This window comes from Pteronotus mesoamericanus, unplaced genomic scaffold, assembly GCF_021234165.1.
Source record: "Pteronotus mesoamericanus isolate MK-2021 breed Mesoamerican mustached bat unplaced genomic scaffold, CSHL_Meso_final contig_199, whole genome shotgun sequence".
Lineage (NCBI taxonomy): Eukaryota > Metazoa > Chordata > Mammalia > Chiroptera > Mormoopidae > Pteronotus > Pteronotus mesoamericanus.
In genome coordinates, this window is record NW_026555083.1 from 114,698 (window position 1) to 179,888 (window position 65,191).

General features: G+C 44.5%; 4 protein-coding genes across 5 annotated transcripts; all 4 read right to left on the minus strand.

Moving 5' to 3' along the window:
- Positions 1-3,768: 3,768 nt before the first annotated feature.
- LOC129066289 (zinc finger protein 211-like) lies at positions 3,769-9,909 on the minus strand. The gene is made up of 3 exons (XM_054567834.1): positions 9,882-9,909; positions 6,821-6,947; positions 3,769-5,142 (listed from the first exon to the last, which is right to left on the minus strand). Exons 2-3 carry the CDS (start codon positions 6,852-6,854, stop codon positions 3,845-3,847), a joined length of 1,332 nt encoding a protein of 443 aa, XP_054423809.1. The 5' UTR covers positions 6,855-6,947; positions 9,882-9,909; the 3' UTR covers positions 3,769-3,844.
- A 5,156-nt stretch (positions 9,910-15,065) lies between these two features.
- On the minus strand, positions 15,066-15,594 carry LOC129066302 (zinc finger protein 211-like; the record flags this gene model as incomplete). Its single annotated transcript, XM_054567845.1, has 1 exon — positions 15,066-15,594. A coding segment is annotated over one exon (528 nt), but the record flags the coding sequence as incomplete, so codon positions are not given.
- A 5,109-nt stretch (positions 15,595-20,703) lies between these two features.
- On the minus strand, positions 20,704-31,122 carry CUNH19orf18 (chromosome unknown C19orf18 homolog). Its single transcript, XM_054567846.1, has 6 exons — positions 31,041-31,122; positions 29,151-29,237; positions 28,196-28,298; positions 26,357-26,508; positions 21,177-21,215; positions 20,704-20,834 (listed from the first exon to the last, which is right to left on the minus strand). Exons 1-6 carry the CDS (start codon positions 31,120-31,122, stop codon positions 20,704-20,706), a joined length of 594 nt encoding a protein of 197 aa, XP_054423821.1.
- Positions 31,123-33,811: 2,689 nt separating this feature from the next.
- ZNF606 (zinc finger protein 606) lies at positions 33,812-53,962 on the minus strand. Of its 2 annotated transcripts, none has more exons than XM_054567807.1 (6): positions 53,864-53,962; positions 52,859-52,915; positions 52,254-52,342; positions 43,519-43,645; positions 43,181-43,276; positions 33,812-36,759 (listed from the first exon to the last, which is right to left on the minus strand). In XM_054567807.1, exons 1-6 carry the CDS (start codon positions 53,892-53,894, stop codon positions 34,772-34,774), a joined length of 2,388 nt encoding a protein of 795 aa, XP_054423782.1. In that variant the 5' UTR covers positions 53,895-53,962; the 3' UTR covers positions 33,812-34,771. The 2 variants fall into 2 exon arrangements, with proteins under 2 accessions (XP_054423782.1, XP_054423780.1); XM_054567805.1 differs by having other exon boundaries at positions 52,757-52,915.
- Positions 53,963-65,191: the final 11,229 nt, after the last annotated feature.

Here is a 65,191-nt window from a genome sequence, read left to right on the forward strand (position 1 = left end):
AGCACTAGACATTTACTAGACATTAATGACTGATCATATAAAAATTAAAAAATGAAGACTGACCATGTGAAGTACTAGCAGGGATGTGGAGGAAATGGGGACTCATACACTGCTGGTGGGAATGGAAACAGAAACAATAATTTTAGATGGGAGTTTACAATTTTTTAAAAATTTTAGCACTTACCTTCTCTGTGTGTTAGGCATTGCACTTTGAGTTGTAACAGAAGAGAAATAAAACATCTCTTTACAAAAACAATTGTAAAGAAAATGTTCAGAGCAGAATTTTTTGCAATAGTCCAAAACTGGAAATAACCCAAATGCTCCAGAACAGATGAATAGATAAAAGTAGTGATATATATGCAGTTATCAGAATGGTACTTGGAAATACGAAGAATGAACTGCTCATATAAGCACCATTTTTGAATCTCAAAACAAGATTGCACACAAGGAACTCAGGAGGAAAAAAAAATGAATAAACACTTTGTGACTACAACCATATAAAAGCCTAGAAAATGCAAATTTACTGTAAAGAAAGTAAATCAATGGTTGCTGGGAGGACCTGGAAAGGCATGGAGATTATAAAAGGATGGGAGGCAAATATGTGAGTGACTGATGTTCATTGTCTTAGTTATGATGTGTTCATGGGTTCATATGTAGGGAAAAAGTTATCAAACTATAAATTTTAAATATTTAGTGCATGTCAATTATACCTTAATAATCCTTTAAAAACTGTTCAAAATGAAAATCCCAATCTCTCTTTCCAGAAACATAAGCTTTGGTAACTGTTTACTTTTATAATTAAAAGATTTTTTTAAATTCATTCTAGAGAGAGGGGAAGGGAAGGGAAGGAGAAAGAGAGGGTAAGAAACATCAATGTGCAAAACAAACATTGATTGGTTGCCTCTTGCAACTGGGGACCAGACCTGCAACCCAGGCATGTACCCTGACCAGGAATAAAGCCATGACCATTCAGTCTACAGGACAACACCCAACCAAGCCACACCAGCTACGGCTATTACTATTTTCTAATCCTCACTTGAGGATATGTTTATTGACCCTAGAGAGGAAGGGAGATGGGGCGAGAGAGGGCTGGTGAGAGGAGGAGATGGAGAAAAGAAGAGAGGGAGGGGGAGAGAACCATCAATAGGCTGCCTGATGTTCCTGCCCTGACCAGGGATCAAACATGGCAACCTTTCAGTGTACTAGACGATATGCTCTAACCAGTTGAGCCACTTAGCCAGGGCGGTAACTGCTCATTCTACAAGCTCTTTTCTCATCCTAATCCTCAGTGGCGGTTGGTGAGCAATAAAGGCAATTTCTTGTGTCAACAGGAACACAGGCTAGACTGGGTCTCAAAAACCACATCCCTGGACTATGAAATCTCTCTTCTCCTTATCCTTGCTTTTCTGCCTGCAGAGCAATGACGTTGATGAGATGGACATCCCAGGAAGGGAATGGAACTCCAAAAACTTTAGATTGTTTTACCTGACAGTGACCTGTTGCACAAGATACATGGGTGTGAAGCCTAGAGAATTCCTGCAGTCCCTAGAATATATGTGGATGAACTTTTAGAAGCAGCACAATCCATCTATGTGGCTGAGTATCCTCCACTCCCTATTAATCCAGTCTTCTGGATTACCAATTATGATCACCCTGACCCTGCAGTATTACAAATGAATTCTGTACATCATGGCATACAGCTCTTTTGCATAATCTGGGGGAAAGACTCCATTCAACTTTACCTGGCATTGAATAAACTGTGAACAAGCAAAACATCCATGGTGTTTCTAGAAGCACTGGAGGTTGTCACAATTGCTTCCTCTTCAGGATGACCTGAGCCCCCACACACAGAAAAAAATCTTGGGATCCAGACCACAAAGCCAAGATACGTATCACAGGAGACTATCAGTCAGCTAGAACTGCTGTAAAAGTACCACCAACTGGGTGGCTTAGACAACAGAAATTTATTTTTCTACCCATATGGAGTCTAGAAATCTGAGGTGTCAAATCTGAGGCCTCTTTCTTTGGCTTGCAGATGGTGATCTTCCTTCTGTGCATATCTCTGTCCTCACCTCTTTTATTAAGGACACCATTCACACTGCATAAGAGTCTACCGTAATGACTTCATTTTAATGTAGTGCGGTGAAGTCTAGGTTCTTGAACTTAATTCATTCCAGAAGGCGGTTCGAGAAGCGATTTGTTCAAAAACCGAATCATACTCACACTCACACATTCTCTCCTTTGTCTGTCACCTGAGGAACATGTGACTGATTATACATGATTAGCATGAAAGGGTTGTCAGGACAAGACCAAAGTTGTTTACAACTGAGACTTTTTTTTCTGTGAACTTGGTCAAGAATCGAATTGTTCAAGATGGGGGACGTTGGAGAATCGAAGTTTGACTGGTGTCTCTTTTAAAAGGTCATGTCCAAATATAGTCACATTTTGAAGTGCTGGGGGTGAGGACTTCGACATAGAAATTTTGGGGTATACAACTCAGCCCCTAACAAAGGCTCTGGATCATACTGCAAGTTAAGAACAAAAGTGGACAGCTTCATTCATTCATTCATTTGCAATTATATTGACTTCTCTGAAACACAAAGCTTGGGATCCAATGAAATCTGTTCACCCCTTCATGCTGGCAGAGGTCGATTCTGCTTTGAAACCACCCCTCAAAGTGAAAAGAACACCCGATTTAAAGGTAATTAAACTAAAAAGTCTTTATTATTGCATAAACCAAAGAAAAGTGTGGCACACAACTCCTGGGTTGGTGAAACTACAAAGACTTATCACAAGCCTCATGTGACACCAATATTTCTAAGAAATGTAGTCTTTATTTGCAAGACATCACCCAGAATTCAGATCAGGTACTCTGGGCTGACACTGGGTCACATCCATGCCCTAAGTTAGGAGGAAATGAGCATCCCTATGGGTTCCATTTGCCCATCACTTCCATAAGCAATGAGAGAACTCAAAGCAGTTTCCCTAAGCACGTGGGGCAGTGACTGATGTACATTGTGGGGAGCGGCTAGGTGGCAGAGGTGAAATTACTTCTGGCACAGAAACTGGCAGTGACTTAAATCTAGCTGGGGGTCATGGGAGGTTAGAAAGCACAGTGCAGCTTCTGAACATTTGCCAAGTAGCTGGGACATACAGGAAATCACTCCCCTATGAATTCTGGACATTCAGATGAAGGAAGTTTGGTCCAGGTAAACAACTGCCTCACAAAGGTTCTCCTCCTGTATAATTACTCTAAGCCAAGAAATATCACATTTTCTGCTATTTTAAAGTGGTTTGGCAGTGAGAACACTAAAGTGTGGAATAAAGACAGATGATTAGCTAAAGGGATGGTGACACTCACTGAACCCATACAGGCCTTGCTCCAGTGTGAATTTTCTGATTTTTTTGAGACTGTATCTTTGCCTAAAGGATTACCCATATTCTGCACAGTTCTCTTAGCTTGGGCTGCAATAAAATATTGTAATAAACTGGGAGGCTTATAAACAATGGAAATTTACTTCTCACCCTTCTGAAGGCTGGATATCTGACATCATGGTCCCCGTGTAGTCAGGTCCAGTGTCCAATAAGGACCAGCATCCTGATTCATTGAAGACCATCTTCTCAAAGGGTCCTCACATAGCAGATAGAGGAAGCAAGCTTTCTCCCAACTCTTATAAGGACATTAATCCCAAGTTCATGATGGCTCTACCCTCATGACCAATGTTCATCCTAATTACCTCCCAAAGACCTCACCTCCTAATACTATCATATCAGGCGATAGGATTTCAACAAACAAATTGTGGGGCACATAAACATTTAATTCATAACATCACTCATAAGGTCATTATCTAGTGTGTACCTTCTGGTGTTGAATGAGACTAGAGCTTTGGCTAAAAGATTTCCCACATTCAAAGCACTCATAAGGCCTTTCTCCAGTGTGAACTCTCCAATGTTTATTGAGGTTGGACTTGTTACTAAATAATTTTCCACATTCACCACATTCATAAGGCCTGACTCCAGTGTGAACTCTCTGGTGTTGAATGAGGCCAGAATTTTGGTAAAAGGATTTTCCACATTCCCTACACTCAAACGGCCTTTCTCCACTGTGAACTATCTGGTGTTTAATGAGGCTAGAGCTATGGCTAAAGGATTTCCCACAATCACAGCATTCATATGGCCTTTCTCCAGTGTGAATTCTCCCATGGTTATTGAGGTGGGATCTTTGGCTAAATGATTTTCCACATTCACTGCACTCATAAGGTCTTTCTCCAGTGTGAACTCTTTGGTGTTCTAAGAGAATGGATCTGTATATAAAGAATTTCCCACATTCCTTGCACTCGTAAGGCCTTTCTGCAGTGTGAACTCTCTGGTGTTTCATGAGATTAGAGCTATGGGTAAAGGTTTTCCCACATTCCCTACATAAATAAGGCCTTTCTCCAGAGTGAACTCTCTGATGGTTACTAAGGGTACAGCTTTTGCTAAAGGATTTTCCACATTCCCCGCACTCATAGGGCCTTTCTTCTGTGTGAACTTGCCAATGTCTAATGAGACTGTAGCTTTGGCTAAAGGATTTCCCACATTCACTGCATATGTAGCATCTTTCTCTACTGAGGACTCTCTGGTGATGGATAACTTTGTCTTTGTACCTCAAAGCTTTCGCGCATTCTTGAGGGTGAGTTTTTTGCCTGGGAAAGGCTGCCACACAGTTGGTTCCAGTGTTTGAATTTTCTTCGGTATTAGTGGTTTGTACCTGGAGAAATCCTGAAGTGGCCAAGAAGTCCTTCCCAACCTCCCCACAGGTAAAAGGCTTCCCAGACATGTGAAATTTGCAGTCATTCCCACTGGAGGCTCTGTTCACATTGATTGTGAAGGGTTTCTCTCCAGTGTTTTGCATCTGGTGCTGAGGGAGGTTTGCACTGAAATATAGTTGTTTCCCACATGGGCCCAGCCTGCACAGCTTCTGTCCATGATGAGTCTCCTGATGTTCAGCTGAGAGTAAACTGTCTTTCAATACCAAGGTACACTTTTCACACAGGTGGGCCCTCTGGGAAGACAGACCTGCCTTGGGAATCCTGAACTGTGACACTCTTTCTACAGAAACACTCTGCTCAGGTGCCTCATCCTCTGCCCCACACCAACAACCTAAAAGAAAAGAAACACTGGTAAAGTGCATGTTGACTGTGGCAGGAGGGGCAGCTGGTACACAAGTGCATGTTTGACACAATCAGGAGAGTCTACGCAATGTGTGCAGGAACATGAACCTCGTTTCAGGCAAGGATTACTTAGCAGTGCTGGGCTATAAATCAGACTGTGGGAAGCCTTGTGAAGTGAAGGACACCACTAAGACAGAGCACAGGGAGGAAAGACAGGATCTACAGTTCATTTCTCTGTAAACAAATTTTAGCAGGACCTGTCTGCTGGTGGGTACCACCTGAATACTGAGTAGAACAGTACTAGGCTACAAAGAGGACAAATGGGGAAGGAGGTATCACAAGGTGAAGGCAGGGGCTACTACTTGTTTATCTGAAAACATTCAGCAGGATCTTATCTACAGCTGACCCATGAGCGCTGTGCAGAAGGATGTGTCCGGAGTAAAGAATATCCATGCCCTGGCCAGTGTGGCTCAGTTGGTTGGAGCATCATGCTGTATACCAAAAGGTCATGGATTCAATCCCAGTCTGGGCACATGTGTAGATTGTTGGTTCAATCCCCAGTTGAGGAGCCTACGAGAGGCAACCAATCAATGCTTCTCTCTCTCTTTCTCTCTCTCTCCCTGCTCCTTCTCTGTCTAAAAGCAATGAAAAAAATGTCCTCAGGTACGGATAAAAAATGAAATAAAAAATATCCAACTGCACCAGAGCAATGAATCTTCAATGACTGCTGAAGAATATGTGTGCACATCATGACATGATATGCAGAAAGCAACATTGGAGAACACTACCGATGGAGCAGCATGAACAAAAGGTGAGATGTGGAGTCAGAGAAATAAGGATGAGCCCACTGGCCAGGTGTAAGAGGAGAGGTGACGTGTAGAAGAATTGTTAGTAGGCAGTGTCAAAAATGGAGATTAAAAAGCTGAAATAAAATGTCGCCACTGGCTTTGGAACCAAAATAAGGTGTTGGTATGGTTTCAACACAATCCAGACATTGTGCCCTCTCCCAGGGTGTCACTCCCCAGGACCAGGCTCCCTCTGAACCCATCTTGCTGCAGGCAGACTCATACCCACCCTGAGAAGCACCAAGGGCTCTCTACCCTACTCCCAAGATGAGCAACTACATGGCACCCACATGATGCAACTACTAAGGAAAGTAAAAGAAGTGAGTGGAAACGAAGAACTTGGTACATGACAGGCACGGGTAAGAAAACTTAAGTACTACAAAGACAACTTCCGAGGAAGGTCTTACAAGAACACTGCATGGACCACACAAGCAGTGACAATGTAACTGATGACAATTCCAATCACAGGCAGTCATAAAAAAAATGTTAGCAAGAGGAAAGAAGTCAACCCTTGGCTAGTGAGTTGATTTGCATCCAGACCAATTTGCCTGGCTAAAGCAACGGCAAGCAAGGTGGAATCCGTAACGGTGACTGCAAGATGATTGACCCTGAACTTTCCGCAATAATCTTAGGGGAAGCAGATGTTGTCATGTTCAAGAAAAGGGCAGTGCACACAACACAGTCCAACCAAACACTGCACCTACCCAGGAAACTGAAAGAAGGCAGTGCTCATGGTCCTACGTGAGAAAGACAGATCTCTCTGGGGAAAGTGAAAGGACAGAGACTAGCTCAGAACACAAGAGGTGGGTATGAGGATCTTACCCGGGGAGGTTATAAGAGCCAAGTTCTCCAGCATCACATCCTGGTACAGACGTCTCTGAGCCTCATCAAGGAGATCCCATTCCTCCCAGGAGAAGTACACGGCCACGTCATCAAAGGTCACACTGCCCTATCATAATGGGGACAGGTGAAATCAAAAACAGCCCCTTCCTAAGGACCTTCAATCCCTTCCCCCTTATATTTGGACCATGCCCATTCTCCTCCCAAGCTCCTCAACTCAGTGGGAAAACCAGGCCCTGGTGCCAAGGACACTTTTGTCTCTGCATAAACTCATTGGTCTTGAGGTCCAGCCATCAGTAACAAGCGGCAGGTGAACCAGTAGATATCTAGGCTGTGAGCCTGGAAAAGAGGATTCCGCCAGCTCCCACCAGGCAATTCCTCTGGGATGGCCAAAGTCACGCAAGTGTCAATACAAGGCCCCTGGGGCCATCAGACATGCTTCTGCTCCATGAGCACACAAGTCTTTAGACTGCATATCCATCACACCTCTAGACAGCACAGCCACCTGTCCACTGCTACCACCATCTCACTGCCCCATACCATAGGCCTTTCCCTAGTCTCCCCATGTGTTACTTTAATTTAATGACTTCTCCTCTCTACCACACCACTAATTGTAGGAACCTCCCATAGGATTATGGGGAAAACCACATATATGACCCCTGACACTGGAGAGATGAGATGGACAGAAGTTTAATAGATCACATACATTCACAGCCTGGGAGGGGAGGACACCATGCAGGGCTACATGGGGTTGTACTAAGGTTTTTGGTTTTTGTTTTTAACTTTCACCTGAGGATATTTTTTCATTGCTTTTTAGAGAGAGAATAAGGGAGAGAGAAAAACATCCATGCAAGAGAGATGCATCAATTGGTTGCTTCCCATAAGCGGCCAACCAAGGATCATATGTGCACTGGAATGGGATGGAACCTGCAACCTAGGTATGTGCCCTCACCAGGAACTGAACCCGTTCATTTGCGGTTATGGGACGACAATCTAACCAACTTTGCCACACCAGCCAGGGCCAAGGCGTTGTACTATGGAAACAGTGAACAACCAGGGGACGCAGAACGCAAGCTTTGTAGTATTGGAACAGTGAGGTGCCCTGGGTTCCAGCAATGTGATGCCACTGGTTAGTCTGAGTAACTCCATGGGCTGGTAGAGAAATAAAACCTAATACAAAGGGAAAAGGAGGAATTAGATCTGGTATTCTTAATAACAAAAATTGCTTGGCTAGTAGAACTTATCCACAGGAACACAGTGGGGAAGGAAACTTGCACGCAGGCCATTTGAGGCACTCCAGATTTCACCAGATGTCAAGGCAGCACATAACATTGGGACTTCACATTAGGCCTTACATTACAAATAGCAGACAGCATCCAGAATATGGCCAGCAAATTCAAATAGGATCCAATACTACCACAGACTTCCCATTGCTCCTACAAGTGGTGGCAGCTCCAAATGCATCCACAAAGGCTTCACTGTCTGGCTTGGTTGGTTCCTTGTCTCAGATTCAGCCACACAGAATCATGTGGCGATCTCATACTTACAAGCCCATGACTCTCTTCCACATCTGTGCTGCACTTGCTTTCCGTCAGTAGTAAAAACTTCTTTGCTCACCTAACCTCATTCTAAGGCTACCTCATGTCTAGTGACTGTCACAGATGACCCTATGTGCCCCTGACTTGATCCTTCAGGATGAATGAAACAGCCTGCCCCATCAAAATTGCCACAAAGTTTTGCCAGGTGTAGAGCATGGAGAATAAACACTAGCTCTGGCCTAAGTGTCATCTTGCTTCAAGTACTCCTAGGCCTCTGTGTCCATCTCATGTCCATTCTTCCCTTGAAAGGCCCTGGTTACCTGCCCAACTATACGGTCTTCCCAACATGTCCTCCCAACATGGCCACTTAACTGCCTCACTTGAGTTTGTGAAGCCCAAAACCATCATCCAGTACTCATGCAAGAGACCTAGTTTACAGACTCCACCTTCCTCAACCTGCATCCCATCCCCACCCCCCACCCCCCACCGATGGCTTTCACTCCATAACCTGAAGATTACCCCTTCTAAGTGTGAACATAGCTTACTTACCTGGATCCACAAAGTATCCACATTTTGGATGTTTCCATCAAGATCCCGCCCCAGATTTCCAGACCTGTGTGTCTAGCTGCCCAAGTCATGTGTCCACTCAGTCTCGGAAACACCTCAGCCTCTTAACACAGCCAAAGCAAAGCTCTTGATATCCTCAGTAAATTCCTTTCCTATTATAATCTTCTCCAACTTGGATGATGGAGCATTTATTCCTAGTGTCATAAATACAGCGGTCATCACTGAATCCTGTGTTCACTACCTCTTTCTCTACATTAGACAATCTGGTTGCCCTTTTTTCAAATATGCATCCAGAGTCCAACCACTTTTGCTAAGCTACAATTCTGGTCCATTAATCTTCACCTAGAGTCAGTAGTAGCCCCCAGCCTGACCTTATTTTCTCCTGCCTCACCCCCACAGTTTGCATTCTCTGTACAGTCCGATGGAGTCTGATAAGACCTTTGAAGACCACCTCCCGCTTCTAATCCAAACCTCCAATTACTTCCAGAATACACAGCCAACTCTCAGCCATTCAAGTTCCAACTCCTGCACCCCTGATTGTTCCCACATTAAAAAAAAAAAAAAAGAAAGAAAGGAAGAAAGAAAGAAAAGAAAAAGAAAAAAGAAAAAGAGAGAGAGAGAGAGAGAGAGACATCTGTAGTTTCCTGAACACTCCCAGAAGAGTTACATCTGTGAGCATCTGCACATCCTGGTACCAGTTCCTGGTATAACCCTCCACACTTTTTACATTGGTTGCCACCTAAAGGAACATGTCTGCACAAAGTCTGACAAGGACTTTTAACTCCAGGACTGGGGTTTCCCCAAGATCTGCAGACCAAAGGTCAGGAGGAATGGCACTTAAGACTCTAAAAAGGGCCCTGGCCACGCGGCTCAGTTGGTTGTAGCACTGTACAGTATATCAAGAGGTTGTGGTTTCAATCCCCAGTCAGGGCACATACCTAGGTTGTGGGTTTAATCCCCAGTCGGGACACATGCAGGAAGCAACCAATCCATGTTTCTCTCTAAAATCAATAAACATATCCTTAGGTGAGAATTAAAACAAAAGACTCCAGGTAGGTAGAATGAATATGTATATATATAGACTCTATGTTGTACACACCTGAAACTAACAAAAATCTTTTATGTGAACTATAATTTAAAATTAAAAAAAAAAAAAAAAAGGCTCTAAGAAAAAACCCTCCAGACAAAAATGTGAGTAGGTAGACGTCAGGGCCACTGAGGGTCTAGGACACCCTCTGCTTCCTGTGCTTCCATAAGCACCTCCGCAGACACGGGAACCTGTACAGAGGGAGGCCGCAGAGAAATCGGTCCACGGTGAGCTCCCAGGGCTCCCTTCCTGGGTACCCCTTTCTGACCCTAAAGCCTGGCGACCTCGCGCTGGCTGTCTAGCCTCCGTGCCTCCGCGCTCAGTGTCCTGTTACCAGCTCTGAGATATTAAACAGGGATTCAACCTCCCAACGCTTCAACCCACCTGTCACCGTACCCCATCACTTCTTCCTTTGAACCGCCTTTGGGGGCGTTTGAAACCCCTCCTGGCTTCTCGAGTCCCCACAATAAGGGACAAGCACAGCCTGCTACTCCAGCTGTCACTCCGCCTCGCACTCTCTGCTCCCCCCGGGGAGGAGGATCCCAAGGTTCCCAGTCCTCCCGGCTCACCCGCCCCTGCACGCCTTTACAGGGCAGCCCCTCAGCCCGTCACCCACTCCCACCCCTGTCACACCGTGTCACCCGCCAGTGCCTTATGGTCCCTAACACCGGGGCCCGGGCTGCAGGGCTCGGTGGGCTGAGGGGCGAGATTCTGGGGGCCGGGCACTCACCTCAGCCGGGCGCCTCAGCTCGGGCGCCATCGGAGTCTCTGGGCGGGGAGGAGGGTGAGGAGGCTGCCCTGGGCACCACGGTCCTTGTCCCAGCCCCTGCGGGGGTCACCTGGATGGTGTCACCGAGATTCAGACCCGTGTCTACGCTGAGAGAACCGCAACTCTAACGCCTTCTCGATCCTGTCACTCAGGCTCGAGTCAGGGCCACGGGAATAGCCGCCGCGCTGAGCAGGCCGGAAGTCCCGCCTGGGCGCGATACGCACGCTCCTAGAAATGCTTCCCCTGGCCCCTCATTGGCTGCTCCTGCGGCTTCTCTACACAGATTCTTCCGGGTAGTGTAGTTCCAGGCCGCCTGGTGTGTTCTCCATGCTGAGCAAGCTTGACCCTAAACTCTCACCTTGTGCAACCAGTTTCCCAAATACCTGCCTTCCCACAATTTGCCGCCCCTACAAATTCAGAGTTCTCATGGGGATGTACAGTATGGGTAATATAGTCAATAATACTGCGATAACTATGATGGTGTTTGGTGGGTGCTAGACTTACGGGGTAGTAACTTTCTTAAATTATAGGAATGTCCAGGCACCATACTGCACACCTGAAAGTAATGTAAAATAGTGCATTTCAATGGTAATTGGAAAAAATGAAGTAAAAAAAGTTAAAGGTACTTTGCTTTGTAATTTCTTTAAAAAAAGTATTGTTGAAAATTTTCTACAAGGTTCAACGACAAGCTACCTCTTTGTACATGTTAATAAAGTTCTGTTTTTATCATTTTTACTTATTTTTTTGTTCAATTTGTGGAGTCATTTTTTCATCAGAATTTGGCACACGCGTGATGTGGCTTATTATCTGATACTGTTGAATTGATCATCCTTCCCCATAATCCTGTACACTAGATATTGATAAGATGGGTGACTGAGTCTTGTTCCTAACAGATTTTGTTTCATGGTCACTGTTGGGTAAATAAAGTCTTGGAATCCAGACACCCTCTCCCCAAAGGTAGTGGTGACAGAAAACACTTTTTAGTTTTCAATTATAGGTGACATTCAATATTATATTCGTTTAAGGTGTATAATATAGTGACTAGACATTTAGGTTATTTATGAAGTGAGACCCCTGATATTTCCAGTACACACCTGGCACCATACATAGTTATCACAATATTTTTGACCATATTCCCTATGCTGTACTTTACATCCTGGTCTATTTTGTAACTAGCAACCTGTACTTCTTAGTCCTTTCACTTTTTTCACCCAGCTACCCAAACATCTTTCCTATCTGATAACCATCAGTTTCTTCCCCTTATCTATGACTGTTTATATTTTGTTTTTCCTTTAGATTCCACATATAACTGAAATCATATGGTATTTGTCTTCCTGTCTGACCCATTTCACTAAGCATAATAGAAAACACTTTTATTATTGAATAAGCATTAAACCAGAATTTAGTGCACATCACAGGCAATGTGTTAAGAAAGTGCAAAGGCAACCCTGACTGGTGTAGCTACTATAAATCAAAGGGTCACCACTTCCATTCCCAGTCAGGGCACAGGGCCAGGTTCCCAGTTGGGGATGTGCAACAGGCAATTGATGTTTTTCACTTTGAGGTTTTTCTTTCTTCCTCCCTTCCTCTCTCTCTAAAAGCACATAAAATCCTTAAAAAAAAGAAATTGTAAAGGCAAAAAAAACCTCCCTCTTATATATCTAAACAGATACAACCCATTACATACATGTTTTGGAGATAAACAATGTAACTAGTTGTCCACCTCTGGTACGGAAACATGCTCAGCCACTGGTTGAGGCAGGGTGCCTAGTGTGGTTTCTTTCAGGCTTCAGTGGTTACCCAAGGCAGTAGAGCTCAGGGTCTGTCAGCTACCTACACTCTTCACAGCAAGATCCTTCTTAGGTCAGAACCTAGACGCACACTCCCACAGCTACCCAGGACTGAAACTAAATTGCTAATATTTGACTTTACATATGATTTAGGCAGAGTAAAGAGGCAGGTTTACTTTACTATGGAATCATTGTTTGTCAGGTTTATCTCTTACTTGCAGAAACTTCCATTTTCTTCTTTACCTTTTTTTTAAAGATTTTTAGAGAGGGGAAGGGAAACATCAATGTATGGTTGTTTCTTGTATGCCCCCTACTGGGGACCTGGCCTGCACGTGCCCTGTCAAAGAATCTGTGACCCTTTGGTTCGCAGGCCAGCACTCAATTCACTGAGCCACACCACCCAGGACCCACCTTATCTTAAGAACATCAAAAGTTGGTTTAGATCTGACCTGTGTAACTCAGTTTGTTAGGCATCATCCCGCAAACCAAAACATCCGGATCAGGACACGTGCCTAGGTTGTGAGAGGCAAACAATCAAGGTTTGTCTTTCACATTAATGTTTCTCTCCCTTTCTCCCTCCCTTCCCCCCTCTCTAAATAAGTAAATAGTTGGTCTAGTCTACAAGTAAAAAAGTTAGCCCTGAAAAAAATTAGTCAAGTAAAAGAATTTGACAGTACTGTTTGTCATACGTGGTTCTTCCTGAATTTACCTAGTGATTGGGTTTACTATCTGTTAGCTAATTAATTGCCTTTATCCAGAGGAAAAACAAACTTATCTTTATGAGGGAAAATAGTTTTGTAAATTTGAGATAACTGTCCACTAGGATGAGGCCATTACCCTCCCACAGGGACTGGGAGACAGGGGAGCTATCTCCCATGATGTGTTGCATTTCAGAAGTCATGTTTTTATTTTAAAGAGATGGCTCCCTTGGCCTTGAGAAAGCTATTCCTGCACCTAAAGCTGAAACAAAGAAACCTATCTTTCAAAGGGACACATTTTATTTTTAACTTATATTTTAGTGAGGAGAATGGAAGGAAAAAGAGGCAGAAAAACTTCCACACGCGAGAGAAACATCATAGATAGGCCACCTCTGACACATCCCCAGCCAGGTACCTGGCCCACAAACCAGGAATGTGCCCTGACTGGGCATCAAACCAGCGACCCTGTGGTTCACAGGCCAGTGCTCAACCCATTGAGCGACACCACCCACAGGAGCACTCACTTGTTTTCAAACCACCACACAGAGTAAATAAAATTCCTAAATTAAATGAGTTTTAACAATGAAGCCTTCATTGTCACACAATCCAGCACACTAGGAGGTAGGCTGTTCTCAGGTTCATGACTAGAGGATAAAAAAATTCCACCATAATAGCCACATAAGACTAATGGTATTCCAGGAAAAGGTCATCCATCTTTTAAAGTCACCAGCAGAGTCTCTGAGACAAAAAATAAGCCAGTTCCATGGCCCAACTCATCAGAAAGGAAGAAATGCACACTCAGCCTTCTCAAAAATCGCCCCAATGGCTGGGAGAATGCTGAGGTCTGCTTCCTTAGATGCACTGCAGGTGGGTGACCTGAGTGGCAGAGGTGAAAAGGCTTTTGCAGAGAAGTGGCAGTGACATAAATCTGGCCATGGCCCTGCACACTTAAAAACTGCAATGCAACCCTGGCTAGTGCGGCTCAGTGGATTGAGTGCTGGGCTGCAAACCAACAGGTCACTGGTTTGATTCCAGTCAGGGCACATGCCTGGGTTGTGGGCCAGGTCCCCAGTTGGGGACAGGTGAGAGGCAACCACACATAGATGTTTCCCTCTCTTTCTCCCTCCCTTCCTCTCTCTCTCTGAAAAAGTAAAATCTTTTTAAAAAAAGTGCAATGCAGTTCCCATATACATGGAATTTATGCAGGTGTTCAAACGTACGAGGTTTAATAAAGGCAGATGGCACCTTTGAAAGGGATCTCCCTTAGCATGCTATTGAAAAAGAAACGAACACATTCCCTATCTAAGCTGTTTTTCTCTTGTAAATCTTGTGATTTCCAATGAGATAAAGCTGAAGCCTTTCTCACATTCACTGCAGTCATGTCTTTTCCCAGTGTGAACTCTGACATGTACTTAGACTTGAGTTTTGGCTCAAGGATTTCTCATATTCCCCACATTTTAAGGCCATTATCCAGTGTGAACTAAAGGAACAAAGCTTTAGCTCAAGAATTTCCCACATTTGCTTCCCTTATAAAGTCTTTCTCTAGTGTGAACTCTCCTACGGTTAACGAGACTGAGGTATACAGCAAAGGATTTCTCACAATCAATGCACTTAGGAGGTCTTTCTCCAGTGTGAACTCTCTGATGATAATGGAAGGTAGAGATTTGGTGAAATTGTTTGCCACATTCACTGCATACAAAAGGTCTTTCTCTAGTGTGAACTCTCCTGCGTTAAATAAAATTGGAGTTTGCAGCAAAGGCTTTCCCACATTCACTGCACTCACAAAGCCTTTTTTCCAGTGTGAACTCTCTGGTGTTGAATCAGACTTGAACTTTCGCTAAATGATTTTCCACATTCCCCACATTCATAAAGCTTTTCTCCAGTGTAAACTCTGAGGTGTTTAATGAGGTTATATTTGCAGCTAAAAGATTTGCTACATTCACTGCACACAATAGGCCTTTGTCCAGTGTGAACTTTCCGATGGGAACTGATACTAGAGCTTTGTTTGAAGGATTTTCCACATTCATTGCACTGATGAGGCCTTTCTTCAGTGTGAACTCTCTGGTGGGAAATGAGGCTGAATTTTTGGTTAAAGGATTTCCCACATCCACCACACCCATAAGGCCTTACTCTGGTGTGAGTATTTTGGTGTACAATGAGGTTGGATTTGTACCTAAATGATTTCCCACATTCACCACACTCATAAGGTCTTTCTCCAGTGTGAACTCTCCTGTGTGTAGTGAGGTGGGAGTTTTGGGTAAATGATTTCCCACACTCTGTACATTCATAAGGGCTTTCCCTGATTTTTCATCTCCAGGATTCAATGTCATGGGACTTGCTAAATAATGTTCCACAGTCTCCTTAGTCAAAAGCTCTTTCTCCTGTGTGAAAACTCTGATGTCTAATGAGGCTACCATTTTTGCTAAACAATTTCTCACATCCACTGGACATAAAACAACCTTCTCTAGTGAGGACTCTCTGGTGCCAAACAAGCATGTGTTTGTGGCTGAAGGATTTCATGCATTCTCCCCAGTTGTTGAGAGTTGAGAATTGAGCCTTTCCTTTCTGAAAAACTGCCACACACTTGGCTCCGCTGTTTGATTTCTGCTTGGTGTAAAAGATCCGTTCCTGAAGAAATTCAGAGCTGGCCAAGAAGTCCTTCCCAATATCCCTGAAGATAATTGTCTTCCCTGAGACATTCAGTTTGCAGCTCTTCACAAACGAAGCTCTGCTCACAAGACTTATGAAGAGTTTCTCTCCAACATGCTGCTTCTGATGAAGGTATGCACTGACATGTAATTTTTTCCCATACACATCACACCTGTACAGCGTCTGCTTGTCATGAGTTCTCCGGTGCTCAACCAAATGCAAAATGTCACTCAAGATCAAGCCAAACTTTTCACAGGGGTGGGCCTTCTTGGGAGACAGATCAGCATTGGGAGTCCTGATCTACGATGCTCTTTGTACAAAAACACTACACTCAAAAGGGGCCTCCTGATACTCCCCTTCAGGGCAACAACCTGAAAGCAAGAAATGCTGGTGAAATGCATGCTGACTTTGGTACAAGGGGGCAGCTATCACCCACATGTGCCTAACAAACCCAGGAACAAGTCCATGGGATTATCTGCAAGAAAAGGAGTAGGTTTCAGGTTGATGATGGGGCTGTTTGGCAGTACTGGGCTATACAGATCGCAGGACAGGGAGGCCTCATGTGGCAAAGGACACACAACTTGCTCCTAGGCAAACAACCTTCAACAGGACCTTGTTTGCTGGAGACATGAGTGCTACAGAAAAGGTTATGTCCAGGTTCTCCAAAGAGAATCGTAACAAAGCTGCTGTTGGTCAGACACTGTTGAAGAATAAGTACACACTTCATAATACAAATCACATAAGCCAAAACCGAAGACAGATGCAGATAAAGCAGTGAGAAAAATGGGTGAGATGTAGAGGCAGAGAGATAAGGATTAGCTGTGGAGAGGATATAGGTATAGAAGTGACAAGGTATATACTAGCATTGGCAGGTCAGCAAGTTTAAAGAATGGCAAAGAAAATGCAGAAGTAGTGTGTGGCCACAGGCCCTGGCACCAAAACAGTAGTCCAACAGAATAGGTGTCTGGTATGATTTGAACACAGAACTGATATCACACCTTTCCCCAGGTGCCACTCCCCAGGGCGAGGCTTCATGTGAGCCCGTCTTGCTGAGCCTGGACCCCTGTTCAGCCAGGGGATAATTGAGGGCTCTTACCATACTCCCTAGATGACTAAGGATATGGGACCTGGATGATGCAATAGTTAAGAAAAGACAGAGAGCACTAGCCAAGAACAAGCCAGCACATGAAAGCCCATGGTAAAGAAAAGTAAATACACAGAGTTTCAAAGGACAGTCTTGCAAGAACAGCCCATAGCCCACATAAGTGGTAACTGTGCCAGCAACAGCATTTTCTGGCACAGGCAGGCCTGAGGAAATGTCAGCTAGAGGAAGCGGGTAGAACCTACATACTCAAGTGCATGGCCAGGGCAGGGCAAGCAAAGTGGGATCCATTAGGGTGACTGTAAAACCTCTGCCCCTGACACCTTCCATATAAGACTATAGGGAAGGTGTGGCAGCTGCTCAAGAAGAGGGCAGTACATAAACCTCAGCCCCACCAACCACATTACCAACGCAGGGGCTACAGAAAAAGTAGTGTCCATGATCCTGCGTGAGAAAAACAGACTTGTCTGAGTCAAAGGAAAGGGCAGGGAGTAGCTAAGGTGATGATATAAAGTCTGAGAATCTTACCCAGTGAGGATGTAAGTGCCACGTTCTCCAGCATCACATCACAATACAGGCGTCTCTGAGCCTCATCAAGTAGCCTCCATTCCTCCCAGGAGAAGCACACGAACACATCTTCAAAGGTCACATGGCCTTGCTATCATGGTGACAGATGAAACGACAAACAACCCCTTTGCTGAGGAGCCAAATACATCCCTCCCATCCCAACATCTACTATACACCCAACCTTCTCCTAAGCTCTCCAATGCAGAGGATAAGCCAAGCCATGGAATTACTGGCGCTGCTTTCTCTTCACAGGCCCATTGATAACTGGGTAAAGCCATTAGCAGCAAGAGGCAGATTGACAAATATGTGTCTAAGCTGTGGGAATAACACAAAAGGATGTACCCCATCCACAGGCAATTCCCCTAGTATGGTCACTGTCATGTCATTCTCAATGCGGTGCCCTAGACCACCAGACATGCTCCCTGTGCAACCACACACTACTCTTTATAATGCACACTCCTCATACCTCACAGCCAATGGCCACTACAATCAATGCTCCTGCCCCACACTTGTATTTCAATTACCTCCTCACACTGGTAAGGGTGTGATTCCCACACTAGGTGTCTGGCCACACTCACAGTGCCTGACACTGGAAAAATGTAATCATCATCGTTACTAACCTCACACACTCGGAGCCTGGAAGAGGACATCACACAACACACAAGGACACATCAAGGCTGCACTCCAGAAAAGACTGAGCAACCAGGGGCTGCCTTTGTAAGACTGAGAGGGTAAGATGTCCCAATTCCTGCAGGAGGATATGACCAACTTGTTTAAGTAACTCTGCAGGTTGGTAGGGAACTAAAACCCACTGTAAAAGGATCTGCAGGAACTGCGTCTGCTCCCCCAGATAACAAGAGTTGTGAGGCTACAAGACTGTATCCGTGAGAGTAGAGTGTGGAGAGAAACTTGTACCAGGGCCATTTGGGGGTATCCTGGTTTCACCAGACATCAAAATAGCACATCTATTTGCCTTCATTTTAGGACTAAACCACACAAGTTGGTAGAGCATCTACAGTATACTTAGCAAATTCAAACAGGATCCAGTATAATCAGACTTCCCATGGTTCCCATTAGCAATGGCAGCCCCAAACCATTCTATGACGATCTTGCTATATGTCTTGTCTCAGACTTAGTCACATGAAGCCACATGTGTGCAGGGGTTCAGACTGAGCCATCACAAGATGTGCCTCAGTTGTATGCAAATTCTGAGCTAAAGTAACTGAGACCCTGTGGGCTCAAGAGAAACTTCTGTCCCCATCCCCTTAACTATCTAGCAGTGATTTTTCAACTGTTGTGCCACAAGAATTTTTAAAACATGCAATACCTGACCTCTTTTCCCTTAGGGTGTCAAATTTAAAAAAATGACAACAGCCAACACAATAGCTGTCCAGTGTGAATGAATTAAAATTATACCTTTTTGGGGGTCAAATCGGCAAAAATTGTATTTTTTGATGTGCTGCAGAATTGTAGTAATTAGTTTATGTGTTCCAAGTCATGAAAAAGTTGAAAATAACTGATCTTGAAGAATCTCAGCCCTGGCTGGGTAGCTCAGTTGGTTACCATGTCCTCCTGAAACACCAAGGTCATGGGCACAATCTCTGGTCAGGGTACATACAAGAAGCAACCAATGAACACACAAATAAGTGGAACAACAGAGCAATGTTTCTCTCTCTCTCTGTAAAATCAATTAGAACACACACACACACACACACACACACACACACACACACACACAGAGCCAGATTCCAGACCATTTCCTAAGCCACGTCTCTGGTCCACTAACTCCAGTTGGACAATGGTAGTAGACCTCACCCTGATATTCCTCTTCCCTCAAGCCCACAATGTGTTCTCCACCATGTACCCAATAGAAACCTGTTAAGATCATGATAATATCATTTCCTCCCTCTGAGCAGTTTTATCTGAAAGCAAACACACATCCGGCTAACTTTCCACACCTGTTACACTGGTCATCCATATGGTAACACCTCAGTATACACTCCATACAAATAGACTCAGGACCTTGGGTTTCTCCATGGTCCTCAAACTCAAGGACTGGAAAAATGCAATTAAGAGTCCCAGGAAAGCACCCTGGCACTGTAGTCCTGTTGGTTAGAGCGTTGTCCTGATATGCCAAGGTTGCAAGTTCCACCCCAGTTAGAGCACGTGCAAGAATCAACCAATGAATGCACAATTAAGTGGAACAACAAATCAATGTCCGTTTTTCTCTTCCTTCCTCTCTCTCAAGTCAATAAATAAATAAATATTTTTTAAAATTTTTAAAAAACAAAGAATAAAGAGCTCTGATGCCACCACATGAAAAATAGTATTTAAAACAAACAAACAAACAAAAAGAGCCACGACCAGTGTGGCTCAGTTGGTTGGGCATAGGCCCACAAAGCAAAAGGTCACGGTTTGACCTCTGGTCAGGGCACATGCCTGGGTTGCAGGCCTAGTCCCCGGCTGGGGCGCAAGCAAGAGGCAACCGATTGATGTTTCTCTCATACACTGTTTTTCTCCTTCTCTTTCTCTCTCCCTCCCCCGCTCTCTAAAAATAAATAAATAAAATCTCTTTTAAAAACAGCCCTGGCTGGTGTGGCTCTGTGGATTGAGCACAAGCCTGCAAACTAGTGGTTCGCTAGTTTGATGCCCAGTCAGGGCACATGCTTGGGTGCGGGCCAGGTCCCCAGTAGGCAGCGCAGGAGAGGCAACCACACACTGATGTTTCTCTACCTCTTTTTCTCCCTCCCTACCCCTCTGTCTGGAAATAAATAAATAAAATCTCAAAAAAAAAAAAAAATGGGTATGATTCCAATAAGTGCAGATGGAAGAAGGAACACGTTATGTGTCTGCGGTACTCAGAATAAAGAGTGAAAGTTTAAAAAAAAAAAAAAGTTCCAGAAAACGACAATCCAGGGAACACGAGAGGGGGGCTGGGTGAGTGAGGGTCTGCGACAACCTCCACTTCCCGTGGTTCCACGAGCAGTAGGGGAAGCCTGTACTGAAGAGGCCTTAGAGGAATGCGGGTTCCTGGCGGGGTTCCTGCCCACGCCTCCACACTTCCTGCCCTGGCCCTGGCGCTCTGTGACCTCCATCAGTCAGGGGCCGTCTAACTTCTGGGCCTCAGCGCCCTGGGGATTCTGTCCATCAGTGTGACTTGAATTGAAAACAGCCTCGAGCGCCTCAGGGAACTCAGCAGGCCCTCCAGTCTGTTCTTCCTTTGGACAGCCTTTGGGGACATCAGAAAACTCGTTAACGGAGATCGTGTCCCTTTTTGTTTAAACCCCCATGTCTCTGGCTTCTAGAGTCCTCACATTAAGGGACAAGCCCAGCCTGCTACTCCAGCTGTCACTCCGCCTCGCACTCTCTGTTCCCCGCGGGCAGGAGGATCCCAGGGTCCCAGATCCTCCCGGATCACCCGCCCGTGCGCGTGTCTACACAGCGGTTCCTCAGCCCGTCATCCTGTCCCACTCCGTGTGTCACCCACGAGCACCTCACAGTCCGGACGCCGGGGCCTGGGCTGCAGGGCTCGGTGGGCTTAACGGGCAGGGCCCAGGGGACACGCACTCACCCCAGCCGCGCGCCTCAGAGTGGCCGCCGCCATCTGACTCTGCGGGAGAAACCGGGCGGAAGCGGCGGGCGAGGGGGCGTCGAGTCCCGCGGTCCTCGTTCCGGCGCTGGCGCGGGTCACCCGGGAGGCATCGCCAAGCCTCACACCCTGGTCTGTGCGGCGGGGACCACGACGGCTCCGGCGCCCTCTCGGCCCCTGCAGCTCGCCCTAGACCCAGCGCTGAGGAGGACCTGACGGAGTGAGGCTCCTCTGAGAAAAGATAAGACGCCCAGCACGACGAGGCGGCCGGAAGTCCCGCCCGCCGTTACCTGGTTTAGGCAACCTTTTCTGAACCTTCATTGGTCGGCGTCACTGCCAACGTCGGGCAGCCCTCTGGGTAATGCAGTTCCCAGATCCTCGGGCCAAGCTAAGGGAACCCCCACGAACTTCAGTGGAAAAGGCCACGCACCGCCGCGAGGGACCCTGGGAACCGGAGAGTCTGGGGCCCAGGATAGAGGGGCTTAGCTCCTTCTTAAAGGTGCCGCACTCAGATTTCTGGGGAGTACTGTCTGCATCCAGTCACTCAAGCATTTGGAGACATTATATTTCAGAGTCCGTGAAGTTGTGGGGCTAAGCATATTCTGTCAGATGCTTCCCAAAACTTATTGATTCAAATGCACTTATTCCGTATTCAGTCACAAAATCGGTCCACTTGTGGAGAAATACATTGGTATCAAAACTGCAACCGCATCTCATTGCTGGAAAGTGATTACAGGAACTATAGTGCATGAGGAATTGAAATAACCTCACAAGAACACTTGTAATGTGCAAATTATAGAAAGCTATTAATTTTTGTAAGTATGTAAGGCAACAGGTGCTAGACTTATTATGATCATTTCACAATGCATACAAATATCAGATCACGTTATTCACCTAAAACTAATATAACGTTATGTCAATTATATCTCGCTTTTAAAAATTGTTTTAGAAAACTACGAATAATTACTACATAGTGATTCAAAGATCGCGGCAGAATTGCCTCGAAGTATCATTGGATGATTTTTAAAAAAGGAAATAAAAAGGAAGATCTCACTTTTAGAAAGTTAATTAGTGATCCCTGACAGGTGCGGCTGTGGATTGAACCAAACCAAAGGGTCACCAGTTTGATTCCCAGTCAGGGCACGTGCCTGGGTTGCAGGCCAGGTTCCCAGTAGGGGGCCCATGAGAGGCAACCACACACTGATGTTTCTCTCCCTCTCTCCTCCCTTCCCCTCTGATAAAAAATTTTTTAAAATTAAAAAAAAAAAAGTTTATTAGTGATATCTGTGAAAAGACACGCACAACCACATAATTTGGGGAGCCTTGGGTTGGCAAGGTTTTTTAAAAAAGTTATTTATTTATTTATTCTTAGACAGAGGGGAAGGGAGGAAGAAAGAGAGGGAGAGAAACATTAATGTGTGGTTGACTCTCCAGTGTCCCCCACTGGGAACCTGGCCAGCAACCCAGGTATATGCCCTGACTGGAAATCGAAGTGACGACCTTTTGGTTTGCAGGACAGCATTCAATCCAATGAGCCACACCAGCCAGGGCTGAATTGGCAAGTTTTTTTTACTATTATTTTTTACCCTAACCCCAGAACATTTTTCCATTGCTTTTAGGGAGAGAGGTAAGTAGGAGAGAGAAACATTGCCCGGGTAGAGGTTCAAACCCACAACCTAGGCACGCTCCCTGGCATGGAATCCAACTGACGATGGTCCAACCAACTGAGCCACAACAGCCAGGTCTTGCACTGGCAAGTTTTTAAGGTCATCGTTTTGTTTTGCCATTATTATACTTACAACTATTGTTTTGTACCCCCTCAGTAAAGTCAAGCTATTTAGCACAGTCACTTTGTATATACTGAAGAATTGGGGAAACACACACACGCACACAAGCACATGCCAGGGACCATGCACTCCCTGAAAATATCTGACAAAGCCTTCAGTCTCCACACTGGGTTGGTTAATGAAGGTCTTTCCCTGCATGAACCCAGTCCCTAAACACTAGGTGAGATGGCTCTCCAGTTCGTAACAATTAAGAGAGCAACTGTTCGATCACCTTTGCATAATCAACAGAATGGCATTTCATATTTGCAGGCCCACATTCAATGGGAGGGGGTTATACAACTTCGAACACCAAGGGGTGAAACTCTCGGGGACCAATTCTGCCTACCAGAGTGACTTTGCTAAGGCACCTCTGGGCATGAAGACTAAATCCTGAGGGGAGTGTAGGGGAAGACACCTATAAAGATGGGCTCCTGGTCACTAACTGGGCTCAAATTTTTTAGAAAAAGAACTCAGCAGACATTTCTTCACAGGGTCCTCTCAAAGAGAAGCCTATCCTGAACTGCTTGCCAGTGCTGTTGTTCCTGCCGTCTGAGCCAGCCCTTACAGAGGAGTTCTGGAAACCTATTTCAACCAACAGTACTGAACCTTTCTCCATCCAATCAGAGCTGTGCAGCTCTGGCCACACAGAGCAGCTCTAGTCTGACCAAATAGGACAGTGTCTTTGGGACTAAACTGCAAAGATCTGGAATCCTTAATTGGAGGACAGACCACATAATTTGGGGATTCTTGGATTGGCAACGGTTTTGTTTTGTTTTGAAGGACTTTATTTATTCTTAGAGAGAGGGGAAAGGAGGAAGAAAGAGAGGGAGAGCAACATCAAATGTGTGGTTGCCTCTCCAGTCAGGGAGGAGGGGGTGGGGAGAGGGTTGGGCAGGGACTCCTGTCCACACAAACCAGCTACCCTCTGGCTTGGCCAGTACACTTTCCCTTTCCACCTAAATCTGAAGACTGCAAGTCCCTTCGCTGAGCTACAGAGCAGCCGCTTGGCCCCAGAGCTGTTCTACAGCTGTGCTGTTTTGACAACCATGCTGTATCACAATTGAGCTGTTTTGTATTGAATAATGTTCTTTCACGGCACCCCAAGCTGGAAATTCCTGTTGGCATTGAATTGAGGCCACCTTGACACTTGATTAAAAGACCATCCAGTCCCTTCACGCTGGCATCTACATACAATGTGAAGTGCATTTCCAGCAAAACCAACACTGGGCTATGTACAATGCTGCCTTCTAATGACCAGATGGCTTAGTCATAGACCTTGACAGACTTTGAAGGCACAAAGGTGTGCTGGATCCTGGCTTCTCCACTTTGTGGACCTTCACATGATTTGGAACCCTGGGATGTAATTGCTCTGAGAATTATCAGCAGTGGAATAGTAAGGTGGGCCCCCTTACTCTGGTACCAAGTTGGCATTCTCAGTCTTCTCATGTAAATAGAGACATGCTATGAGAATTGGCAGATAGTGGGAAAGTTCTGTTTAATGAAAGTGGGTCCCCAGCATAGTCTGGGAAATTGCCTGAGGAAATTATATTCCTGGTTAGGAGCAAGGAAAAAAATATGGATAATTTCTCTTTCACACTTATCAAGTTGGATTTTTCTCTACCCAATTACAATTATTCATGAACTATGAGAGTAAGATGCAAGAATTGCTATACCATGTGAATTTATTTTGTCTTGCATACTTCTAGTATTCTTTCCTTAGGGTTCGCATGTCCTCAGTCTGACATCCCTGCCATTGTTCTCTCCACCCTGGGAAGCATGTCCTGCAGCTCTTTAATTTGCTTTCACAGATTTCCCACTTCTGCAAGATGCACAGCATTCAGTATTTCATTTCCTTTACTAACTGTTGCTCACTCTTCAACCTTGTCCTTTCAAAATGTTGTCTTCTTTTTGATCTAATAACTAAAATGTAGACAGAATGTTATTAAGATACAAATAAATGAGAAACAGAAGTGGAGAAAAAGAGCTGAGGGAAAAAGTATGGAAAAATACAGGTGCAAACAGTGGAATTTTCAGGACATAATGAATGTTATTTGTCTGGTAAGGATGATGGAAATTTAAATGTTTAAACTACTGTCCTATTTTCTGTATTGAAATTTTTTTCATTGAACTTAATTGGGGTGACATTGGCTAGTAAAAATTATATAGGTTTCAGGTGTACAATTCTATAATACATCATCTGAATATTGTACTGTGTGTTCAATCCCCCAAGTAAACTCTCCTTCCATCACCATTTATTCCCTTTACCCTCTCCTACCTCCCCCTACCCCGCTTCCCCTCTGGTAATCACCATAACGTTGTCTGTGCCTATGAGTTGGTATTCAAGCTTTATAAATGCCCAGTTTTTTTAAAAAATGTAGAAAAGTTACAATTCAATAATGAAAAGACATTGAAAAAAATATGTTCTGAGGGTTAATAAGGGCCATCTGCCTCAGGAAGCATCAATTATCTCTACTCTTGGCCTGCCAGCCTCTTTCTGACATCTGTGTCTGGGGTTGCTTGGGAGGACCTTCATGCAGAGTATGGTTAACGAGATTGAATTAGATGCTGTGGCTCTACAGATTTGTAAAGCAACTATCCAAGAATGTCATGCCCTGGCTGGTGTGGCTCAGTGGATTGAGTGGCAGCCTGCAAATCAAAGGGTCACTGGTTTGATTCCCAGTCTGGGATGCGTGGGTTGTGGGCCAGGTCCCCAGTAGGGGGGCGTGCAAGAGGCAACCACACACTGATGTTGCTCTCCCTCGCTTTCTCCCTCCCTTCCCCTCTCTAAAAATAGATAAATAAAGTCTTTAAAAAAAAAAGAATGTCAGAGCTTCTACAAAATCAGGCTTATATGAGCATCTGTGTGGCCTTCTCCTCACAATTCGCAGGCATGGCAGGCATATTTCAGACAGGAGTCTTTGAATCTGGGATAGTGACCTCTGCTTTGTGGGCCTTGACCAGTTTTCACATCAGATTGAGGCACATGGTGGAGGCAGGACATCTGCTTGCCTGTGTTCTAAACTTGGGAATAATGTTACTTTAATAAGTATGTTTAAAGGAAATGTCTTGTTTGGGAAAAAGTTTGCTTACTGAACTCTGTTGTCAACCCTTGGAACTTCTCTGCAAAAGGAACCAAGCAACTACACAGTTGTTTACCACTCTGTAAAATGTGATGAGAACTGGTCATTTTCTGTAGATGTGGCTGAAAAATTCATCTTTCTTTCCTCAAGTTCCACTAACTCCCACTTAGCTTTGCCTTTGAAAACCAAACCATCATTTCCAGCTCAGCTTTCATGAGGTTTAGGATCTGAGAAAATAAACTGGTCAATTCTCTACCTGAATTAATGAAGTTTGCCAGTCTCTTCTCTGCAAGGAGGTAACTGGACTCGTCTTCACCATTGTTCTCCTCTTCATCTCCTGATAATGGTATCTTGATATTTTGATAAAGCAATGCAAGTTGTTGCCTTTCCTCAGCCTGTACCAGTCGACTGGAGAATAATACAGATGAATTTAGGAGCACAATTATTATGATATATTATGTTTTAATCATGTGACCTTTTGACTGAAAAAGAGTCACTAGTAGTCCCTGGCCAAGTAGTTCAGTTGGCCAGATCATCGTCCTGATACATCAAGGTTGCAGGTTTGATCTCTGGTCAGGATATATACAAGCAGCAACCAACAAATGAATAAATAAGTAGAACAACAAATTGACATTTCTCTCTCTTTCTCCAATCAATGTTTTAAAAAGAGTAGGGGGAAACCTAAAAAAATTAATAATAAAAATTTTAAAACTTTACTTCTGAGAAAAATAACCACTAAAAATTCCATGAAAACATGTATATTGGGGCTCATATTTTCCTTTTGCCTCGGGCTGTAAAATTGCCTGTGAGGCACTGGGTATAATCCAAATGGATTGGCTTAGTAACTTAATTGGGTGTTGAAACTCCAGGAGGATATGTTTTAGTGAATTACCTTAGAAAATTTTTTATATGTTAACATCTTTGCCTATATTAATAAAAGAAACTGAAATTGCAGTTACATAAATTGAGTCACAAGAGATTACCACAATAGATAACCCAGAACCAAGCACAATAGTTATACTCTCTCCTTAGCAAAATTTCTTCAATTTGACCTTCAATCTGTTTGCCTTCCTTTGACATACTTCCAAGTGATCCTAAAATGGCTACCTTAAAAAAATCCCCTCATGTTGATATACTGGCTTCTAATAGAGCAAGTAATTTAGTACATCTTCCCCAAATGCTACCATTACTCCCAGACTGCATTAATAATATTAAGTTTCCGGTGAAAAAGACTGCTTTTTTCACTCTTTCCTGCTTTGCACTGTTAATATTCCTTCCAGACATCAAATTCAGTCTAGACCACCATGTTTTGGGAAAATACTAGCATTTCATACAATGGCTTTCAAACATTTTTGACCATGATCCACAGTAAGAAGTAAATTTTACTTCACAACCATGTATCTGACAACTTTAAAAACCATCATTTCTACCCTGGCTGGTATGGCTCAGTGTATTGAGTGCTGGCTCACAAATCAAAGGGTCACCGGTTCGATTTCCAGTCAGGGCACATGCCTGGACTGCGAGCCAGGTCCCCAGTATGGCGCATGTGAAAAGCAACCATACACTGATGTTTCTCTCCCTTTCTCCCTCCCTTTCCTTTGTCTAAAAATAAATAAAATCTTTTTAAAAATCATCATTTCCTTTAATATTTAATGCTTTCTAATATATTCTATTTTTCTAAATTATACTCTGTCTTGTTTCTTTTTCTTTTCATTTTTAAAATAATTTATAAGTCCATATTCTGAAAAACACTGATCTGGAAATTTATAAAGATTATAATAATTTAGTGATCCTAAGAACTATGATCATGCCCTGGCCAGCGTGGCTCAGTTGGTTGGAGCATCATTCTGTACACCAAAAGGTTTGGGGTTTAATTCCCAGTCAGGGCACATACCTAGGTTCTGGATTCAATCCCTGGTTGGCAACCAATCAGTCTTTCTCTCTTACATTAATGTTTCTCTCTCACCTCCTTTCTAAAATCAATAAACATTAAAAAAAATAATTATGAACATCATTATCACCGTCATAACTAAATAACAACCTAGTTAATTTATGTATAATTTAAGGACGGTAGAGTTACTTAGCATGGACTTACTATATTGCACAGAAAACAGCAGTCCCACATATCAGGGCAACGCTTAAGGCTATACATGCAATTGTAATTACTTGAACAAGAGCAGGCCTATGTGATATCATCACTGAAAAGGAAAGAAAAAAAAGTTCTCATCAAATTTCATTTTAGAGGTGATGTCAGTTAATATACTAATCACATTGTTATTCCCAAGGGAAATGGGAGATAAAATCAGAAATCCCATTAAAAAATAGCATTCAGCCCTGGCTGGTGTGGCTCAGTGGACTGAGTGCTGGCCTGTGAACCAAAGGGTTGCTGGTTTGATTCCTAGTCAGGGCACATGCCTGGGTTGTGGACCAGGTCCCCAGTAGGGAGCGCTCAAGAGACAACCACACATTGATGTTTCTTTCCTCTTTCTCCATCCTTTCCCTTCTCTCTAAAAAATAAGTAAATAAAATCTAAAAAAAAACCACCCCAAACAAAAAACATTCTTGCCCTGGCCAGGTGGCTCAGTTGGTTGGAGTGTTTTCTTATACACCAAAACGTTGAGGGTTTGATCATTGGTCAGGGCATGTATGGTAGGCAACCCATCAATATTTCTCTCTCACATTGATGTTTCTCTCTCTCTCAAATCAATAAAAACATATCCTCAGGTAAGGATTAAAAAAAAAATAGCATTCTTAATTTTTGAAAACATGAAGGCAAGCTTGCACAGCATGTGTGAACAAACATGATTTGAATTCCCCCATCATCGCGGACTCCCCTTTTTCATCTGCCTCCTGTCCTGGGTGGAAGCCCTCTCTTTTGCTCTGTCTAGATGCAGGGTCCCTGACTCAGTGTAGCAGCGCCTGCCAACTACATAGCCTGATGGGAGAGTTGGCTTAGTTTCACAACTTGAGTGCTGTCCCAATGGGCTCCGGCTGTGCAGTGCTATGATGAAAGGACATTAGAGGGCAACCTGGGATGCAATTCTACCAACCTGCATCCCAGGTCTTGGGGTCTGGGGCCATCAAATGTGCTCTAAAGCTGTTCTTTGTAGGCTCAGGTGTATCATCCTTCCTATCATCTGAAATTAAAAAAGAAACACCAGTGTTACTGTTTGTACAAACTGAAAAAAGTGCAATAAGCAAGTACATTACTCAGCCACTTGCAAAATCTGACAAACTGAGGTGGCTTGGCCTTCCTTCACTTTGTCCCATCAGTGGTTCAGGATGAGGAGTTCAGCAACTGAGCTGAAAAGGGTTTTGAGGCTCAGCCCTCAGGGAAAAGTCAGCCTGGAAGAATGAAATGAACCTGGGCAGTGGAAATGCCAGCAGTGCAAAATGCTTCACTATGGTGTGGGTTATACGGATGTGCGCTTCATAATTTTTTCAACTTTTCTGTATGTTTTCAGATTTTCATAATGAAATGATGTGGGAGAAAAAAAGAATATGGGTCACAGATGGTTTCGATACAAGTACTGAAATTGGCTTTTGTATTTGGCAATGGGAAGATCATCAGGAATCCAGACGAAGGCGGTATTAGCGCTGATGTGGTGGGGATGCAAGCTTGACTGAAACAGGTTCAAGAGAGAACAGGAGGGAAGGAATTAAGTGAGTTTAGGAATCTTTTGAGGAGCTCTGCTGTAAAGGCCGGGACAGAAACAGGGTAGCTCCTGGAGAGCCCTGAGCAATCAAGAGGCTGGTTTTGTTTCTTAAGATGGGAAAATTCAGCTGTGGCCTGCTTGCTCAGTTGGTTAGAGCATCGTCCCCATATGCCATGATTGAGGGTTCAATCCTCGATCAGGGCACATACAAGAATCAATCAATTAATGTATAAATAAGTGTAACAACAAATTGATGTTTCTCTCTCTCCCAAATCAACAAATTTTTTAAAAGATGGGGAGATTAAAAAGCATGGTCATATGAGAATGGGACTGGTATTTTAAATTGTGTTATGACGGAAAAAGTCACCAAGCAGAATGGGAGAGTAAGTGGACTAGGAAAATGGATTAGCGTATTTCTAATAAAATTTCCTAGAAATGATATTGCTTATATTGACTATTATTTCTTATTTTCTGGTCTCTTAATACTGTGGCATTTGGGGTCATGATCCTAGAGACTCTCCCTCCTAGGGCATTTCTTAGAGAGCAAGGGACCCCCCGTGATCATGCCTTTGATATACAAACCAAGCAATCCTGATCAAACTCACACTCCAGGCCAATATTCCCTCTTCCCTAAATTACCCCAGGGCCAGGCACAGGACAACTAGGAGCCACTTCAATAGTCCAGAGCCTGCCAAAATTACTCAAACCATCCAACCCTAAGCTGACTCCATGTACCCACCTCTCCTCACCCATTCCTTCCCAGGAAAACGCCGGTAAAGACTCTGGACCTCACTCTCCCCTCTTCCTCCTGCTTCCTGACCAACTCTGATCCTTCCCCACATGGCTCTACAAGATGTGCCATGCCTGTTGTTTCTGGGAATCTATGCACATAAACGTCTTCCTTCCTAACCAGCATGTGCATGTCTGCATGTCCTACCTGAGTAAAACAAATCCCAGGTGTTTCAACTCTCTGGGTCACAAGAGGACATTCACATAGCAGACGAGATACCCACAGACTAGTTTTCATTTAACGGAATGAGCAGTGCAAGCACTTAAGGCCAGAACTTTGCGGTGGCGGGGAGGTGCTCTTGAATTTGAAGTAATTTACTTTTCTTGGGGGACACTTTGGGCTGCCTGGTGATTTTTACGCATTCTTGTGACCACTGATGGCCTCAAAAAGAAAATGTATAGTAGTGAAATGTAATTATCCCTTTTTATTCACTACTTCTGAAACAAGTAAATACAATGGTTGGCATTACCCATTAAACCTGGGTCTGAACTCACCTGCATAAGGCAAGCATACAAGAAGTGGCCATTCTATTAAAAACAAAAATAAAAAGGTGAAAGAACTTTGAACCTTGTCCATCATTCCAGAATTGTTAGTCTTTTATCCTATGGATGAAAGGAACTGAACTATTTAGCTAGATCCCAGCATCCACTCTATATCTTCATCCAAGGAACTAAGGAGCTCTGCTACGTCCAGAACGTTTGGGTTCTGCCTTGGAGCCTGCAGTGTGAGGTCAGCCGAGGTTTCCAAGTGATTTCCTTCACGGAACCACTTCAACCAATGGGGACACTTGACACCATGAGGGGTTGCGCGGGTGCAGGTTAGGCTGGCCAGTGCAGGCATGAGGAAGACCATGTCCCTGCCTTCAGTAAGACAGACAGTCAATGAGGAGGCAGGGCTTGCTTCCTGTCCCATGGTTCCTCTTTCATTTGTTTTTGGTCCTAGGCCTGCACCGCCGCCCCCCCCCCGCCCCCGGCCCCGCCCCGTCTCTCCTCAGCTTTATCCAGGTTCTCCTGCTTGGGCCCACCCCACCCTTTGCTGCCTCCATAGCAGAGTGTCCACAATGCACAACTGCATCCATTTCCTTCTGTCGAAGAAAACCCTGAGTCTCATGTTCTGACCCGAAAGGCAAGTGCCTGTTTCCTTTTCTTCTCCCTAAAACAACAGAAACAGTTGTTGGTTTCCTAGCCATGGACCTAAATAGGTAGTGGCATCACCTTCTGGGGAAGCCTCCCTGGTCTGACTGTGGTGTCTTTGTTGGTGTTTCCACAACATCTGTTCCTGAGTATTGCAGCCCCAACACCCTAACCTGTCCTCACTGATGTCCCCAACATCTCACCCCTGACTGTGATTCCTGAGGGGCCCACAGATTGGCATAGGCTCCACAAACAGTGGCCTCTCCCAAAATATTTGCTGAACACAAGTGAACAAACGAACAAGCACACCAGCCATTTCCCAGGCACTCAGCCCCTCTCAGGGTGATCTAAGTGTAGCTATTCTCACATCAACATCCACCTGTTCCCATTCTGTGTTTGTATCTTTCCCCAAGACCCGTGGCATCACCTATGGGTCATTAATGTCCTCACAAGATTTCTGCATGAGCATGGAGTCCACTGCCATCCCCACCCCACACGCCCCCCTCCCTTCACTGTTTTCAATATTGACTAGTTGTAACCTCTCTGGCTAGTACACACTTAACTCATATCTGAGTGCTTCAGTCCTACACGTATTCTGGAACTTAAGACGTCCAGATTTAGGATCATTGTAAACAGGCTACTTAGATTATCACCTTAAAGACTGGCTTATGTGCATTTACATGTAATGTTAGTTGTGGAAGATGGCCTCTCTGCCCTCCACCTGGGGTATTACACCCCCTGGCATGCTGGGCCTTGGAGGATCCCCTGAGACAGCAGTGGCCAAGTGGTGGGCCCTGTTCAGTTTGCACCAAGGTCCAAAAGAGTGAGCTCACCGCCTCCCAGGCCAGCAAGTTTGTTCACTGGACAAGAGTAGCATCCAGTTAATAAACCGGGGTGAGCAGAGCCTCCAGGAAGTTCTTAAGCTGGGAGGCTTGCTTTCCCAGTAATGGCCATGTACCAGGTGATGACGTTTTGGTCAACAACAGACCACATATATGTACAATTATCCAACAGGATTACATACTGCGACCTCTATTCTTTCTACGGGTCTTGGCACAAAGCATGTGAGAAAGCCATGCAATGACTTGAATTCACCCCTATAACACTGGGTGACCACTATGCAGTAAGTCCTGAAAGGGAGGGAATCAGATCCCACATGCCTATGGAAGCTTCAGTAACGGCACTCAGATGAACATCCCACACCACCAGGAGGCCGCTGTTGTACAACCAGTGAGGAGTCATGGACCTCCATGAACCTTTTGTGCCCTGGATTTCTAACCAATACCCTTGAAACCTCTCCAGGAAGGATGGCTCGCCCCTAACTATAGCCCTACAGGAAATATTTACGGAAATACAGGAAATATGACAGAACTGGAGGGAAGCCACCCAAGGACTCCTGTCCATCTCACCCCCTTTGCCCTGTGAACTCTCAGAGAGACTTCCTCCCTCTGAGAGGACTGATTAGCACCATTCCCATCTGAGTCCTCTCTGCGATCAAGCAATTTTTTCATCTGGAGAAGATAAAATAGAAACATGAATTCAGGGGAGACTGTGAGGAATGATGCATCCATGTGCAGTGCTGTGTCCTGCCCTCTGCCATGTGAGGGGCATTCTGAACCCACTGGGGAGCATTCCTCTGTCTTGTCTGAACTTCCAGTTAAGTCCTCCAGCCCCTGCTCTGCTGTAATCCTCACGGTTGTGGGTGATGTGATCCCAAGGAACCCAGGTCTCAGAAAATGCAGGGATTCTGAATGTCCAGACTTCATATTCCGAAGGGAGCTTCGTGTTCATGTAACTGAAAATCCTTCAGGACAGAGAACCAGGTAACTTTATTTCTCATTATTTAGAAATTTCTTGATTTTTATTATCAAGTATCTACTATAGAAACACTGAACAATAACAACAACAGAAAAACATTTGGGGGGAAAAAATCACTGGAGAGTCAGCATAACATAGTGGTTAAAAACATTAACTCTGGAGCCAAACAAACTCAGTGCTACTCCTTACTAACTGCATCCTTAGTTAAGTTTATCAACATCTCTGCCTCAGTTTCTCCATTTGTAAAACTGGGACGATAATAATGGCACCAACCTCATATAAAGTATTGAACAAATTAATAATTGAAAAGCATTTAAAACAAAGTCTAGCACATAGTTAAGTGCTGTATGTTTGTAAAACTTAAAAAAACTTTTTAAAAATTAACTGTGTTAATTTATCCATGGGTCTTTCCAGTTCTTATTAATATACGTTTTTTAGATGTTAGATACGTATTTACAACTCTGTGTCCTTTTTATTCCTTCAGGTTATGTATGTTGATGCAGTGTCCATAATCATAACTTACAGCAATTGCCTAAAACAAATTAAAAACTAATGTCCAACAATGCAGTAATGAGTAAACTGTGGACACTGATACACTGGGTTATTAAGTATCGCTTTTTGTCCCAACAACATCAGTCTCATACTTCTAGGCAATAATATTTCCACCATTAGTAATCTCATTTACTAATCATTTCTAAGGTTAATCTTGATCAACAGTAAATATACCGTTCAATACTATTTTTCTCTTAAATTCAAACTTAATATTCCACATTCTATTCCTTAAAGGGCACCCAGACCCTCCCCCTTATAATAGCAAAATCTGTATTTCCATAATTATGCACAAACTGTTATTATTAAGCTTCCCATCCAATACTCCAGCTCAAAGCAAAACAGTGTATTTCCAGCTGAAACACTTTTCCTAGCATAAGGTTTCTCCCTCAACAATGCACTCTGATCCACAGATAGTTGAGATCTCTTACAAAAAGATGTTTCATTCCCTACATTCAAATTCCTCAAGTAGGATTCCTGATGGACCATGAGAGGAGTTTGGAGTTTTCTTTACTCTTAAGTATCTAAAGTTAAATAAGGGCTACATAACTGCTAAGCTTTCCTCTATTCTTTTCATTCATTGGTTTCTTCTAAGAAAATATTTCCTATTGAGTAGTAAGGGGAAGAGTCTTACTTAACTCTTACTAAAAAAAAAAACAAACAGCTCCTTCTAATTATAAGGGTTTTTTTCAAAATGTTATCAAATGTACAAAGAAAATCTCCCATCAGTTCAATTCACAGACTTTCCTTTCACTATGACTCCTCTGGTGCTGAAGCAGGGCTGAATGACCACTGTAGGATTTTCCACAGTCGCTGCATATGAAGCGTTTCTCTCCACTGTGCATTCTCTGATGAATGATAAGAGAAGAATTCTTACAGAAAGCCTTCTCACAGTGATTACATTTGTAGGGCTTTTCTCCAGTGTGGTTTCTCAGGTGCACAATGAGGGAAGAACTCTCATTAAATGCTTTTCCACATTCGTTACATCTATATGGTTTCTCTCCAGTGTGAGTTCTCCGGTGTGCAATGAGGTGAGAGCTACAGTTAAAGGATCTTTCACACTGATTACACTTATAGGGCTTCTCACCTGTGTGAATTCTCCGATGAGCAACAAGGTGACAGCTCTGGCTGAAAGATTTCCCACATTTATTGCATTCATAGGGCTTTTCTCCAGTGTGAGTCCTCTGGTGTCTAACAAGGTGAGCCATCTGGCTACAGGATTTTCCACATTTATTACATTCATAGGGCTTAATTCCAGAATGAATTATTTCATGTTTTGTGAGAGCTGAGCGTTCCCTGAATGCTTTGCCGCATTCCTGACAGTTATAGGGTTTCTCTCCTGTGTGAGTTCTCTGATGGGCAATAAGGTGGGAGCTCCAGCTGAAAGATTTTCCACATTCAGTACATTTATATGGTTTTGCTCCAGAGTGAGTTCTTTCATGTTTACTAAGAGCTGAGTAATCTCTAAAAGCTTTTTCACATTCATCACATTTAAAGGGCTTCTCTCCAGTATGCATTCTCATGTGGGCAATAAGATGGGAGCTCCAGCTGAAAGATTTCCCACATTCAGTACATTCAAAAGGTTTCTCTCCAGTATGAGTTCTCTGATGTCCAATAAGATGGGAGTTCCAGTTGAAAGACTTCCCACATTCATTACATACGTAAGGTTTCTCTCCTGTATGAATTCTTGTATGCACAATAAGATGAGAATTCCAGCTGAAGGCTTTTCCACACTTATTACATTCGTAGGGTTTTATTCCAGTGTGAGTCCGTTCATGTTTAGTAAGGGCTGAACGATTCCTAAAAACTTTTCCACATTTATCACACTCGTAGGGTTTCTCTCCAGTATGAGTTTTCTTATGTTGGATAAGGTAAGAGCTCCAGATGAAAGATGTCCCACATTCATTGTATTCATAGGGTTTCTCGGCAGTGTAAGTGCTTGTATGTTGAGTGAGGAATGAGTCATACCCAAAGACTTTCTCCCATTCATTGTATTTATATGCTTTCTCTACAGTACTGATCTTCTGATGCTCCATAAAGGATGAGAAGTAAAAGATATTCTCATATTCTTTGTAGCCATACTGGTTTTCTCCAACATGAGATTGTGGGTGGTCAATAAATGGTGGGCTCTGGTTAAAGATTTGATGGCATTCCTTATATTCATAGAGTTTTCCTCCTGTATGCATTCCCTTATGATCACCAAAATGTAGTACATGATTGAAAGATTTAACAGCATCAGAACATGTGAAAAGATTATCTCCAGTTTGCATCCTTACAGGGTGAATAGGTTGCATGGAATGGTAGAAGGCTTTGTCATAATCATTATTTTCACAGGTAATCTTATCTGCATACATTATGGCGGAGTTACACCTCCAACTTTCAGCATTTGTATCAGGCTTATAGAAACGTTCTATTTGAGAAACTCTCTGAGATGGAATAAGGTTTAAGCTCTGGCTACATTCTGCCCCAAGTTCACAGAATGCAGAGCCGCTTGGAGATAATACTTGCTTTTGCATGAAGACCATTTGCCTCATAGCTGTACTCTGGTTCACGTGGAACATCTGTAATTGGTCTTCACACCCCAAAATTTCTAACCTGGAGAACCAAGGGTTACGCCACACATATCGTTCCAACTTCAAGCTGTGGGATTGTTCTTCCTCAAAAATGCTATGTGTTGGGATCAATGCTTTGCTTTCAGGATTTCTCACCGTTTCTGAAATAAACAGGGAAAAAAAAAGCTGTGAGAACACAGAAAAAAAACTTCTAAGAATAGAGTGGAAAAGGTGGGATTTTTTTGTCCGTATTATTGAAAAAACAAGTGTGAATGTGTTTTCAAATAGATGTGTAACGCGGAGGAAGGTTGTAACAGAGAAAAGTAAAACAGTGAAAATGAATGAAAATAGTTAACCACAATATGAAGCATATGCTGAATATAAAATCCACTCATGAGCATTTTCCCAGGGAAATGAGGACCAGATAAGGGTGTGCAGGAAAGAGGTAACTCTACATCTCTTGAGCTGCTCAAACTGCACATTCTCAGGAAGGCCTGTTTCATAACTGACCCTCCACCAACTCCTAGGACTTGAGGTCTCAGAATGCTGTAACTGATGAGTATTTTCCATGCTTATGACCTTGAAGCACACATACAATTTCTCTAAATAGTCTGTACTAACAATGTCCTTTACGGTAAACACCTGCTTTGCTTCTAGGGTCCAGGGCTTCCATGATTGCAGCCAGTCATGTGTGCCTAAATGGTTAACCCCCCAAAAAACACCCTGGGCTCCCAGCCTTAAGCAAGCTTCCCGTAGTAGATGACACTTCCCACATGTCTTAACAACTTGCTGCTAAAGGAATTAAGTGTGTCCTTTGCAACTCCAGGGGAAAGAACTCTAGAAAGCTTGTACTTGGTTTCCTCCTCTGAATTTAGCTTAAGAGCCTTTTCCTTCTGCTGTTACTTTATATCTTTTCACTGTAATAAAGCAGTACCCTGAGTACAATGACTCTGAGTCCTGAGAGTCAGTCCTTCTAAGTGAGTCACTGAACCTGGGGGTTCTCTTGGAGGGGTCCCTGACAAAAGGGCATCGTTAATACTATTAAGGTGAAAAAATAAAAATAACTGGCTTAACAAAGGACAGTGGAAAGCCCTGGCCGGGTAGCTCAGTTTAGTTAGCACGTCATCCCCATATAGCAACACCACAGGTTTGATCAGGGCACGTACAGGAATCAACCAATGAATGCATAAGGAAGTGGAAAAACAAATCAGTGATTCTCTCTGTCTCTCCCTTTTCCTCTCTCTAAAAATCAATTTTAAAAAAAGATGGATGAGCAACCAAGCTCTTAGGAATTACCATTTAAATTATTAAGGTGTACTAATTCCTTTCTGTGTTATAATGTCCTTACTGTTCCCGTTTTGACATTTGCCAAAATAGGAGAGGCTGGTGTTTAAGTATCACCAACACAGGATTCAAGCCAAGATGTTATGTATGATAATAGGCTTTCACATTACTTCCTACGCCGTAGAGTTCTGCCAGTAACACAAAATTCATCTCCTTAAAGGGCAAAAATCACGTGGTTTAAGGATATTCCTAAAGTTACAATTCCTCTAATAACTATGGAATCATTTGTGGAGCAATGACACAAGATGTGGACTTGAAAGGCAGCATATTGGGGTGAGACAGGTACAGTTATAGTCTGATCACCTGTATTTAAATACTGGCTCTGCCGCTATCATTGGAGGACTTTTCTGATGACTAAATGAGATTGTGAATTCATTGAAATGTCTGGCTAATTCCATACGTGAAGCCACCTATCAACAGTGCTGAGGTATCAGTCCCCCAACACGTGAAGAGGCATTAGCTTCCTACTGCTGCTGCAACAAACTCCCACACACGTCAGGTAGTGGCTTAAAATAACACCAACTACTGTCCTACAGTCTGGCAGTCAGATGTCTGAAATGGCTTTCACTGGATTAAAATCAAAGTAGCTTCTCTTCAGAAACTCTAGGGGAGAATCCCTATCTTTGCCTTTTCTCACTTTTATTTTTATTTATTGATTGACTTTTTCTTACAGAGAGAGAAAAAAAGAGAAACATCAATTTGTTGTTTCACTCACTCATGTATTCATTGGTTGATTTCTATATGTTCTGACTGGAAATCAAACCTGCAACCTTGGCATATTGGGACATTGCTCCAACTGAATGACCCACTCAGGGTCCCTTTGCCCACTTCTAGAAGCTGCCTGCATTCTTTGGCTTGTGGTTCTTTCTTCCATCTTCAAGTCACATAATTCAGCCTCTGCTTCTCTCAATCACATCTGTTTGTGTTGCTGACATACCTGCTTCACTCTTAGAAGGACATCATGACTACAATGGGACCACTGGGATAATCCATGTTCACAGGTTTAGGATAGGACTTCTGTTTTTCAGGGCAGGAGTTGTGTGTGTGTTATCACACAGCCTACCACAAGGTCTAAAACTGCACAACAGGACCTGGACCCTCGTCCTCTTTCTCTAGGTTTTTCTCCTTCTCACGTCACCATCCACCATTTTCCCCATTTTTCTACCTGAGTCTATTACAACAGAGGCCCTACTCTGCTCAAGAACTTATATTTATTATCAATTTCAAGGTTAGATCCTAGACGTTAAGAAATGATCTTCATACAGTTTTGAAAACTTCCAGCAGAAAATTCCTAAAAATACTAGCTGATCAAGTCACTGACCAAATGAACAATTCTTGTCCAACTTTATATTCATACTTGTGGCCTGAGTGTCAGAACCAGAGACAGGAAAGTACAGTCTCTTCTCCCAGGGAAGTCAGAACCATGTGATGAGAGCACAGAGTGACCAGTTATGAACAGTGCACACAATGAACCCCTGAGAGACTGTGGAGTTGTAGGTGTTGAGAGGGTAGGAGGTGAGATGATTAGCACAATCAGGGAAGGTTTCACACAGAGAAACAACATGAACTCAGCCTTTGGGCACAGCTCCAGTACAGACTGACACTAACACCCAAAGGCATTTGTGACCAGGCTGCTATGTGAAGAGGACACTGAAGGAGCCCTCTGAGTTAACTGCAGGAACTAGTCAGGAAATGAGAAAAACAATAGAAAAAATTGCAAGGTCTTGGTCTGGTGAGAGTTATTAAAAGGGCAACTTGAATCACTGTAGGTGTACTGACCTCATAATGGAAGATTTCAGCAACATAAACCTAGAAATAAGGCCTGAGGTGGTTAATAACAGGGAAGAATTTACTCATCAACTTGAGCTGCAGTTATGAGAAGGGATCTGCAAGGACGGCAGTGGATACTGAATGACACCACTGACAGTCAGAGGAAGAAAATCTCAGGAGTAGGAAGAGGGATTACTTCTTGGAGAAGGAGAAGCAGGAAGTCAGAATGACTTCTAAATGTGCAGCTTAGGGGACTCACTGAAGGAAGGCTGGTACCAGGAACATACACCAGGAAGATGAGGAGACAGTTTAAAAGGGAAAGATGAGATTCCTGGTTGTATCAAGATCAAGAAGACAGTTGAGTTGGTACAGAATGGTCAGCACTGATGGTGGGAGAGTTAAAGCCACCAGAATTCATGAAGTTTTCCAATCTGAATGGGGGACAAATGGTGAGGCTGCCCAATAATCCACTTGATTAGAGAGAATGGAAGATGTCCACCTTCAGGACTCAAAAGAGGCTATGATACACCCTTGAATTAAAACCAGCAATATAGCCCTGGCTGGGTGGCTCAACTGGCTGGAGCACTGTCTTATACTCCAAAAGGCTGCGGGTTCGATTCCCAGTTGGGTGCATATGGGAGGCAACCAATCAGTGCCTCTCTTTCCATCCCCTCCTTCGTCTCTCTCTCTAAAATCAATAATAAAAAATATCCTTGGTGAGGAGTAAAAATAAATAAATAATGAAAAATAAAAACAAAAACAGCAAAGTACAAAACACTGTATTTTATTCTACCTTTCAAAAGATGAAAAGTAAGTACCTGTCCCTACACGCCTTCAGTTGCATAAAGAAACTATGGAAACAAACAATAGATATACTGATTACCTGGGACAAGAAGTCAAGGCAAACAGCGCATTGAGGACCTTTGAAATTTCACCCCTTCCACCAAAGCACCCAAACACCTGGCAGCCAGCAGAATCTGTTTCTTCAGAATTCTATAAACTAACAAAAGCCTTGAAGCAGCCCAAGGAGAGCTTATTCTAGAAAAGTGGCTGCATTCTGATAACAACAGTGAGTGGTGTGACACTGGAACCGAGTTGCTGGCTCCCCAACTCAGCGGTATCCTCAGAAACTAACGGCCCGTATTTTTGGTACTGTTCAGAGTAGAACAGGCTGGACTTGTCAAAGCCTCATTCCCACAGAACAGTCATTATCCGACCTGTGAGGTGGTTCCCTGGGGCAGCCCTCATGCAGAGGCTTGCTGGGAACTCACACAGTGCTGGAATCTTCTAGGGAGGAACAACACTTACAGGCCAAGTTGGGAAGTCATTACAGTCTGAGACCGTTGGGGCTGACAATACACAAACCAAAAAGATGAAAGGAAACTGAGGCATGAGCTGTCCGTAGGGGCTTTGAAGAGGTTACTCCTGGGAATCTAGAAGACCATATGCACACAGATCATAATTAAATTTCCAGAGCCACAGTGAGAGACTTGAAGACAGCAAGAGGAAGCAGCTTATCGCAGACCGGGGGTGCTCCTCAGACGGACAGCTTCATTCTCACCAGAAACCATGTAGGCCAGAAAGAAAAACTGTCAACCACGAGTTGCATATCTGGCACAACGATCGTTCAACAATGGAGAAATAAAGACATTCCCAGATAAACCAAGCCTGGGAGAGTTTGCTGCTAGCAAACTTGCCCCATGAGAAACATGAAAAGGAGTCCTCTAGGTTGAAATGGAAGGACAGTAACTTGAAATAAACACCAATAAAGGTGTGGTTACATAGGTCGACAAAGCAAGACTGTATAAATGCATTTTTTGGATTGTAACTCCTTTTTATCTACCTGATTTTAAAGATACTATATAAGACAACAATTATAAATCTATGGTGGGTGACTCACAACATAAGAGATGTGACAATAACAGCATAAAAGGGGAAAGACAGATATATACAAAACCAAAGTTTTCGTATACTGTCTATGTTAAAATTGTATTAATCTAAACTAGATTATTATAAATTAAGGTGTTAATTTTATTTATTTTTAAAATTTATTTATTTTTTTAGACAGAGGGGAAGGGAGGGGGAGAGAGAGGAAGAGAAACATCAATGTGTGGTTGCCTTTTATGCACCCCTACTGGGGACCTGGCCCGCAACCCAGGCATGTGCCCTGACTGGGAATCAAACCAGCAACCCTTTGGTTTGCAGGTTGGCAGCGCTCAATCCACTGAGCCACACCAGCCAGTGCTAATTTTATTAAAAAAAAAAATTTTTTTTTATTTACTTTTTGGAAAGAAGCTCAAGGAGGGAGAAAAAGAGGGAGAGAAATACCGATGTCCAAGAGAAACATCAACTGGCTACCTCTCCCACGCCCCAGTAGGGGCCCAGGCCCACAACCCAGGTATGTGCCCTGGCTGGGAATCGAACCAGCACCCTTTTGGTCCGCAGATTGGTGTTCAGTCCACTGAGCCACACTAGCCAGGGCTAAGAGGTTAATTTTAAACTGCAGGAAAAGCACTAATAAAATAACTCAAATATGCACAGTAAATCCCTGGCTGGTATGGCTTAGTTGGTTGAAGCATCATCCTATAACCAAAAGGTCACTGGTTCAATTCCAGCCAGGTCACGTGCCTGAGTTGTGGGCCTGATCCCTGGTTGGAGCACATGTAGGAGGCAGCCGATTGGTGTTTCTCTCTCACATCGATGTTTCTCTGCTTCCTCTCTCTCTTGAAGAAAAACCTTTAAAAAATAATTTCAGTCCTGGTTGGTGAGGCTCAGTGGACTGAGTGCTGGCCTGTGGACTGAAAGATCGCCAGTTCAATTTCTGGTCACAGCACATGCCTGGATTGCAGGCCAGGTCCCCAGTTGAGGGCATGAGAGAGGCAACCAATCAAAGTATCTCTCGCACATTGATGTTTCTCTCCCTCTCTCTTTCCCCCTTCCAGGGTCCAGTCCTGGGGTCTGGGGTCTTTGGTCTGGCCCGGGCTTGTAGCCTACATCTGCCTGGTCCTGGCCTCGCTGAGCGTCTGCATCTCCAGAAAAGGGTCATCTCTCACACATCGATGTTACTCTTCCTCTCTAAAAAATAATTTAAAAAAACCCTATTTTCTCATTTGTTTTTATAGAAAAAATTCTGTGGCTACAGGCTACAAGTCTGGCAATTAATGAAGAAAGAATTCAGAAGCAGCTTAGAGAATGAGAAATTGAGAGAAAGGCACAGCAGAGAATAGAGGAGACATCAGGACAGTGGACGGTGAGGTGGGGAAAGTAGTTTACAAAAACCCACCTTGTTAAAGAGGAAGGCATATTGGCTTTGATTCAACAGCAGCAGAATGTCAACATGAGGGACAGGGCTCCTGGGAGGGAACTGTGAGTGTGTCTGAGGAAGGACTCCTCAAGGCCTCAGCCCATGTCTCTAACAAGGCGGGCTTGGGGGCAGGTCCCTTGCTCCCACCTGGGGCCTGCCCTCACCTGCACAGGTGCCCTGAGGACACGTTTGCTCCACCAACCATGGCTCTCCTCCTCGCTCCAGCAGGGAGATGACCTCAGGCTTGGGGATCTGATTCCCTGCATGTGAAGAAACATAGGACATGAGTCGCCTGTATAGCCTCCTTTGCCTCTTCCTCCATGACTCTCACTTGGGCAGAGTAAGCAGGGGCCCTCCTGCTTCCTGCTCTGGAAGCACTAGGAATTCACACTTGAGCCTCAAGATCCCCTCAGCCCTCTGAGGCCCCTGTGAGCCTCAAGCACATAGTACAGACGATATTGCCATGACAATCACCTCATTCACGAGGCAGCACCAGCCTTACCCACAGACAGCAGGTGCCCAAAGGTCTCCAGCATCACATCCCGGTACAGCGTCCTCTGAACAGGGTCCAGCTGCCCCCACTCCTCCTGGGTAAAGTCCACAGCCACATCCTTGAAGGTCACTGGTTCCTACAAGAGCACAAAGGTTCCTCCTCAGCCTGGGGCCACCCCCTTCAGTGTTTTCTGAGGGTGGAGTGAGGCTGACAGCCCTCTGCTGCAGTCAGGGTTGCACTGTGAGCATCTGGGGCCCTGCATCTCACATGTACTCAAGGAATTGGATATCTGGGCCACAGTAACCAAAACAAAAAGGAGGTTGTGCTGTCTGTATTTCTCTATCCTAAGTCCCATTTAGCTACAATGTTGGCATTACCCAGAACATAGAAGCAGCAGCGATCAAGGAAACTGAGGCCTGGGCAGATCTGAGAGAGGACATGCAAAAAATTGGCACTGATAGGTCCAGAGCTGGGGTCGGTTTCATCAAAGGAGGTTTGTTGTCAGCACTTTCCTGTGTGTGTGTGTGTGTGTGTGTGTGTGGAGTCAGGGAATCAACCACTGGGCCAATGCCCCCTTTTTCTGGAGATGCAGATGCTCAGCGAGGCCACGACCAGGCAGATGTAGGCTACAAGCACAGGCCAAAGACCCCAGACCCCGGGACTGGGCCCTGGAAGGGGGATCTGAACATTCGCAGACCACGCTGTTGGCCACAGCAGGAAGTCTCCTTTCCCAGATCGCCTCCGTCCCAAGGATCAGAGCCAGGGTGGGACAGGATTCAGCCAAGAGGAATCAGTCACAGTTGTTGTCAAAAGCACTCTGAGTTTTAAAAAGTCCAAACTGATGTTTTTAGGAAAAATAGAACCAGAAATACTCGCTAAAATACAAGTGGAAAAGATGAATTATAATCCAAGTCTGATTTTTACAATGAATGCACAGTTCATAGTCCTCCTAAGCAATCACCGTGAACTTTGGGGGTGCGGCCATTTCTGGAGGGGCAGGCCTCCCCTTGCAGTGGTGGCAGGGAGTCAGCTGGGCAGCATCGGGGATGTGATACACACCCTGCAGCCCCCATTTACATCTAGGCCCCACCTAAGACCTATCTGTGCATGACGGTCATCCCGTCCACCTGGAAACATGTTCTGGTCTCCCCGTGTGAGTGCAATTCCACTTGGACAGCCCTGTGACCCTCCACCCACCTCTCACAGCTGCATCCTCATGTCTCTTCTACCCCACGGCCAGCCTTTCTGCCCCTGCAAGCCATCTGATCAGGGTCGGCCCTCCATTCTGATCTTTTTCTGTCCTGAATAGCTCCCCCTTCACCTTCACAGTGAATGGCTGAAAGCACAGGGCTGTTCTACTCCTATGATTCCCTGACTCCACACATGCACTGGAAAGTGCTGGCCACAAACCTCTGATGAAACCGGTCCCATCCCTGGACACATCAATGCCAATTTCTTATGTTTCCTCGATCACTGCTGCTTCTACGTTCTGGGTAACGCCAACATATCACTCAAACATGACCTCAGGTGGAAAAGTAGAGACAGCACCTCAATGCATGTGCAGAGTGATTGCACTCAGGCGACCCGCCAGGAGGCTGTGCTCATCTCATACTATCTCGTCTCCTTAGGTAGCCTCAAAATCCAACTCCCACCCCTCCTGAGACCCCTATGTAAACCCTACACACCCACTTTAAAAAAAACACAGAAAAACTCTGGCCAGGTGGCTCATGTGGTCGGAGCGTTGTCTCATACACCAAAAGGTTTTGGGTTCAATCCCCAGTTGGAGCATATGAGAGGCAACCAATTGATGTTCTCTGTCTCACCCTTCCTCTCTCTCTAAAAATCAATAAACATACAGTTGGGTGAAGATTAAATATAAATAAATTTTGCCCTGACTGGTGTGGCTCAGTGGATTGAGTGCCAGCCTAAGAATCCAAAGGTCTCCAATTCAATTCCCAGTCAGGACACATGCCTGGGTTGCAGGTCAGGTCCCCAGTTAGGGGCATGCGAGAAGCAACCAGTTTCTTTCCCTGCCTTTCTCCCTTCCTTCTTCTCTAAATAAATTTTAAAAAATAGGACAGGGAACTTGACAACAGGAGGGGTCAGGCTGACAACACCAGCACCAGCTAACTTATCCGTCATTTGTAGGTGAGACAACTGGACACCCTGGGCCCACTGATGCCTCCCAGTAGGAGGACCCAGCACCACCTACAAAGTACTCTTGCCAAAATATGAAACCTGAATCTACTCCAGCCTCAAGCCCAGCACCAGTTTGTAACAGATAAATGGACAAGGGGCTTATCAATGACAGCACAAGTGCAAAACAAGGCAAACCACAGGGCCAGTGATCTAGTGTCTTCAGCAGATGATGCATATGCAATGCATGACCCTCATGTGGTCCCGGATTCAAACCGACCCAACAGTAAAAAGACATTTTCAGGACATGTGGGGAAAACTGAATGTAGACTGGGTATTAGGTAGTACTAAGAAATCATTGTTAGTTTTGTTGGGTATCTTGGCTATCTTGTAAAAGGTAGGTATCTCAGGTAAATAACCGGACATGTTCACAGGTAAAAACATATCTGAGATATGCTTGAAAATGCCTTTTTTTTAAAAAAAAAATGCTGTGTGTCAAAATTGATAGAAAGTCAGAAAGCTGAATGCTGACAGTGGCTGAAGATGGTGAATGTCGGTGTCTGTGATTGGCTACGGGCCCCTCAATTTGTCCTCCACATCCTCATCTTCAGAACCTGCAAAAGGGACCTTGCAGAGATGTGATTAAGGAGACTAAGGTGGAACCCTGGCTCGGTTGCTCAGCTGGTTTTAGTGTTGTCCCTCTAAGCCAAAATTGCAGATTTGATCCCCAATCAGAGTATTTACAAGAAGCAAACAGTGACTGCATTAATAAGTGGAACAACATAACAATGTTTCTCTGTGAAAAAATAAAATAAAATAAAAATAAAAAGAGGCTGAGATGGGGCGATGAGCCAGGTGGCCTCAACGTCATCACAAGAGTCCTTGTGAGTGAAAGAGGCAGACCAGAGGATCAGAGCCTGAGATGTGACACAGGATGCAGAAGTCGGGTGATGGAGTGTAACAATGGAGGAAGGAGCCAGGAACCAAGAAATGTGGGCGGCCCCTTGAAGGTGGGAAAAACGAGGCAGCTCCGGAAGAGATGCAGCCCTGCCACCCACAGAGCCTTCTGAGCTCCAGAGCAGGTGAGGGAATTTGTGTTGTTCTGAGCCGTTAAGTTTGTGGTGATCTGTTATAGTGGCGACAGGAAAGGAATGCACCTCACGGTCCACCTCTGGGCTTAAAGATCTACTAAATTTAAGAAAAGGTTTTAGTTTTAGTTTTTAATCCTCACCTGAGGGTATGTTTTATTGATTTTTAGAGAGAGGACAGAGAAAAAGGCTGACCTGAGACAAAAACAGTGATCAGTTGCCTCCCGTAGGTGCCCTGACCAGAGAACCAACCTGCAACCTAGGTATGTGACCTAAGCGTCATCCCACGCACCAGAAGGTCATAGTTTCCATCCCCAGTAGGGGCATGTAGGCAACTGATGAATGTTTCTCTCTGAAATCAAGAAACATATCCTCAGGTAAAAGAAATAGCGCAGTCAGTGAAGGGAAGAGCCATGGATACATAGCCATGCACATCCTCCTGGAAGACAGGGAGCAGAGAAAAGGGGTGCCCTCAGGAAACGGGGTCCACAGGAAGGGGCTGCTACAGAAGCGAGACCCAGGAGAGGCCCTGGGCTGAGCTTACAGATACAGTGAAGGCAGGAGTGAGCGAGGCTGTACACAGATGAGGGGAAGGTGTGTGTTTATGAGAGCTTTCCCATTTGCCCCCCATCCCCCCACCAGCAGCCCTGACCTCTCAGACTGGAGTATGGGTGGCAACCCCAGAGGAGCAAAGACCTCTTTAGCCCGACGATGGGAGAGGGTAAGGGCTAAACAGGCCAGCTGCAACCTGGAACATGGATGCAGAACCGGCCTTATGATCCTGGCCCACCCAGGCCCACTGAGCTTAGAATGAGATTCATCAGGAGACATACAGGGAGGGAGCAAGGCCGATTAGAAACTAGACCTGACTCTGAAACAGCCTCACAGCGCTTTACCAGTAAACACGGACTGACCAGAGAAGCCCTCGAGGCATGACTGAATTCAGCGGCCAGGAGGACACAGAATTCAGGCAGCTGCCGCACACAAGGTCAATGAGCTATAATTCCAAGTCTCAGGCTGGGGAGATTTCAGTGTAAAACATAGCAGAATAACAGAAGAGAGGCTGAGAGGACAGGAAAAAGTATACAGAATACAAAGAAGAGATAGGCGACATAGCGATTGCTTCTGGCCCACCGTGTAACCCAAGGCCCCAGAAAGAAGTCATGGGGGTGAAAATGCCAGCCAGGCTCCCCAATTCCCTCACCACCACCAATAGAAGGACATGAAATATTAAGACATCAGAGACATGGCAGTTTGTTCAGGATGTACTGCAACTAACAGAAGACCCCAGAAAGAGAATATAAAGGAAAGGACAAAAGGGAATTTTTAAAATGTAGGACTTCTTCAAAAAGAAACACAAAAACACTAGACAGGCAGACAGATGTTTGACATATAAATATAACGAAAAACATCTGAGTGATAAAAGATACCACAAAGCTAAGACGAGCTACAGACTGGGAGAGGTTCATTTCTATCTGGATCAAGATCAGAATGTATGTAAAATGACCACAATTCTGTAAGTCACAGCCTGTAGAAATCTAGGAATGGGACAGGGCCAGAGAAGGAAATATGGACTGCCAATGACGACATGAAAGAACATTCAGCCTCACTAGTAATCAAGGAAATGCAAATTAAAGTAACGCAGTATACCACTTTGGTGGTGAGGTAAGCAAAAACTAAGTATCGTCAAGCCGCTGCCAAGACACAGGAAGTGAGTACTCAAGGAGCCCTGAGACCTGGCTTCAGCTCTTCAGAACCATTAGGCAGTACTAGTCATATGGAAAACACACCCTAAAACTCACAAGACTCCTCAGTAAACACCTGTTATGTGTGCATGAAGTGAAACTACAGGAACATTCACACAGCTTGGGGTGGAACAGCAAACATGATGCGGGGGGGGGGGGGAGAGGGGGGAGGAAAGGCTTATCAGCCCAGTCATGGGAGGAATGAACAGTCCTTGTCTCTGATGGGGCAAAAGGAATGAACCGGAACTCTATTTAGCACATGGATGGACTTCAACATTCACTCTGAGTGTGCAAAGAATGCTCTAGAAAAGCTATGTGTATAGTATAAAAAGCATTTAAAAAAAAAGAGGTCTTATTATCTGTTACGTCTATATAGTTTATCTGCATGAGTATGAAAATGGATTAGCTGTGTGCACTCCAGTTGTTCTGAGGGAGGGTGGAAAGGAAATGATCAGCAACTATATTAAAAAAAAAGGAAAATGAAGCAAGTATGACCAAACATTAAAAACTGCCAATTTAGAGTAATGAGGACCATGTTTTGTTTGATTACTTTTTATTTTTCAGTAATTATGAAATTTGTCAAAATACTTTAAAAGAAGTATGTCCAGAATAGAAGATGTTATCAAACTGGAAGGGCCATGGACTAGCAGGGAAAAAAAAGACCCCAAACTGAATAGGGCCCCATGTCAGGGTCCACAGTTCATGGAGGCCTCAGGTATGCAAAGAAAAAGGCAAACTCGAGGGAAATGGCAGACGAGTGGAGACAAGAGGGACACTCTTGCGCTAGGAGGGGAGCTGCAGGTTTCACTGCTCCCTGAAACTCTGGGGCGAGAGGACAGGACAGAGAAGGGCCATGCCCCCAAAAGGGAGAGCCCTTCCTTCAGGTACACAGGTAACCTATACCCAACAGCTCATACTTTGCAAACATCACCTGCTAGGATGATCTGCAAAGATGTTTCACCAAAAGTCTTGCAAACACACAAATGTGTTTATCAAGGCATTTTAAAACTGTACGGACCCTAACACATGAGCCACATGTTTGAACCACGTGAGGATCTGGGGGAGGCTGCAGAGGGTGCTGAGCCAGGTCTCAGCCGTTTGTCTGACAGGATCTCCTGGGACTGCTTCATTACCTGAATTCTCCGACACGGAGCCCAGGAAGTTGAGATGGCCTCTTTGGAAGCTTCAGAATTTCATGATTTACTAATATTTTAGTGCAGGATCTTTGCAGAGAAGAAAATATCCCCAGATTGTGCATGTTCTTGACACAACCAAGGATGGCTGTAGACTTATCAGATTACTGGTGTTCTACGTGCATAATAATCATGCAGAAATCGTTGGTGGATTGTTACAGAAGGGTTGGATAGTTTTCATATTTGAGGAGTCTGGCTGGGGATTTTAGATAGGCTGGAACATTATTTTCCCTATCCTTCAAAGTGATAGGATCTGGCTGAAACATATTTCCCAGAACAGACTCTTCAGATAACAAGGGAGGACGGCATTTAATGTTTTTACCAAGTGAATGCTTTATTTCAGGAAATATTTCATTTGGGGGAAACAATAGAGGGATATGAGGCTCTTGTTGCTTAATATAAAACTCATGATTCAAGTCTTGAGTTTCCCACATGAAAAATCCAAAGTGAGTGTAAGGAGGGACGTTCTCAGAATTCACAACTCTTCAGACATTGAGGGTGCTGTTATTTTAATTCTCCATTTCATTTTCTCATCATTAACTCTAGTAATTCTCAGAAACCCTCACTTATGTTAACAGCAGAGTGCAGCACAGTGGTTATTGGGGCTTTTTCATAGCACTTTATTACAACTAACTTTTGTTCCTGAGAGGCTGATTCGGCGCCCATCTTTCAACCCAGCCTAGCTTTACTGCTGTTACAGGATCTAGAAACAACTGTGCCTTGCAACAGCAGCAAATCTCACAGCCACGGAGTTCTGATGCCAGACAACCCCCATCTGGCTCCACTGAGATCAGGGCTCTGATCCCCCAGATGGCAGTGCTGGCACATGTGGCGGCAACTTACCATGCACTTCACCAGTCACCTTAGAAACAGTGGGAGGTTTCCTTAATTTTTTTAATCTGGGAGAAGGTATGAAGTTGAGACATTTTAATATTTTTGTATCACAGTATCTCACATTTGCTTGATTCATTATTTTAACTTAGAAATGACCTAAATATAATAATGAAACTATTTTTCTTCGTCTTGCACAACATGGGGTCAATGGAGTAAACATAAAAAAAAAAAAAAAATTGATGTATTAGAATGAAAACCTCTTGTTTAGAAACACAGAAACTGAAAACGGTGAGTTAAAATGGCTGCCCGAGTCATTAAAAGAAATACTGAAACATACTACAACATAGAGGACCCTTGAAAACATGCTAAGTGACAGAAGCCAGGCACAAAACACCATATATTGTATTATTCCCTTTATATAAAATGTCCAGAATCGACAAATACATTGAGAAGTTTAGTGGTTGCCAGAGGCTAGGTTAGGGGGAATGGGGAGTAATAACTAATGGGCATTAGGGTTTCTTTTGGGAATGATGAAAATATTCTAGAATTAGATATTGGTGATGGTTGTGCAACTCTGTGAATATACTAAAAACCACTGACCTGTACATTTTAAAAGGTTAAACTTCATGGTATGCGAGTAACATTTTAATAAAGCTGTTAAAAAGTGTTTTTTTTCCTTAAGTGGCTGCCTCTAGTGAGAATGATGGGCAGGAGGAAAGAAGGGAGGTGCCACCTCTCTACATCATCAGTTCTATCCTTTTTCTCTCAGGAGTGACCTTCATGTCCTTTAGTCACAAAGTCCTTCTGCTTCGATTCCCTAACACCCCTCGTATCTTGCTCCCAGACCCTGGTCACACTAAGGCCTGAAATGCCAGCCTGATTCCCACATCTCTGCCAAGGACCCCTGTCCAGCTACACTGTGAACCCTGGCCTCTCCTGCTCCCAACTCTTTGGAGGCTCCTTATTATCACCAGGATGGGGGCTGGTGATAATAAGCCCAAATCTGACTGGGGTCAGGCTTCACCCAGACACTGGTCGTGCAGCTCCCCCTCACCCACCCTCACTGTGGTGCCACAGGAGACTAGACCACTGCTCGCCAGGTCATGCCCATCCAACTGATGCACCGGTGTCCTGGGCAGCCTCCCTCACCACAGCAAAGGACCCCAGCTGCCCTGGGCCCTGTGATCTCCGTGCAGACTCTGTCCCACCTCCCACGGCATTGGCTGGGCTCTGCTCCTCCAGGGCTCCGAGCCTCCCCAAGTATCTCAGGCTTCTGTTCCAAACCACATGTGCAGCACTAGGCAGGCCATGAGGACTCAGTAGCTGAGTGAAGCACTCTGGGAGCTCCTTAGGACAAGGGCTGAAACTTGTCCTTGTTACCCTCTCAGAAAGCACAGCACTCACCAGACATCAGCCTGAATCTGGCACTGAATCCATGAGGGACGGTGGGAAGAGGAAAGCAGAGGGGGCTGCCAACCAAGGGGGCTGCCCCTCATTCATCAAAACAACCTACAGCACAGTCAGGGCTCAGGACTGTGAACAGCCTGGCAGACAGCGAGGCTCCGAGTCAATGAAAACTGAATTCTCCCTGTCTGTGCTCAGGAAGCGATACACTTCTGACTGATTCCTTCTCTATCGAAACTAGTTGTTGTAAATTGAAGAACACAAGGATTGGGATGGCTGGGGATAACCTGAGAACCTTAGGGAACAGGGTGGCCCTTTAGGAAAAAGCAAAAGCCCCATCTCACCTGGATCTGGGCTGTCGGGAGCTCAGCAGCCCTCCTTCCCTCCTCAGGGGTATCCTCCACACGCCAGGCAGAGTCCTGAGGACACAGAGCTGGGGGAGGAAAGCAAAGTCACAGAAGCACAAAATCCCTGCGGAAGTGTGCCCATTTGGGTCCTTATTCTGGGATGGGACGGGGTCGGGGGGGGGCAGCCCTCCTTGTTGGGCAAGGGGAGAGACCCACTTTCTCATTTTACAGATGAAAGAAAGGGGGCTCCAAAAAGATAAGGAATGTGCGTAAACGCATGAGCCCACACAGTCCCCCTTTGCTCTGAGGCACCACCTTTGAGAAGCAGTGTCTATTCACAGCCATACTGGGCCTGAATTACCACACATTCATTCTCAGGCACCCTCTCCTGGAGACGTCAGCACCACGTCATGGCCCTGGCAGAGCCTTCTGACCCCTCCCTGTTCCAGCTCTGCACCGAGACAGATCTGGACCAGAACCCTCCTACCCCAAAGTCCCACCTGGCTCCCCAGATCGGATCCCCGGCCATGGTAGGTCACTGCTGGGAGAGTCCACATCATGGGAGCCAATGCAGTCAGTGGGAGCACAGGCCCTTGACTCACCCCAGGAGACCCATGGGTCAACAGCTGCCATCCCCCAGGACTGGTCCATAAGGACACCTGCACCAGAAGACGAGGTTAGAACAAGGAAGGGAGAGGCACCATGACACCAATCCCAGTGACTGAAGGCCACAAAATGGAAAAGAAGGCCTCTCTCACCAATGGGCAAAGCAAAGTTCCACTAACAATGCCCAGAGGCACGTGGAAAGATCCACCACAAGAAACTAGATCTATACCTGAAACGCACTGATGGCTCACAGTCAGGAAATTTACCGATATGATATAGCCACAAAACAATTAATAACAGAACCCCTTAAATGGCCCAAGAGGCTTTCTGATAAGATGTTTAACATAACCTAATTTTTTAAAAGATTTTATTTATTTCTTTTTAGAGAAAGGGGAAAGGAGGGAGAAAGAGAGGGAGTGAAACATCAGTGTAAGAGAGAAACACAGATCTGCCCTTTCGTGTACGTGCCCCGACCCAGGCCCGGGAATGGAACTTGTGACCGATCAGTTTGTGGGACGATGCCCAACCAATGGAGCCACATGGGTCAGGGCAAACGTAACCTAATTTTTTTCAACGTATAAATAACAGAAGATACTTCCTTGATGTCTTTGGTGACAAATACCTGAAAACCTCACTTAAAGGCACAACACACAACTAACATCACACTACTATTTAACATTGATCTTAAATTACAGGCCAATTATGCGCAAGTGGAAAACAATAATAAAATTAGAATACGGGAGTAGTAAAGAAATTTCGGTTGTATGACTGTTTTCTAAGACATCCCACGAATAACCACAAAGTCTCTGGGAACTAATAACACATATCAGGAGACGACTGACTACGAAATGTATAAAAATTACACTTTTTACACCACGTTTCCCCTTTCGCCAATAACCAAGTTGTCTAATTCTGTACCAAAACAGACACCCAGAAGCCCTCAGATCCCACTCCCTCAGCCCCGGCCGGGAAGACCCGCCGTCGACGGGACAGGGACTCACCCCAGGAGGCCCACGGGTGGGCGGCAGACATCCCGCAGGAGGAACGGACCCGGCGCCTGCCCTGGAGGCGGGTGCAGCACGCGGAGCGAGTTCACCCCCAACCTGTGACAAACGTGAAAAAGACAAAAGCCTTTCTCACAGAAAATGCAGTGGAACAAATCGGCGCCCTCCGCCACAGAGGCAACAGCGGTCCCGGGCAGCGGCGTTTTCCTACCAGGCCCCGGCCGGGCCGCTCCGCGGGTCAGGGCGCGTCGGGACTGCGCTCCACCTCCGGGAGCCGCCCTGCCCGAGCGAAAACGGTTAATCCTAACTTCTGTCCCCGCCGGGTCCGGAGTCCAGAGCGCGCCCCGCTCCCACGTCCGGGGCTCCGAGCCAGTCCCGCGACCCCTGAGGGCACGCGCGCCCACGGGCCGGGCTCGGCGGATTCCCGGGTGTGTGCCTGACGCGCCGGGAGCGGCGCCAACGCCGGGAGCAGGCGCACCGCCTTCGGGACCGCTGTTTGCAACTTGACGGAGTCCCGCGGCCACTGCGTGGTTCAGGGAACCCGGCGCTGTCCCCAGCCCGCGTCTGACCTCCTCCAGCGCTTTCAGCGAACGGGCCCGAAAGCGAAACGCCCACTGGCTGTGAAATGGGGGTGTCTCCCACCCACGGCCCGGAGGCGCCCCCCTCGCCTGCTCCTCGGCCTCGCGCCCCACATCGCCACCCCCGACGCACAGCCCTGTCCGGGAACGCGCACCGGCCAGCGGTCCCTCACCTGGTCCGCAGCTGCCGGACGCTCCCCCCGGGCCGGTCCGCGCGCCCTCAGAGGCGACTTCGCGGGCGCTACGCTGGGCGCTCGGCTTTTGTTTAGCTCCGAGCTCGCCGGCCGCGCGCGGTCTGAGGGACAAAGACGTGCTGGGCTGGGGCCGCGACCCGGCGCCAGGGGCCGTCCAGCCGGGTGAGCGCGGCCGCGAGCGCCGAGGCAGCGGGTCGGCGGGCCGAGGGAATAGGGAAGCGAAGCCGGCGCCAAAGGGCAGGCGCAGGACCCACCCGGGCGCCGCGCCGGCCCCAGTGGCAGGCACCGCCTCTCTCCGCACGTTCACCCGACCCTCCGGGCCCCCTCCGCCGGGCGACCGCCTCACCTCGGCCGCGGACAATGGCGACCGCTCCCCCGGCGTCGACCGAGACGCGCCGCGCGGGCTGCTGGGAGGTGTAGTTCGAGAGGGCGCACTTCCGGCTTGGGCGAAAGCGCCGCCAGGCCCCTCGCTGGGCGCTTCTCCGCCGGGAGTTTCTCTGCTCGGAGTCTCTCATCCTCGCGGGGAACTTGACCCCGGGGGCTGCTCGGTCCCGGTGGGCGGTACTGTCCCCGCTCCAGACCGCTCTCTACCAGCGCTGCCCAATTTGGTATGGGGTGGGGGGGTTGTGTCTATCTGTCTAAGTCAAGCCCAGAGAACTCCCCCCCGCCTCAGTTTGCCCATCTGTAAAATGGGCGCTCACAGTAGCCACACTGAGCAATAGGAACTTGGTGAAGATACAGGTGTGGATGGGAAAAGTACTCTTTGGAAAGTAACCTCACAAGGTGCTTCAATGATAAATTCCTAATTGGGCAGGTGTTCTGGGTGGTCAGGCCGCTCACACGTTACTTCTTTAGTAAAAGGCCTTAAGAAAGCTCTCCATTATTCTTGTGCATCTAAGTTAACATCTTTGAAATAAGCGTAACCATCCTCAAGAGAGCGCACAATCTCCTTCACTATCCTGTAAAACAATCCTCACCTATTTTCTCCCCCCTCCATGTAATCTCCATTACATCCTCTCTTTAATTTCAAGTGCACAAGAGAAACTGCAAAACTGTCCTTTGAAGCATTTGAAGTCTTGCTTCCCAGGAATGGCATAAGTTTGTGCTCACACAAACTTTTTTCTTTATCTTTTACCTGAGGACATGCTTATTGATTTTAGAGAGGGGAAGGGAAAGAGAGAGAGGAAGAGAAACATCAGTGTGAGAAACATGAATGGGCTGCGTCTCATTTGCAGCCGACCACACCCGCGGAGGGGGTGAACCTGCAACCCAGGCAGGTGCTCTGACCTGGAATCCAACCCATGACCCTTAGGTTAATGGGATCATGCTCCAACCAACTGAGCCACACTGGCCAGGGCACAAACTCTTATAAAATTCCTTACAGATCTGGATGTTCTACCCTGACACAAGATTTTGAAGAAGAGGCTCTCATGATACCCTTTTCCACATGAGGAACCCAATTTTGAGCTTTCGCTTGAATATGAAGCCCTACTGCTGGGAGCGTCGGGGCTTGTTCCCCAAACACTCTCTAGATGACAAAGCTTGATGGGAACATAACTTATCATCGAACTATTCTGTTTTTCCCCCTTGAGTTACTATTTACTGAGTGGCACTGAGGAACAGAGCAGAGAAGCAAGCCAATAAAGCCTGTCTTGGCAGCTGCCAATCAAGGCCACCATTCAAAACCACTGGCAGGGAGGAAGAAAGGTTCTTCACCAAGGATGGAGAGGACTCGTGGGCGACGACCCCTAGCCTCCAGCCCTAGCTGGCCCGGAGATCTCTGGTGGCAAAGACCACTGACAGCCCTCGGGGGCCCTCAGAGCCTCCTTCCCGCCAGTGGTGGGTCTGACCCTCTCCCAGAGCTTCCCTGGCCCCCAGACCCTTCTTTCTTGTTCCCTATTTGCCTTGCCTATTCCTCTGTCCACCTTCTTTTCAACAGCACGGTGGTCAGAGAGGCAGCAAGGGCTGGAGAGCAGAGCCTCAGCGGCTCCGTGATGGCTCTGGTTTTGAGTGAAACAGCTAGAGCATGCTTCTGAGCAGAGAAGTGATGAGCTGGCTTCATCAAAGGATCAACCTTTGCTTCTCTAGTCTTGAGAATAGCAGAGGGCAACCTCAGGCTCTTATGCTCTTTGAAACAGCTGAGCATCTTCTGAGCAGAGAAGTGAGAGCTGCTTCATCAAAGGACAACCTCCTCGTCTTAGAAAACAGAGCTTTTTGAGTGAAACAGCTAGAGCATGCTTCTGAGCAGAGAAGTGATGAGCTGGCTTCATCAAAGGATCAACCTTTGCTTCTCTAGTCTTGAGAATAGCAGAGGGTAAGGGAAGGACTAGTGACTCGTGACAAGAAACCAATACAATGATGAAAGATAATGGCAGCTGCTTGGATCAGAGTGGTAGTGGTCAGTGGTCATATTGTGGACAGTAGTACTTTAAAGGCAGAGACAGCCGTTGGTTGGTTCAAGGTTTTGCATCATGGGCCACAGTTCAGCCTGTAACACTCTCAATCCAGAGCTGTTCATCAAAGGCCTTGTTGGATGGGGAATGGGTTACAGGTATGTACAGATACTGCTTCCTTCTGGCCCAACCCCTCTCCCACTATAGGTACCCAAGTTTTGTAGGACAGTGCCATTCTCTCTGTGCTGTGAGGTGGCAAAGACTGAGCTGCACAGTCATCTTGATTGCCTCTATTAGGAGTCTGAGCTGCCACTGAGGTTTCTGAGTGGGAAGACCCCAGAGCAGTAGGAGAATCTAGATTTTCCCAGGACAAGCCCTTTGCCTGAGAGATGCAGAGAGCGGTCACCCCATGCCACACGAAGGGCTCTAGCTCATTCCATTTCATCATAGCCAGATGAGAATAAAAGGTAAAGGGAGGGGAGTTCAGGGCACACTACCTGTAAGCAAGTAAGCCATTTTATGAGCTGGTTCATAGTTACCGATAGTAAAGTAACTAACACAAGTAAGCTAGACTTAAACTTAACTTATGCTCTCAAACCCTGGGTTTATCTCATGTTCACCAACTAAAAATTTAGGAGTGACAAAGTTCAACACTATGGGGTTCTGAGTCTCTCCACCCTCCCCCCACTACACACACATACACGGAAATCAATATGCTTCTGCACTGACAGGGGCCAGGTGGAAGCTTCTGCAGCACTTCAGGGTGCCTCTACCACCAGCTCCACAATCAGTCTGCGATGTCTCACAGCTCAAAATGAACGTTAGAGAGCTAATCATTTTTCTTTTATTAACATTTGTAGAACATAATAAAGTTGTAAGGAAATCAGTGAAACCCAGTGAACGCACTCCTTGGCTGGGGAAAAAAAAAGAAAAAGAAAAACACAGAACATTACTCATGCAGTGGAAACCCCTGTGTGCTCATCTCCAGCAGAAACTTCTCTTCCTCCAGAGGCAGCCACTATCCTGAATGCGACGTGGGTCCCTCGCTGTTTTTCGAACCCTTACAACACGTGTGTATTCAAGAGAAGTACAAAGAGAAGTACTTTGATGTTTTGCTTTCATAGAAATGTTATGGATATCATAAGATTTCATCTGCAGCTCTGTGTGTTTATCATTGCAAGATTTGCCCTTTTTGATATGTAAAGCTCTAGTTCATTTATTTTCACTGCTCTATAGTTTTAAAATTTCTTTTAAATTCAAATAATACAATTCATTGCAAATAAAATCATTTAGAAAGATCCCAGACAGTGTGGCTCAGTTGCCTGGGGCATCTTCCAATAACTGAAAGGTCGTGGGTTCAATTCCCAGTCAGGCACATACCTAGGTTGTGGGTATAATCCCTCGTCCGGGCGCATATGGGAGGCAATGGATCAATATTTCTCTCTCACATCGATGTTTCTCCCTCCCTTGCTCTCTTTTTAAAAGCAATGAAAAAAATGTCCTCAGGTAAGAATTTTTTAAAAATTATTTAGGGAAAAAGGAACAAGTCTTGCTTAAAATCCCACCACCTGTGGGTAAGTGATGTCAACATGGGTGACCTTCTTCCAGAGTTCCCCTGGGAGAAACTTCTGGTTGTATTGAGTTGGGACCACTGATGTTGTTATAAATCTAATTTTAATCTAATAAATGTGCCCTTTGATTTCTGCACTATAATCACTGAAACATTCTCCTATTGCTGAGCATGTTTAGTTAGCATTTTGTTGTTACAGACCATCCCATAACAAAGGTACTGTGCCCCCATGTACTGACTTCCATTAGGAGACTGCAAAGGTGAGCTTGTTGAATCAGCTCATAAGCATATATTTGGACACTTCCAACCTGACCACCCTATAAAAAGTGAGCACCTATATAAACGATCCATGGATGCTGAATAATAGGGTCCACTTCCCCACTATTTTTACCTACATCCAACTTAAGTCTTTTAAAATCTTCGCCGATCTTTGCCTGCCAATTGGCCTCTTTGGGCTGCATTTTCCAAATCTGTAAAATGAAAAGAATAGAACTTCTTTCTCTAGGATTTCTGTATTTAATTAGGTTATATAGATTGAGGGCTTGGGATACTGCTTCATAAAAGGTGCCCAAATAAACACGTATAACTTCATTCTTACCTGCATTTCTTTGATTATTGATGAGATGCAAATACACGTTTTTATGTTATTTACTGTCCATTTGTATTCCTTTTGTGAACTGCCTGCTCAAACATACAAACTAGTGAGCAACCTTGCCTTGGTCCTCCCTGAGTGGTATAGAGGTGGCTCTAGGTCAGGGATTGGCAAACCTTTTCTGGTAAAAATGTTGGCTTTTCAGGCCATCCAATCTCTAGCAACTATTCAACTCTTCCTTATTAAACAGCTATAGACAACATAGAAATGAACAGGTGTGTGCTATTTTCCAATAAAGTTTTATTTACAGAAACATAGATGCTGAATTTGGCCTGTAGACCCTAGTTTGTGAACCTCAGCTCTAGAGTCACCATTAGGCCTGGTATCTTCATAGTATAAAAATACTTTTTCCCTGTAATCAGGTTCTTTCCTAAAATAATAAATATTAAATTTTATCAACTTCTTCCTCATTAATAATTGAGATGACTTGTTTTTGTTCACTGCTTAATTAATATGGAACATTAGTTGTATATTTCCTAATAGGAAGAGCTGTGCATGATTCCTGGAGTTAATATTCCTAAATCCAGGGGTACTAGTTATATGGTCCGTACATTATTTGATCTGGAACTTTTGCATTAATATTCTTGAGAGATACTGGCCTTTAACATTTCTTTCTTTGAGTTTTGACAAACTGGTATCACAAAAGAGGTAAATGTTCAGCTTTCTGTGTGTTCTGAAACAGTTGTACATCAGTTTCTATTTCTTTCCAGTATTTTTTTGATTGATTGATTTGAGACAGAGAGAGAAACATTGGTTTGTTGTTCCACTGATTTATGCAATCACTGGTTGCTTCTTTTATGTGCCCTGGCCACAGCTTTGGTGCACTGGGATGACATGTTAACCAACTGAACTACCTGGCCAGGACCAAAAGTTTCTATTTCTTAAAGTGAAAGTAATTCACTGGTAAAATGGTTTGGGCTTTGAATTTTATTGTAGAGTAATTCTTTGAGAACTTTTTCAATTTAATCCAAAATGTTTAGTCTATTTAGGTGTTCTGTGTTTTCTTCAGTCAGGTTATATTTTTCCTAGAATATTTGTCTTTTCAGCTAAGTTTTCAAGTGTACACAAAAACATACAAACCTTTTGATGTTGTTTTATTTATTTCCTTTTTTATTCCCAATGTAAAAATCTTTTTGTTATTAGTTTTTTTTTCCCTCAGAGCCACCCTTTACCATGTTTTTTTATCTTATAACCTTTCTTCTGCTTTGATTAGAAATAATTTTTTTCTAAATTCTTATGACGACCCCTGAATTTCTGTTTCTTGTTTATGCTACCATAGTGCATCCATTTCTAATCAATCAGACTGATAATTGATCTTCTTTCTCCTTTGTCTTTTTCTAAAATTATTTTTATTGTATTTTTCCATTACCATTTAGTTCCCTTATACTTCCTCTCCTCTTGTCTTTTTACTTATTGTAAAATTATAGAAATTTAGAGAGAAATGTAAAAAAGAAGTTACACGGCCTGGCTTGTGTGGCTCAGTGGATTGGGTGCAGGCCTGCAAACCAATGGGTTACTGGTTTGATTCCCAGTTAGGGCACAGGCCTAGGTTTCAAGCCAGGTCCCCAGTAGAGGGCGCACGAGAGGCGACCACACATTGATGTCTCTCCCTTTTTCCTTCCCTTTCCCTCTCTCTAAAAATGAATAAATAATTTTTTTTAAAAGTTACACAATATTCCAAGACTTATTATTAGATATGTTTGTTTCTGTGTTTCCTTTTAAGCCTTTGTCCAAATGTACACATAAGGTAACATAGCCATATTTCTGCACCTTTTACTGCACATTATAGGTGTTTTTCATGTTTCTACATGGTGTTCATACTTACAGTTTATAGTGACTTCCTGAAACAAATCAGAATTTATTAGCATCAGGGGAACAATAAACTAATGGCACTCTGGCTTTTTGGAAGGTACATTGTGATTTCATCAAATATCGTCAAACTATTTTGACTTCTCAGCAACAGCCTTTCCCACACTAGTTGGTCATATTAATGAATATTGAAATGAGTTTTGAATTTAGTAAGTATTTTTCATTCGCAGTTTCCCAAGGTATCAAATGTCACCCAGGCTCAGCCCTTCTCTGGGAATGGGTCAAAAATTACAAAATCTAAATGCAATTGTATAGCATTTATTATCAAAATGAAATGTGTAGTTTTTCCCTCTGGTATGAGTTGTTTGGTGCCCAATAAAGTCAGAATCTTGACTGAAACCTTTCCCACACTGATAACATTTATTCAGTTTCTCTCCGGTGTGTGTTCTCTTTGCTTGAGTGAAATATAAATGAAAATTGAAAGTTTTCCCACATTCATTATATTTATATGGTTTCTCACCAGTATGGATTCTCTTGTGAACTGTAAGGTGAGAGCTGTGGCTCTCACATGGCTGAAGGCTTTTCCACATTCACTACATTTGTATGGTTTCTGTACAGTATGCATCCTTTCAATGTTGTATATATGATGAACAATCACTAAAGGCTTTGCCACTTTCGTAGAGTTTTTGTCCAGTATGTGTTCTCTTATGCACATTAATATTAGACTTTCCATTGAACGATTTTCCACATTTATCACATTTATATGGTTTCTCTCCAGTATGAGTTTTCTGATGCGCATTAAGGAAAGTAAGAATTTTGGCTAAATGTTTTCCCACATCTATCACATTCACAAGGTTTCTCACCAGTGTAAATTCTCTGGTGTAAAATTAGGTGGAATCTCTGCTATAAAGACTTCCCACATTCTTTACATTCATAGGCTTTCTCTCTATTGTGATTTCTCAGATGATGAACAAGAGAGGAAAGCTTCTTAAAGCTTTCCCCACATTCATTATAGTCGTAGGGTTTCTCCCCACTATGAGTTCTCATGACTGAGAGAAGTGTGACCTATGGGTAAAAAAATGTCTCGACTTCCTTTATATCCATAGTTTCTCTCCTGTATTATCTCAGGAGTTAAAGGTATATACTCTGGTTGTAATATTTATCATGTTCATTCATTTATACAGTTTTTCCAAGGCTTGTCTGTATAGATTGCCTTTACAAGGTTTCTTTCCTACCAAGATTTTCTGACAATTTTTTAAAACAAAGTTAAAATTATGCTATCAGCATTGAACTCCTCAGTCAACTTGATGGAATTGTTCTTTGATAAGAATTCTCGGTGAACAAAGAAAGTCTGAATTGAAGCTGCATTTTCTAACAACTTCAGCATTTTCCCAATCCCTGTCCTGGGTCACTATTGCCCTAGTTTATATTCCACTGGCCCAATACTTCCATTATGTTCCTTCGGCTTTTCTGATTCATTCTCAGGTTCACCTGCTACAGTAGAACTGCAGGAATCATCTGTTGTGAATCTTACCAATCTCATGTTGCTAGGCAATTATTCACGAGAAATGGCTTCAGTTGATGATGACTCGACTTTTAGATCTGTTCTTCCATTCTGGAAGGTGGTGAAAAACAATTGGGGTACTTAGGGGGGGAAATAAAAACTCCTAGAATGAGAATGATGAGATAAACTCAACAAGATGTGCATGACAGAAGTAGAGGTTTTTTTAATTTCAACTAAGGAGAGAGATGGAACTATAAAAAGAGAAGCCATAAAATATACACACAGAACAGAAGACATCTATAGGAAAACTGATCAACAAAAAGAGTGATTGGCAAAACAGGTAAAGGGGACACCGTTAGGGGAAATAACACAAAATAAGCAGACATTCCCAAAGATGAAATATTCTGGATATCAGCCCTTCTTTAATGCTTAGTTATCTCCAAATTCTGATCCGTCTCCCTACTTAAGTCCATTCCTCCTGTAATGGATGCCATGCTAATCTTCCTAACAAACCAGTTTCACAGTGCCAAGAAAATGTCTTTAGATCCATCCCTCCCAAGCACCAGAACCAGGATCAAACTACCAGTTATTCTCATCCTGTTTATTTTATTTCATTTTTTAAAGTTTTTACTTTTTTTTTGCCCTGGCTGGTGTGGCTGAGTGGATTGGGTGCTGGCCTGTGAACCAAAGGGTCGCTGGTTCGATTTCCAGTCAGGGCACATGCCTGGGTTGCAGGCCAGGTCCCCAGTAGGGGGCATGTGAGAGGCAACCACACATCGATGTTTCTCTCCTTTTCCTTCTCCTTCCCCTCTCCTCTAAAAATAAATTAAAAAAATCTAAATAAAAAGATTTTTTGAAAAGTCTTTGTTTTTCTTGAAATGGCTTTGTAGAAGCACACCCTTTAAAGATTTTATTTATTTATATTTAGAGAGAAGGGAAGGGAGGAAGAGGAGAGAAATATCTAAGTGCGAGACAAATACTGATCAGCTGCCTCTCACATGCCTCCGACTGGGGACCTGGCCCACAACCCGGGCATGTGCCCTGATGGGGAATCAAACTTTTCAGTCTGCAGGCCAGCACTCAATCCACTGAGCCAGGGTAGTTCTGTTTTCTTTCTTTAAAAAAAAAAGATTTTTAAATTTATTTTTAAAGAGAGGGAAACCGATGTGTGAGAGAAACACCAATTAGTTTCTTCCCGCACACCCCCAAACTGGGGACCTGGCCCGCAACCCAGGCATGTGCCCTTGCTGTGGATCGAACCAGCGACCTTTTGGTTTACAGGCTGGCTCTCAATCCACTCAGCCACACCAGCCAGGAAAATAGTCCTGTTTTCCTTCATGTTTCTTTAGTTCTCACTCTATATGGCCATTTCTCCCATTAATAAACAGCTGCTATCTACCTATCCAAGGACCTGCCTTGTATCCCCAATATTTTAGGGGTCAGACACCCTTCCCCTTCTTCTCTTCCTCATATACATCATAACTTCCAGGTCACCTCCTCTGAAAGTCCTTCCCCAACCTCCCAACCAATATGGTTTCTCCTCACTTTCTACCTCACTATCCTGTTTTATTTCACTATACCATTTGACCAATATTCCTTACTATTATTGGTTTCTATAACTCTCTGCATAGCCTGGGTTTTAAAGGATTATATGTCACCCTGGCTGGTGTGGCTCAGTGGATTGAGTGCCAAACCAAAAAGCCACCAGGTGGAGTCCAGTTCAGGGCACATGCATGGGTTTTGGGCCAGGTCCACAGCTGGGGGCATGTGAGGGGCAACACATTGGTATTTTTCTCACTTCTCACACATTGATATGTCTCTCCCTCCCTCCCTACCCCTCTCTCTAAAAAATAAATAAAATCTAAAAAAAAATTTTATATCCACCTACAAGCCTCTCCCCACCCACCATTATCCTTCAAAGTAGCACCAACCACAACAACAGGAGTGTCGGTATGCACATGTATTTCCTGGCAAATTTTATATTAATTTTTTTTTATCTCCAGGCAATTTCTGTTGCTACTTCTCTACAGTGGCAGTAAGGCAACCTCCAAACTGTAGCAGAATAAGATAACCCTCTGAGATTTAAGCTAGTAAAATCAAAAAGTAATGATTGGTACTCATAAATAAAGTGTCAATTATTATAAATGTCGGCCTCAAACTCAACTTGGGTAAGGGAGATGGGATTTTGGGGAGAAATTACTGATATATGTTAACTGAGAAAGCTGGAACCTAATCAGCACAGAAACATCATAGCAGAAGTAATTTGGGGGGCTGGCGTTTGAAGAGAATTCAAACCTGGCACATTATGTCTGTTAGACGTAGGTACCTCGGCATGTACTAAATACCTACTGAGTTAAGTAATCTGAACTGATGATAGAGAAGCCAGATATGGTGATAACGTAGACCTCATCCTACTATGTGTTTACCGTTCAAGGGCTACAACCTGCAGACAAATTCTTATGATTTTGACATCATACCTGATATTTTTTAGCATTTCATTACATACTTCAATATCATGATAAATACAGCTAGTGAAACCATTCTAAATGATAGTCTCTCTGGGGGAAAGATATATGTGAATACTAAATTCCCACTTTTACGATGTAACTTTTTTATCAAGCACAT

Coding starts and splice junctions, on each gene's coding strand:
- LOC129066289 (XM_054567834.1), bottom strand. CDS start 6,854: ATGCTGGAGAACTTGGCTCTTATAACCTCCCCGG. Junction 5,143..6,820: donor GGCTCTTATAACCTCCCCGG/GTAAGATCCTCA, acceptor CTTTTCTTTTAG/GTTGTTGGTGTGGGGCAGAG.
- CUNH19orf18 (XM_054567846.1), bottom strand. CDS start 31,122: ATGGACAAGGTTCAAAGTTCTTTCACCTTTTTATTTTTGTTTTTAATA. Junction 28,299..29,150: donor CCCCAAGACCTGGGATGCAG/GTTGGTAGAATT, acceptor TTTCCTTTTCAG/TGATGATATCACATAGGCCT. Junction 26,509..28,195: donor GCTGTTTTCTGTGCAATATA/GTAAGTCCATGC, acceptor ATTATTCTCCAG/TCGACTGGTACAGGCTGAGG.
- ZNF606 (XM_054567805.1), bottom strand. CDS start 53,894: ATGTCTGCCGCCCACCCGTGGGCCTCCTGGG. Junction 52,343..52,756: donor GATCCGATCTGGGGAGCCAG/GTGGGACTTTGG, acceptor TTCCTCCCCCAG/CTCTGTGTCCTCAGGACTCT. Junction 36,760..43,180: donor TCCTCAGGGCACCTGTGCAG/GTGAGGGCAGGC, acceptor TGTTTATTTCAG/AAACGGTGAGAAATCCTGAA.